This window comes from Puma concolor, chromosome A2 (genome assembly GCF_028749965.1).
Source record: "Puma concolor isolate L17-30 chromosome A2, mPumCon1.1.hap2, whole genome shotgun sequence".
Lineage (NCBI taxonomy): Eukaryota > Metazoa > Chordata > Mammalia > Carnivora > Felidae > Puma > Puma concolor.
The window spans coordinates 113,582,906-113,653,662 of record NC_141668.1 but is presented as its reverse complement, the minus strand read 5'-3'; the positions used below and the strand labels follow the sequence as shown (position 1 = coordinate 113,653,662).

Genomic DNA, 70,757 nt, shown 5'->3' with positions numbered 1-70,757 from the left:
AGAGCATCTGATGAAAGAAATAATTAGCCACATTCCTCGAAGCACCCGTTATGGGAAAGATGCCACTCTCCAGTGGATCCAGAAGTATAGTGCGGGCTCCGATTTCAGCGAAACGCTACAAAAGGCAACGCTTGTGCTAAAAACACTCCTAAGACTGGGTGCCCACAAGTTCTCAAGGGTGTACAACGGAGACGCCCCAAACCTGGGGAAGACCGGCACGCAGCCTTTCCCAGAATGCAAAGAACAATGGGAAATTCTCGGGGTTTGCTTGTATCTGCAGACACCTCTATCAACGGGGTTGAGGTTCCTCCCTGCTGTTCAGAGAAGGCCTCGGGAGTGGTCAAAATGCTTTGAAGCGAGATCATTTCTAGGTTTGGAGTGCCGCTAATAATTCAGAGTGACAATGGAGTGACAACCACAGCGTCCAAGGCCTTGGGCATTCGGTGGAAATCACACGCTTCCTGGAGACACCGAGAGAGTGGAAAAAGGGAAAAAAATGAACTTTGGCAAAGCTCTGCCAAGAAACCCACTTCACTTGGGAACAACCCGTGCCATCTGCCCTGCTTTGGGAAAGAGTGGTCCCTAGAAGAGGGCTTGGTTTAAGCCCCTGTGGAATGTTACATGGAAGACTTTCTATGTTCTTTTCGTGACCTAGGAGTTGCTGGCGGGGCTCCCGCCAGCGATTTGGATACTATCAGGTACATCCAGGGCCTGAGTTTGCTTCCGGCAGGCTGATGTACCTCACAGATGTGTCTTCACGCTGCCTGAATCCCTTGGTGACATCCAAAGGTGTCACTAAAGACCTGAAGAGCGGGAGCCCAGAGGACCGGCTCCAGCCTCACTGGACAGGTCAGACCCTGCGAGGTGCCATTGACCCCCCACTCCCCCGAGACTACAGGGAATTGAGCCGTGGATTCACACTTGAATGACAAGAATCCACAGGTTCCCTACACCTGTCAGCAGGGAGGAGGTCGAAAGGGACCCGGCTCAGACCAGTGAGCCTCTGCCGGACCTGAACCTCCGACGCGGGGGAACTGGTCCAAGGGAATCAAGCCATGAGGACAACATGCTGCCTGTTGTTCTCCAGTACCCCTAAAACCCCAGACACCACATGGTACAGGAACCATCGACCAAAGTACAAAAATCCCGGAAATGCAGGACATTCCTCTCCACCCCAGAGTTTCCACTTGTCTAACCCCAGTCTTCACCCCACCTCAGCAGGAAGTAACGGCCGCGGCCGGGTCGTGGTCCCAGTACCCACAAGAATGAGGACGGATCAAAAGACCCTGGGGACTGAAAAGGGTAACCAAAGGGTTAGCAGCCGCAACTTTGTACCCTGACCTTTTTCCTTCGCCACTAAGTACCCCTGACTCTCCTCCTCTAGGGAGGTGGATGTGAGGCTCGCCCTCCTGCCTCTGGAATAAACTCTTGCTTTGCTTTGTACCCCGTGTCTCAGTGATGGTCTTTATGCGCATCAGGCAGATGAACTTGGGTCCACTACATACGGCAGGCACTCAGTAAAGACCGCTGAACCCACGTGGACTCTGACGCTTGGAGAGTTCAGTGTCTGGTCCGTGGTGACACAGGTAGGACGAGGAGAAGGGGTTGATTTCAGAGCTGCAGTGCCTCTACCCCCATCCACAGTGCTAACAAGTTTCTGCTCTCCTCCCAAGGCCACCTGCTCAGCCCTCGGCACAGCACCTCCGTGGCCCCAGCCCCCGTCCCTGCTTTGCAGCCAGCTCCCCATTCCGACCTGGAGGTGACAGACAGCTCAGCCCTGTTTACCCAGCTCCACCAACATCCCAGCCTCACCTGCCAACTTAGGCAATTTTCATCCCACCTCGCACACAAAATAAATCGCACGCTCCCACTTTGTGTTTGGGGGGAGAAAAGGCCCAGTCGGTTAATTACAAAGGCTGCCTCGCCTTGGCACGGGGTGGTGGGAGAGGTTCACAGGAAAATGGATTAATTTGGGCTCATTGCTTTCCCTTCCACGTCCTCGTTCCAATTAAGACAACACTTGTAACCAAGCCCACCTTCTCCAGAAGCAGCCCCCACACTCCCCAAACAAGCAGTCCTCAGGTTTCACTGGCTGGCTGCTCAGGGTCCCGAGAAGCTTGCTGGGACCTTTGGAAAATGCCAGTCAGGGTTTTAGGATTCTTGTGCCAGGGGTGGGGGGTGGGGGGTGGGGGGATCTACGGGAACTGCTTGGTTCGGTGTTTCTGAGCTCACACTGGTGAGCTGGGCACAGCCGAATATTGGACGCTGGCCTGCTTGGACAGAGGCTGGGTGTCCAGGCTGCCTGCTGGAATCACGCGGGAAGGCGGCAACATTCAGAGTCTCGGGCCCCGCCCCCCGACCCTACCGAGTCAGACACTCAAGGACAGGGCCTGGAAATCTGTACCTTCCACAGGCACCAAGGACAGGACCTGGAAAGGCTTTGGGTGGGAAGTCTCAGATCTGCATTTGAAAGCCGTGTTGTCTAGGGAAGCTGGTCAGCATTTCTCTACCCCAGTCTCCCAGAGCTCAAACACTGGGGCGCACCATAACCCTCGTGAACGGGTGGGGTTGGTTGTACAGGTGCGGTGAGGCCCCGACCCACGGCGGACACTCATTACATGGTACTGATTCCTATCAGTGAACATGACTGAGTTCGTTTCAAGGGGTTGATGAGAAGCAAAAGGTGATGCTTTGGTGCTGCGGAAAGTCCTTGTGCCTTAACTACAGCATCAGCACTGGCCCCGGGCCCTCCACGCAGCTAATCATTCCTTCAGACTCCAAACTCTGCATCGCTCTTCTTGTCCCACCTCCCCTCGCCACCCCCACCCCGAACCCCCTGAAACCAGTAAATCATTATCATTAGAAGGTCCAAAGTTGGGAGCCTCCACAGGCTCCTTCGGAATGCAGTGAAAACCAGACGCACACCCCCCGGGAACAAGGGAGCCAAGTCCTAGGTCTGCAACATGGTCAAAACCGAGTCGTTTCGTTTGTGGAAAATGAATACATCTGAGTTTGCACCTGTCTCGCCCGGGGGAAAAGCAGCGCGCGCGCCATCGCAAACGGGCGTCTCCCGGCAAAACCCGTTCCCTGCTGCTCGGGGAGGCTCAGACTGCCAGAAAGGCTGCGGCCTTCAAAACCTGTTTCATGCGGTTTGTCCATTTTTGGGCTGTTTCAGCTGTCCCATTCTGTTGGAAGCCTGGTTTTGAACATCAAATGGGTTGTGTTTCTCCAGCAAATTTCAAGGAACGCCAGGGGATCCTGGAACTGGATCCCACATTACAAGCAGATGCTCCCTTCACACCTGAATCTCCTCCCCATGACCCCAGAAAGTGTGGGTCGCCCCTCTGCTTTCTGAATACAAAAACGGGGAGGGGGTTGGAGCTCGTTCTAGAGATGAGAAAATGACACGTGTTTCTCTTGATGTCAACATTGCCGTGGCCAATGAATTGCAGTGCAGGGGTAACACTCGGAATGTCTAACCAGATGGGCCCTTTAGCACCTGTTGTGACCAGAGGGCTGTGGCAATGGAGGAAAGGCTGGGAGAGCCGTCCTAGCTGGCCAGCAGCCTTGCAACGGCCTCCCACTCTGTCCCGGCTGTTGCAAGCACGGATTCAGAACACGTACCCAGATGATGGAGCTGGAATTTGCGGGAAGCTAACTTCCTGTCAGTGTGCAATGTCTCAGGCAGCGATGAGCCCCCATCCCTGGGAAGGTGCAAGCAGGGGCTGATCCTCTAGCAGGGACGTAACAGGAATGCTGAACTACACGGTGCGCTCTGCCTCTTCCACGTGGTACAGCTCTCACGACCACGTGCTGGGAGTGAGAATCCCACTTCATGGACTCACAGACCCTTCTCCCTTCTGGAGTGCATTTCCACACAAATGCCGTGCACAGACCTGCGGCACCTCCCTGCATCGTCCCCGTGGTCCTGGGTGGCTACCATCCACCATCCACGCCAGGCCTGGCACACGCTGCCTCACTGCGGGGACTGGGCCACGCCTCACTCAGTCCGTGACATAACTGGCCGCTTCTGAGAAGGCGCTGTACCTGTACCGAGTCACGAGGGTTAGCAAACTAGTTCAAGGTAATTTATGACTCCGGGATGCTCGGGTTTCTAAATACAACAGACCACTACACACTGCAAAAGCTCCAAGCTCTCTCCCCAAGGGAGACTGCCCGGCCCAGCCCGGGGCAATGGTGCTGACGCCAGGTGGGCAGGACGAGCTGGCACACTCGCAGGCCTGGCTGGCTTAACTCACTATGAGCCCCAGGGAGGCACTCCTGGAGGCCTCGTGAAGACCGCTCCCCCCCCACCCCCGCCCCCGCCGCCATTCTTCCCTCCCTTGTCTCTGGTATGCATGAGAAGGTGATGAAGATTTTTCTCCTGCGCTGTGATGGCACCGAAACCACAGTGCATTCGGGGGTGCTACATCCTAGTTGGCTTCTTTCTCTTTTTTAATGCTAATAATATTGGTTTTGGGTACAGTGGATCTCAGGCAAGGGAAACTCCAGTAAACGAAAGCTGACTATAGCCAAACGTGGCTGATGTCTCTTTTTTCCTCAGGGTTGGCAGGCCCTGCCTGCCTTTCCATCTGCCCAGTGCTGGCCTTGAACACCCGGAGTGGCTTCTCTGCACGCTCTCCTGTGGGCTGCCTTCCTGCCTTGGTGCTGGCGCCCAGAGCTTGAGACCCATTTCTGTCTGCAAGAGGACTGTGGTCTCTGCCCTTGCTCCGCTGAGCTCTGGCTGCCGCCTGCATCCAGCATCCGTTCCCAGCACCCCCCGTCCCGGCTCCAGGCCGAGCTCATCTGGGGCCTGCTACCAGGTACAGTGACCCTCCCCTTCCCTTGCAGACATCAACTGTGAGTCAGCACTGAATGCAGGTCCCCAGTATACCCATACCTTGCCAGCCTCACCCTCAGTGGACACTCCCAGCTAGGAGTTGGGATTCGGGGTGAGTGAGACACAGCCCCGTCCTCAGGCCTTGGCCTTTCTGACTCAGGAGGCTGACACACACATGCACCAATGAGGGACACAAGTACACTGTCTTCTGTGATGGGGGGAGGGGGGTGAGCTTGGGAGAGCCCAGAAGAAGCCTGGAGGGCTTCCTGGAAGAGGTGGTGCCAAAGGTGTGCGATGTTCCATATGATCTCCGCAGTCCTTGGGTCTAAGCATCCCAGAGAAAGACACCTCCATGGGGACTGTTGAGTCTATTGCTACCGGCTAGGTGGCATTTGGTGACAAAGTAACAAATGGTCTGAGCTTCCTCTGCTTAGTCCTGGATTGTTGGGGGTCTGGTTTCTTCAGGGTGACAGAGACACAGCCATGGCTGACTGTTCTGGGGCCCTGGCTCCTGCCTTGCTCCTCTCTCCAGAACACGGGACACTGCGGTTGACCCCTAAACAGCTCTGTTCCTCCACCCCCCTGTCTCCGTACCCTTTGCACTATGATGGGGCAGCTCTTCCCATCAGGGGTGGGGTCTAGATCCCCCCGCTTTGAATCTGCGCTGGCTCCGTGACTTGCTCTGGCCGACAGAATGTGGTGGAAATGATGCCGTGCCAGTTTCAGGCGTAGGCCTCAAAGAGCCTCGTGGCCTTGCGTGCCCACCCTCTCGGGACCCTGGCACCACCATGTGCAGAAGCCCAGACGGCCTCCTGGAAGCATGGGACACGTGTAGCCTACTCACCACCGCCCCTAGTCGCCCCGGCCAACAGCCAGCCGGCAATGAGCCGACCCCTGCCATTGACCACACATGCTTGAGGGAGCCCGGAAGACCTGCCCGACCAGCTAGCTGCTCAGCTAAGTCAACAGTTGGTGCAAGCCGCTACGTTTCGGGGTGGTTATTCCGCAGCAGAAACTAACTGATCCCGGCATCCCAGCATTCCGGGCAGGATGCACAGGCTGCAGGATCTATAGGCAGAGGCCTGGCTGCAGACAGACGGACTGGCTGGCCTCGGGACCGTCACCTGGCCCTCATGTTTGCTGTCACCTGGGTTGCGCTCTACAGCTAGGATCTACAGTCAACACAGTTACGACCAAGGTATAGTTGGCCCGGGAGTGGCTGCGCCTAAGCCATCTGGCCTCCTCTACGGTTTCCTGGACCTACCCAGGGCCTTCCAGCCGCTTTCCATGACACTCCAGGTGAAACCCAAATGCCTCACCATCCCACACGATGCTCCCTACTCCCACCCTGCTCCCAGCTTTGCGCCTCTCACTGCACTCCAGACACACCTGCCTCCAGCCCATAAGACCCAAGCTGACCTCCGGGCCTTTGCATGTGCAGCTCTCCTGACTAGCATGCTCTTCCCGGATACCCACACGGCTCCCCCCATTTCCTTCAGGCTCCGACCCAGTAGGTTTGTTAAACAAACCGGAGATCACAGATCATTCTTACAGATGGCCTGTGTCACTCCCTGCACACTCCTCCCGCTTTATTTCTTTTCAGAGCAATTAGCATGACTGGGTGCAAAAGTGTCCACATTGTGAGACATCCAGTGGGAGCCAGCGAAGGTTAGGAAGGGAGGGTGGGATGCTGAGAAAGACGTCGGCGTTGGGACCTTCATCGCATACAGCCACTGGCTGGGAACCGATGTGTCCTGAAGCAGCCTGGCACCCCCCACTGCCAGACAAACCAGCAGAGACACCGTTGGCAGTGCTTCAGCCACATGTAGGAGCCGGTATCGCACTCGGCAGCACAAGCCCAGATTTATGGCCATGGCATAACTGCTAACAAGTGTCATGCAGGTGACACATGTTTGTCAAAAACACCTCGTCTTGGGGCGCCTGGGTGGCGCAGTCGGTTCAGCGTCTGACTTCAGCCAGGTCACGATCTCGCGGTCCGTGAGTTCGAGCCCCGCGTCAGGCTCTGGGTTGATGGCTCAGAGCCTGGAGCCTGTTTCCGATTCTGTGTCTCCCTCTCTCTCTGCCCCTCCCCCGTTCATGCTCTGTCTCTCTCTGTCCCAAAAAGAAATAAACGTTGAAAAAAAAAAAAAAAACACCTCGTCTTGAGGTGGCCACAGAGAGCAGTTCCCTGGAACACAAGAGGCTTCGCAAAGCAAGGCGTCCTCCCTGGGGCTCCTGCCTTCTGAAACCCCTTAATCGAGGGCCCACCGTTTAGGGCCCTTCTCAGAGTTTCTAGAGCCTACAAAAGAGAAGAGTCTCTAACTGGAGCTGGGACTCCCCGGCCGCAAACAGGAGCAACACCGGCTGGCCTGGCTCAGCCTCGGAAGCCGGGGAGGGCACCCTCCAGGGCCAAGGAGGCCCAGGGCAGGCCCAGACCCACCATGGATCCAGGGTTCAGGGACAAAGCTCTTCTGCACTCCGTGAGGGGCCCCATGGCAGACCCATCCCCGGGTCCTGGATCAGTCACCAGGAGGGAGAGCTAGGGCCTGGTCGGGGTCTAAAGGGACCATGCAGTCTCGTGGTACAAACTCAACCCTCCTCTGTGCTCCTGTTTCCTCATCCTCACAAAAACATCCATGGATGGGGCGCCTGGGTGACTCAGTCGGTTAAGCGTCTGACTCTCGCTGTCAGCCCAGGTCACGTTCTCACAGTCAGGGGACCGAGCCCCACATCGGGCTCTGCACCGACAGCATGGAGCCTGCTTAGGATTTTCTCTGTCTCTGCCCCTTCCTCACTCTCTCTCTCTCTCCTTCTCAAAAATGATAAAGAAAGAAACATAGAAAAAAAATCCATACACGGCTACACAGGGCCTCCTGGGGCACCTGCACGTACCAGGGATCGCAATGGTAGAAAGAGGGAGAGGGGAGATCACGCGGACAGCAGGCATGAATGACTGCAGGTGTGCTACAAATGATCAGAGATCTGAAGAGCTCAATACTTAGGAGTTTTAAAAAGGCTTCTTGACATGTGACTGGAGAAAGGCGGCCCAGTTAGTAAACGGTGCTGGGACATCGGAACCCATTCCAGACACATTAAAAATCTATATTTGAAAGAGAGAAGTTGAAGAGGGGGATATTCTGGGGGAATATCTTTGCAAACTTGGCGTTGGGAACAATTTCTTTACCAAGGTGTTAAAAGCTCAGTAAGCATAAAAAAAATCGATAGTTTTGACTGCAGTAAAATGTAAATTTCCTTTCACCAAATGACGGGTGAAAAGACAAATCACTAAAAGCAAAAGGCCTCTGGCATATGTACAACTAGCAAAGGATCAGTATCCAGAATACATAAAGAAGTCCTACAAATCCACAGGAAGAAGAGAGGCAACGAGCAAAAAGACCACAGCAGGCATGTCGTAGAGGAGGAAACGGAGCGCACAGATGAACACGGGAAAAGCTGCCCGATGTCACGAGGATGCAGGGAAGTGCAAGGTAAGGTCCCCGTGAGACATTTCACATCCATCAGGCTCACGGTGAGGAAGACATGTGACATCTGACAGCACCGAGCGTCTGAGAGGATGTAGATCAGCTGGCACCCACGGTGGATGAGTGTGAAACCTGGTCTGGCCACACTGAAAACCACTTTGGCCTTTTCTTGTTAGTCCCATACCTTAGAACCCTGCAAATCCACTCCCAGGAGCCACACGAGGCACACCCAAGAAGAGTTCGTCGCAGCACTGTTAGCAAGAGGAGGGGGAGAGAGGAAATGACCCAGACACTCACTGACAGAGCAAAGCAAAAAGAAATTGTAGCACAGTCACACAATTTCTTTCCACACCGGTGACAGCAAACTCCAGCTACACAGCAGCACAGCTCAAGCTCAGAGAGAGGGAAATGTTGAGTACAAAAATGCAAATTTTAGAGATCCACATACAGAGAGCAAGTTTTTAGAGCTTGAGAACGAAGAAGCAATCTAATGTTTAGGCTTATTCAGTCGGCCTGTGAGCAAGAGAATGGCAAACAAACACCAAATTGCAGAGAGGGGTGAGCTCCAGGCAAGGAGAAGATGGAAGTGACCGGGAATGTTCTAGTTCTGGAGTTGAGCTGCGGGCCCACGGATGTGCATTGTCCCACCATCCTTCATAATGCACGAAACACACGAAGTATTAAAACAGAACAGAGGCAAAGGGGAAAAACAAGAAGAGAAACATGGTGTGGGTCCAGACACACCCACTATGATTTCCTTGTCACACACATAGTTCACTCTTTTCACGTGGTGTCACGGGGGTACCAAGAGTTCCGTCGAGAGGCCAGAGCGGGAAGTGAAAGGACAGGCAATTGGACGAGGGCATTCTTCCCTCTGGGCCTCAGTTTCTCCATATGCAAAATGAGGGGGTGTACCAGGAGTGGCAAATGGCTGGCGTGCATAAGCCAGGTCTCCCCTTCCTCACCGGCTGTGGACACTAGTCATGGATTGCAGCACTGTTTCACATGGAGCACAGACACGCAGCGTTGGGCTCCGCAGCTGGGCCCTGCAGGCTGCCGGGGATGCCAGTCCGAGAGGGCACACCAAGTGATACCTAGGTGCTGATCTGGAGAGATCCAGATCCCTCCCGCTGTGGCCTGGAAGGTTCTGAAGCCTCACCAGCAGGCACTAGCTAGTCTGAGAGGCAGGGGCCCTAGGGAGGAGCCGACTGGCTTTGGAACTGACCCTAGCCGGACCCTGGCAGCGTGCAGCCTCAGCTTCTACACTGCCCACGCCTGTGGCCTCCGGTCCGCCGCGGGGGGGCCCCTGCCCCCCCCATCATCTGACCAGAGCCCGTGTTCCCATCCGTCGGGTGGGCAGGCTCATGTCTACGCTCTGCGGGTGAGCTCTGCTGGACCTGAAAACGGCAAGACGGGCGGAGGGCCAGGCAGGAGCTCAGCATCACCCTCTAGCCCAGAGAGCCGTGGAAGCGGCCCCGTTGTGCCAGATTCAACCAGCTCTCTGAGGCAGGAGGATGGCATTCCTTTCACCACCGCCTAGGCCTGCCTGGGCCCGCAGGCCTTTGCTCCTCTGTTCCCTTCCATACCTGCCCCCCCTGCCCCCGCCTGTCTCCTCTTCCTCCGCTTCTGGTCCCAGCTCACAAGACTTCTCCTTGGTTGAGCTATTCCATCTACCTCCCACCCCCCCCTCCCCCCAGGGAGGGCTGACGTCCCTTCCTCTACACAACCACCACACAGAGGTCAGCTTTTCTGAGGAGAGCTTGTGTGCTGGGTCTGGTCCAGTTTCTGTGGGTGTCTGTCCCCTCCAGTATGGGGAGCCCAGCAGGGTCCACCTCACAACCCGCATGAAAATAATACCATCAAACAGCCACAATTCCTTGGAACCAATGGGCTTCTCCGAGAACTGTCCACCTACTGCCTAAGCCGCACAGCCAGTGAGGTTGGCAGTCGGGGAATGGTACCTCCCTCCCTATTCCAACAGCGAGAAACTCAAGGGCCACAGAGGGGGGTGACTTTTCCAGCATCACTGCCCACCCTCCAACCTTTGGGAGGCTGAGAAGCTTTTCTGTCATGTCCCATCAGGGCCCTCAAACCCCAGGAAACACCTCACTTCCCCAGAGCAGGGGCCTGCTGAGTGACCACTGCCCCTAATCATGGAGCATCTGGTTTCATCTTGGTCCCTGCGGATTCTTTTAACAACAAGATCACGCGGAGAGACATCATACCCAGGGACGTGATGCTTCGGCGATTCGTCTCTCTTTCATTTTGTTCACCTGATACACGTTTTAAATGACTACTGGGCTGTGTACACAGGAAGCCTTGATTCACTAGAAAGAACCGTGGCGGGTTTTCTTAGAAGACAAAGTCAGGAATTTAAGGCATCCAGACGTGTCCAATGAGCAGAGTGGAGACAAAGATGTCTCTCCCGCTGCTGTGTCCGGGAACACAGCTGCCCACACACGCCCACCACACCCTCGGATCAGAGCCTGCCACTGATATCCGCTGTGTGAAAGGGCTTGGAACCCACTGTCATCGTTATCACCATCCCTCGACCCCAAGAAGCCAACACCATGAGCTTGCAAAGGCACTCCAACAGGAACGCTCACTTGTGTTCCCAGGAATCCACACAGACGCCAGATATTTACTTCTGGTTCCAACTTCTCCTGGGTTCATCCTCTTTCAAGTCCTGGAAACTCTGGGCACCACTTCTTGCCCTACAATCCCTCCATCAGATCCCCCCATCGCCCACTCTCCCAGGAAGCTCCCCCCACCTGGACACCTCCAAATCCTCCTCAAAGCCATCTCTGACTCCCCCTCTTCCTTGCCTCCTCGCTGGCCTCTTTACACTAATTTCTGCTAGAACGATCATAATGGGTTCAAATGCTGCTGCTTGCACACCTATCTCCCCCATCACGGGGCAGGTTGTGGGAGCAGGGCGCAGGGCTGATGTACCCCCTTACCTCCAGCCCCTCAGCATGGGCCCGGGCACATTGGTGAGGGGTGGAGTAGGGCCTCAAAGAAGCATGATCTAAATCCCTGGGCTCTGTTTTCCTCCAACTGAGAGTGTAGTGAAAGAGCTCTAATGACAAAGAAGGTAAATTCTAGGTATTCTGAACAGGGACCAGGCAATCCTTTCCTGAGTACTTCACAGCGAAGCCAAGACCTCATTGGTGAGTAACTGTCAACTGCCCAACAGTGGGAGTGAAGAACTTTCCCAGGAGAGAGAGAGTCACAGACAAATGTTGTAAGGAGGGAGGGAGCAACTTGTGTAAGGACCGAAAGGCCAGTGGTGCCTCAGCAAAGCAATGGGGCGATGGGCAAGAGTTCATGGATTATGCGTATCGGGTAGGTTAGGATGGGTTACGCTGCATAACACACAATTCTCTAAATCTCAGTGGCCTACAATAACGTTTCTTTATGTCTCAGACTACATGCACATGTGGCTCTCCTTCGTCTCCTCTCCCCTCTTGCACTCAGGTTGACGGAGCAGTCTGTCTCTATCTGGAATATTGCCATTGTCGTGGAAAAAGGAAAAGAAAAGTGGTAAATTACTCACTGGTTCTTAACGCGTGTGCTCACATCTGTTTCCACTGTTCAGCAGCCCCTCGGCCATGCCTGAGGACAACACGGGCCGTGCTGTATAATCCTCCAACCGAGCAGGGCACTTCGATACAGGGCACCGAATGGGGGGGAGTGGTAATCCAGTTCCACACCGTGCTTACGATTTTGACGTCTTTCCTAGGATCAGTGAAATCTGTTGAATAAACTGTTCATTTCTAAAAATCCCTCTGGCTGTAGTGAGAGACACAGACTGGAAATGGGCAAGGGTGGGATTCGGGAGAAAATTCAGGAGGCTGCCTCAGTTTCCCAGGCAAAAAGAAGAATAGTGCTTTACACTAGGGTCATGGCAGTGGAAACGGAGAGAAGCCAAGAGATTTAAAAGATGGAAGGGTCTAGTGATGTACAAAGAGGAGCAGAGGTGAGTGAATGTGTGACCCCAGAATGGCGAAAAGATACAGCAGGCTTTGCTTCTCATGTCTTAAACAGTTGCTGGCTCCCATCTTTGGGGAGGACCAGCTACTCTATTCTCTGCTTGTCCTTGGGCTGTCTATGTTCTCCTAAGAAATCTCCCTTCTTGCTTGAAAAAAAAGGCTGAGCTAAATAAAGATGGGAACACATGGATGTGGTGAGCAGCCGAGTGAGCTGACAAATGAGTGACACAGTGACCAGGGGAATTAATTCATGTCTCCAAGTGTTCAAAGAGTGAAGAGAAACTAGACTCAACCGGAAGAAAAAGGAAGTCCTCCCACTGGGCATGCCTCTAAAGGATCCCTCGCCTCCCTAGTGACACATCAGGCATCTTTCTTCTTCCACGGGGCTATGACCAATTTCGGCTATAACAGAGAAAAGGGAGGGGGTGAGAGAAGAAGAAGGGAGGGACAGGGAGGCCGAGGAAGGATGGGCTCCATGGACATATAGCAACCTCTATAGAACCCTTCCTCTCCTCCATGTGGCCTCCCTCCCTATGCTTCCTTTTCAGAGTTCCAGACTTGACTTTCAGTGGTGGGAGGGCTTGGGATTCACAAACACCTCAAAAGAGAATTTCTGTAGCAGCAGCATTAGTCCACCTTACAGGAATTTAGAGCCTTGGGGTCCACACAGGCACAGAAAGCCGCGGGGTCTCCTCTGCCCTGGGTGTTCTCATTAGCCAAGAAGTGGAAGGTTCAGACACAGAACTGTATGGCACCTCCTGGGCCCCTCCCCGACCCATGTTCCCAGTGCACCTGGGGCCGATCAGCTCGGGGAAGGGGCCACATCGATTCCTGTAACCCGCCTGAGCCGGAGCTGTCCGCACGCTCAGAAACCATCGGCTTCCCATTAGGCAGATCAATAGCTTGCACTGGTTTCCAATTTGTGTTTCCAGAAATTCATCTCCCAGCCACCTTTTTAAGTAACCCCCTCCACCACATCTGGGGCACAGACAGATCACCCGCCCTGGGCCACCTCTGCAGACCACAGACCACGAGGCTCTGCGAGCCACAGGGGAGTTGCAGGTGTGTTTAAAGCTGACCAGCTGCTTCCCGGTCACCGCAGGAGCTGACCCTGCTGGCTGGATGCCATCCACTCTGTCCCCTGCTCCTCGCTCAACCCCCGTGGAAGGGGCTGGGTCCTCCCTCACAGAAAGAAAGCATGCGATGAGAGGCCAAGGCACTGTCCTGAGGTCCCCCAGCTGGCAAGAGCTAGGACAAGTGCACCTTTGAGGCAGGCAATTGGCAAAGCGCTCCCCAGATGCCGCAGGACAATGGGGTCTGGCTGGCAGGTGAGCAGGAGGGGCCAGCAGCTGTAGGTTCAGGGCAGGAAAAGGTGGAGGGAGTGTGATCCCCAGGAGCCTCTGCTTTCCCCCACCTGGGGTCTCCTGGGTATTCCCCACTGCTCACCTGTCTACCCCTCCGGGGCCTAGCACCCCATCAGTGTCTCCATCACTGCTGCATCCCTGGTGCCTGGCACATAGTAGGTGCTCAGTAATGGCCGCTAAATGAGCAGTAAATACTTGCCGCACTTTGCCCTGGGCAGTGTTCCCAGAGCTTCTCTAAATGACCTTATTTCAATTTCACAGCTGTCCTCGAGGCGGGCATCACCACTGTATGCATTTTATAGGTGGGAAGACTGAGGCCCCGAGAGGTTAAGTGACTTCCCCAAGGTCACACGGCGAGTCAGCGGTAGAGCTGCGATCTGAACCTGACTCTGGAACTGCACTCCACGCTCCCTTACCTATTCCCGGTGGCCTCAGCTCTGAAGGGCAGGAACTGGGTCCTGTGCCCCATGGAACCTCCACCATATATACCATCATGTAAACGTGTGTGTTGAGTGAATAAATGAGTGAATTATGCACTCCTTGTCCTTTAAAACACAGTACAGTCAACCAGTCTGCTGGCACAAATCTGGAGTGTTTCTGGTCGGGGATGAAGGGGAGAGAGGAGTGAATCTCCTGGGGGACCCAGAGGTGACAAGCCTCTCAGTAGTTCCAACTCGGGGGCCATTACTAGGGACCCTCTGATCTCACCCCACCTCCTTGCTCACCAGTCTGTTATATTGGGGTTCTGTGTCATGTATACAGAGGGCACAGAGCCATGATTTGGTTTTATGTGGTGTCTTAAGACTTTCCAGTGAGGTAAGTGGACTACTGTTGACCCAACATCTGGGCAAAAAGAGCCTGCTATGCGTGGTCATCCAAGTCAGCTTCTGGAGGTGGCCAAAGTGAGACATGAAGGGACTGGGGCCATGACGGACCCTGCACCTGTGGCCAGTGAGAGCAGGTGAGTCCGGAGCCAGGGCAGAAGGGAGGACGGGGACAGGAGGGGGGAGGGTGGGGTAGGGAGAGCTGGGACATCCACCGGCTGAGGTCTGGTCCCCAGTGGGTGCACAGGAAAGAGAGAGTAATATCCAGAGTGTTTCCACCCAGCTCATTCCTTCCCCACCAGGTGGGCAGTCCCTGGAAGGGGACCCGGGGCTCCCGCTGCCCACACGCCATTGTGACCCACCCCCGGTGACCCCGCTGCCCACACCCCATTGTGACCCAGCCCCGGGGCTCCCGCTGCCCATTCCCCATTGTGACCCACCCCCCGGGCTCCCGCTGCCCACACGCCATTGTGACCCACCCCCGGGGTCCCCGCTGCCCATACGCCATTGTGACCCAGCCCCGGGGCTCCCGCTGCCCATACCCCATTGTGACCCACCCCCGGGGCTCCTGCTGCCCACACCCCATTGTGACCCACCCTGTCACCTCCCCCCACTCCCCTACCTCCACTGTGACTCTGCATCGTGTTTCTGCCTCCCCAGCTCCCCACCCCCATGCCACCTCCTGGGGCACAGGACCCTTCTTATTTTGGAACCCAGCATCTGGCCTGGGGTAATCAGCCTCCATTTTTTCTTTAGCGCTTGCTGTATGCCAAGTATGGTTCTGAGCTCTTTACGCATTTAATCCTGAGCACAGCTCCACGAAATTGTGCCGGTGAATGAGGCCAAGTAATGTGCCCAAAGTCACACAGCAGCAGGAGTTGGGCAGGGAATTCAGCCTTCACCACGCCATGCCCTTAACCCTGGGGCAACGCGGCTTCCCTGTGGCACAGCGGGCTAACCCGCTGTGAGCACATGAGTGGGTGTTGGGGGAGAATCCACGGATCTGCACTGCCTGGTGCCTCCTACAGGGGGCTATGGCCCATGGGCCCCCGATTCATCCGCATCAGATGACGTCCCCTTCTCACTCCCGTGGAGCGTGGCTGGGCCCCAAGTACGCACTCCAAACACATTCATAAAACCAGTGACTGAACAGACGTCTGGGGGTGGGGGGAACAGCCATTATGGAAGTTCGAGGCCTTGGAGTTCACACCCTCACAATCCTACGTGGGCATCCACTTCTCCCAAATACATCATCTCAGATCTGCTTGAGAAGCGATGTCCAATGCCAGCTCCGTGGCCCATTAAAGCTAACCAGCCGTGCGGAGTTAGCAGAAATGATGAAAATAGTTGAAGAGTTGGGTGGTTTTATGGGAAGGCTTACATCTTAATGAAATGCCAGCCCAAAGCAACAGTGAACGTGTGAGATGCCACAAAGCTGGCAGATCCCTGGCCACTCCTCGCCGCTTTTGCCATTTTCGATGTGAAGAAGGTGTGGCTTGGCTCAGGTGACCACCAGGGAACAGAGGCCTCGGAGCCTCCGTGTGACCCCAGAGGTCATCCAGGAGCCAGAAGAAAGATGAGCCAGGGCTGATCAGGGCAGTGGTTAGAGAAAAGCAACACCATTTCCCACTCTAACGGCAAAGTCCAGGCCCTCTAGGAATCATTCAGATAAGTAAAGGCAGCGGGCAGTTAGATGCTTCCTACTTGTTTAATCTTCCCAGGAATCAGTTCAGGTGAGACTTACTGTCTCCATTTTATGCACGAAGGAACTAAACAGGCTCCGAGAGGTCAAGTGCCTCACCAAAGGCCACACAGCGGGTAGGTGACAGATATCACAGGATTAGGACCAAAGCGGGTTCCATTACTCACGTTCCAAGAGGAAGCATTGCCCAACATCAAGAGGGAACCCCAAATATGGCCTCAGGGTGGTCAGTGCTTTCTTAACAGTATGGTTTTGCCAGGACCTCCACTCAAGGTCTAGGACTCTGCCTCTGACTGCTTGATCTCCCAGAACTTTGAGCCGCTGGGTCTGTCACTCCAGGTAAGTCCCCGTGGCCACGGACGAGATGATGGAGCCCTTGGCTCGCTGCCAGCTGGCCTCAGAATGTGGCTCAGCAAGACACGCGAGGGACCCGTACCTCCCCACGCTCTGTGCCAGCCTGGCCTGTCACAGCCTGCAGCCAAGCTCCCGGGTCCTTCACCCAGTGAGCTCAGGGGACCAGCCCCTCGTGCTGCCACTGATACCTTACAGCCTTTAAATTCTAAAAACCTAGAAAATCACAGCACGGTACAAACGAAACGAAAGTCACCCATAATCTCACCACCTGGAATGAACCACTCTGCCTTTTTGTGAATTTTCTACTGGTCGTTTTTTCAAGGCATTTTTGTGTTAGCTTTCTCGTGACCACTGTTTCATGAGCATCCTTCTGCCTCATGTTTTAAAAACTCTACTTTTGTTTTTTGAGAGAGAGACAGAGAGAAAGAGAGAGAGAGAGAGAGAGAGAGAGACAGCAGGAGCCAGGGAGGGGCAGAGGAAGAGACGGAGAGACTCTTAAGCAGGCTCCACATTTAGCGTGGAGCCCCAATGTGGGGCTTGGATCTTGCGATGCTGGGATCACGACCTGACACAGAACCAAGAGTCAATGCTCAACCGACTGAGCCACCCAGGCGTTCTCCTTTTTAATCACTCCCTTCAACACCAGTGTGTGGCTGGGATGTAAATCATGAACGGAAACCCCTATTTTCAGAGAGCAGTGTTCTTGCTGACACTTGGGGGTGCGAGAGCTATGTTGTCAGCCGTTTCCTCGTTTCCGTCTACGAGGAGATCCTTCCGGAGCATTGCAAGAGGCAGAATTATGGGTCAGAATTGTGGACACTTCGGGGGCCCCTTCGTTACAAATGCCCACACCGCCCTCCGGTCTGCAGTCCCCAGGCTGCGATGAGCGTGTTCCCTGTGTTACCAGGCAGCCACGCACAGCCATCTCCCCTCCTGCAAACACTCCCCTTCTGAGGGAATGTCCTCACTCCTCTGCTGACTCAGCCTTCGGTGGGAGCCTCCCTTACCAGCTCAGGGTGGACACATAGCCCTCTGAGTTTAGAATCCTGAGCCGAATGGCTGCAAGGTCGAGAAGCCATGGGACACACCTTTGCATGTGCGTGTAGGCTCTCCAGGCGTTCTTAGCGCGGCCAAAGCTTGAAAACACCACAGGGATCCACACAGGGCACGGTGCTAAATAGGTAAGTGCCGTCTGATAGAATTCGTGCAAAGCCCACAAATGAAACGGTAACTTCTGGACCACACAGCCCCTCTGCTGGGGTTGAGGCAGAGGAGCCGGCAGGTGATAGCCCCCGAGTCGGGAAATGTCTTGAAGGTCAATGTGAGTGACAATGGACAGGACGCAGGTCGGGAGGGTGTGGCCTCCTCCAAGTTCAGGGGTCACAGGGCCAACATGTCCCCCTGGGGCTCTCTGATCATGGATATAGACCTCTAGACAGCAACTGTGGAAGGGCATGTCCAGGGCGTGGGTTGCAGGGGCGTAGGGTACAGACACAGTCTACCACGGTCCTCCAATGCATGGGGACTCTGTGGCCAATGCACATACGTGTGTGAGGGACCGTCCACCCTGGCAGGGGCCGGGGCAGCCCCAGAGTACTAGCTTCCTCTCCCTGCCCCCCTTTTATGGCACAATATAAATGCCAGCTATTCTGGGCGCCTGGGTGGCTCAGTTGGTTGAGTGTGAGACTTCAGCTCAGGTCACGATTTCGCGGTTCGTGGGTTCAAGCCCCACGTCACGCTCTGCGCTGACAGCTCAGAGCCTGGAGCCTGTTTCAGATTCTGTGTCTCCCTCTCTCTCTTCCCCTCTCCCACTCATGCTCTGTCTCTGTCTCTGTCTCTGTCTCTCTCTCTCAAAAATAAACATTAAAAAAATTTTTTTAAATAAAATAAAATAAATGCCAGCTAATCTGGATGGTGGGTGGGTTCATTCAGTGTCTTAGAATGATTCTGGGCACACGGGCAGTGCCATGTAAGTATAAGCTCTTGTCTTTTAGTTTTTTTTTTTAATGGTTATTTATTTTTGAGAGAGAGAGAGAAAGAGAGAGAGAGAGAGAGAGAGTGTGTGTGTGTGTGTGAGCTGGGGAGGGGCAGCGAGAGAGGGAGAGAGGGAATCCCAAGCAGGCTCTGTGCTGGCAGCACAGAGCCCGATGTGGGGCTCGATCTCACGAACCACGAATTCATGACCTGAGCCGAAATCAAGAGTCGGACACTTAACTGACTGAGCCACAGAGGTGCCCCTAGGCTCTTTTTATTTTCCCGAGGTTTGGAATATTTTGTCACCTGGAAAACGCCTACACCTGTGGCTGAGTTATTCCAACAGAGGCAACATGCCTGTTTGCCATTTCCTCTCCTGAGCCCCCATCGTGCTGGCCTGGCTCCCGCTTGCACTAGGCCGCCCTGACCCTCACCCCACATCTAATCCTCTTGGGATGATTTTGGCCAAAGCCCTTCCTGTCTCTTGAACCCGAAAAGCTGCCTGATAGCCCAGCCATAGGCACTTCCTGGACTGCCGAGCGTCTGGGACATGCAGAGCCACAGTCACCGCCGCAGCTGCAGAGGCCTGACAGATTTATGCTCTGCTTCTACAGCAGTGGGTTTGGAGATTTACACTGGGTGGGGCAGGGCACCGGTGAAAGGGAGATGCAAATGAATCATCTTAAAGAGCTTACCCAGGGAACAGCCAGCAGGCCCTGCGGTGAACAATCAGGATGGCTGGGGGGAATTACCCGCTCAGCTGTCATCCCTAAGCAGAGAAGTGTCAGAGGGGACCGGAGAGCCCAGGAAGCACGTAAGGAAAAAGCAATCTGGGGCCCCCACCACCCAGGGAGATGTGCTGGAGAGGGAGAGCATCCACACCAACTTCCTGCCTGCCTTGCAGAGGCTGGAGAGCTCATTCCCTGCAGCGAGGGCTTGGGATGTCCTTCCCTGGGCTTTTCAGGGACCTCGCATAGTCATGGGTCAATATGCCCCGCTGCCCGCCCCGCTTCCCCAGCCCAGGCCCTTCCCTGCTCTTATGCCTCATCTCCTGTGTCTGGGAGGAGGGTCTGGCTTTTCCTCCAGCAGCATCTGGGGGCCCAGCGCCAGCCTCTTGACCCCCCACCTTCGTGACTGTGGCAGAGGCTGATCCGGGCCAGTTCTGCAGTGCTGCTCTGGGCTGGTTCCTGAGGGCCTGTACCTCCAGACTTTCTGGTGATGTCGGCAGGCTCCTGACCCCCTGTATTACAACTCTTTCTGCTTAATACAGCTGCGTGTTATGGACTGGATGTTTGTGTCCCTCACAATTCATATGTTGAAACCCTAACCCCAATATGATGGTATTTGGAGGTAAACAGGCTTAGATGAAGCCATGTGGGTGGAGCCCCCATGGGATTAGAGTCCTTACAAGAAGAGAAAGAGAGACCGACGACCCCGCTCCTCTCTCAGGCACGTGAGGGCACAGCAAGAAGCGGCTACGTGCAAGCCAGAAAGAGAACTCACCGGAAACTGAACTCACCGACCCCCCCTCACCTTGGACTCCCAAGCCTCCAGAACTGTGAGAAATAAATGTGTGTTGCTTACGCCCCCAGCTTGTGGTGGTTTGTCATATCAGCCTGAGCTGTCTAGTACACTGATGATTTTGTTTTTGCCATGTTCCCCAACCTTTATGCTTTGCACATGGGTGGCCCTCCACTCTCATCGAGGCTTCCTGCACTTGCCGTGCTTTGCAAATGTTGTTCCCCCTGCCTGGGCTGCCCTTCCTTCCGCCCATCTGCCAGATGGACTCTTACTCAGCCTCTGTGGCAAAGCTGACATGCCATCCCTCTTCTGCTGTCCACCCCCCCCCCCCCCCCCCCGTCTCTTTCTTGTGTCCATGATGCACAGAGTTGACAGCTTCCTCCCAGGCCCCCAGCACGTGGACCAGCATTTGCCAGGGCAACAGTTCACAAATGCCGATGGAGTGCCCGCCAGGGTCCTCGCCCCCCGAGGAGTGCGGCACAGACCAGGAATGCCCACACGTTACCAGCTGGTCTGGCTCTTTCTGAGCTGTGTGGCCTGGGGCAACTCCTGAATTTCTCTGTGTCCCGTCCGAAAAGTGAGGCTGTCGGGACTGTTTACACCCGTAAATGTCCTATCAGGGTCCCCAGCATGGGTCAAGTGCCATGCAGGTGATGGTGACCACTGTCAGTGGTCAGACAGACAACTGACAGACAGAGTGGGGAAAACTCTGCCCCAGCCCTGAGAGCCATGAAGGGAACAGTCTGTCTACGGTGGTCAGGGAGGACTTCCCTGAGGAGGCGACGCTTGAGTGGAGGAGATCTGGACACCTCTGAGCATCTGCCATCGCAGATACAGAGCTTCTTAGGCAGTGACACCCCCGGGGGGCGGGCCAGACAGTCAACCCAGCAGAAGGTGGGCTGTGCCAGGCATGCAGTGACGCTCAGACGGAGGGAGCCTCCTGGCAGGGGCTTCCGAGATCCCTTCCAGGCCAGTCCCTGCGTCCCTCTCCCTCAAGGCTGGAGCTGGTGCTCGGTAGGCATGGGCAGATGGAAGAGGCCTGAGGGACTTCGAGGGGGGTGCTCCCCAGAGTGGAAGCCCCACCCCCTGCATCACCACTGAAGCCAGAGAAAGACAAATGAGACACCAGACAATGTTTGTCGCATGAATCGGTGTCTGAATCTGCCAAATTCTCATCTTGCTGTGATTAAAAACCAGCTAGAGCATCATAAACTTGCTCTGGCTTCGGGCTGCAGCGGCTGAACATCAGTCACTGGGTGGCAGGCAGCTGGGCCCCACAGGGCTCTCTGGGGGAGGGAACGCCCTCTTATCAGGCTCCTGACTGTTCACCAGGCTGCCCAAGGTCAGCCTCCACAACAGGGTCTCCCACTGCCAGCCCCACTCACGGTGAGAAAACCGAGGCTCAGAGACGGCGAGTAGCCAGCTTTGGTCACACAGCTTGGAGGAGGCGATGGAGGCAGACACGTATCCCGGTGGGCTGCCCCTTTGCCTGGGTCTGGGGGTGAGGCAAGAAGGCAGGGGCTAGTAGCGACAGGACAAACACTGAAGCTGGTTGCTGGGGTGGGTGGGTTCAATTCAGTTGAGCTGGTTTCACATCGAAGGGGCAGTAGTTAAATGCACAGACCCTAGAGCCAACCTCACTTACTGCCTTGTGACACTGACCACCTCGGTGACCTCTTTGGGCTTTGGCGTGTGCATCTGTAAAGTGAATGTAATGCTTGCCTACCTCGGAGGGTGTGGGAGGATTACAGAAATACCAGCAGGAGCAGCACCCAGAGGAGAGCTCGGTGCAGAACGAGGATCCTTCAAACGTTGCCTTTTGGTGCTGTTTACGGAGCTGGACGCTGTCCTCGGCATGGGGGCTGTGGCGGCGAGGGCACAAGACGTCAACACTCTGGGAGTTTTAGGGTCTCCTGCAGGATGGGGGGGTGGCTGCTGGCAGCAAGGGGGCTCCCTGGGGAGCCGGCCACGCTGCCGATGTGGCGAGGGCTGGTCAAATAAAAGGAAAGCAAGCTGGACGTGAGCTTCCGTGGGGGACTGGCAAAGATATGCTGAGGGACACAGGATGACATGTGGAAAAGTTCCGGGAGTACAAAGGCAGTTGCAAAACATTATGCATGCAGTGTAATTCTATTTATGAGAGAGGAAGACGTATGCAGAGCGCCACCAGCTTTGTGCTCGTGTGTACCTGACGATGCACAAAACAGTTCTGCCAGGATACACCTCAAACAGAGTCAGCAGGCGCCCGTTGGGCTGGGAACACTGGCCAAAAGGCACGTCAGCCCCGTTACAGCTTTAATTGGTCATCTAGAGGATGACTTCCTGTGTTGTTTTTTGAACCTGAACGCTGCAGATGAAGTTACTGAGTTCGTGTCGTTTTTCCTAGGTGAGGTTCCCCAGGACGGCAGCCCTGTGCTCGGGTGTTGGGGGGGGGGGGGGGCTGTCACAGCATCTACAGCCTGCCGGTTGGCAAAAGGTGTAGACTGGTGTGTATTCCCAGGGAGGGATGCAGTGGCCACTCACAGGAGATGCTGACAGTTGGGGAACCCAGGCAAAGTTCTATAGGAGGACTTATCATGTTGTTGTTCCAGTTTTTCCATGGGTTTGACATTTTGAAAATAAAAAATTTCAGACCGTGTGACCCGGAAGAGATGGTGGAGTGCCAAAGAGGAGGGCCAAGCACCGGGGAGATTTGGAGAGAAGGTGGTATTTCAGCTAGTGGGGTAGGGGGGCAGGGTGGGGGTGTGGGTGAGCCCTGAGGGTGCTGGGCAGGTGGGCTGAAGGCGCTGGACAGCTCGGGTGAAGCCTTTGAAGGCCAGGAGGTTTGGATTTCTTTCTATTGTTTAAAGGGAGCCAGAAGAGCTGATCTTTGAGCTGGGGTGTGCCATGGCTGAGTGGGCAATGAAATGCTCAGACCGTCCGGTTGCTGCCTAGGTGGGCCTGGCCTGGCTTAGCCTGTTCCCCTCCCCCATCCCCGCTGCACCCCCTCTCCTGTTCCTGTGGCCAAGTCCTCTCCCTTCTTGCTCCAGGACATTCTACCTGTCCGGGTGCTCGGCGGGGCCCTATTGCAGGATGGGAGTCTTGCAAGAAATGGGGTTGAGTCACAGTGTCCCTCAGGGGTCTGGACCCCCAAGATGTCCCCGGGGGGGTGTCCCCATTCCCTCTGTGACCGCAGATAAATCTCTGAACATATTTCCTCATCTGTAAAGCAGGGGCGGTAATGCATTGTCTCGCCAGCAGAGGCGCTGGGGAGTGGAACACTCCAGCACCTGGACTGGAGGCTGTCAGAACACATTGGCCCCTGTGACTGCATCTGTGGCCCCAACAAGTGGCCGGGGCCAGGCGCCTGGAGTGGGCACTGCCCATGGACCATGGCCTGCTCTAGGCCTTTGCCTCAGTGCTATTCACGGTACTGTTAACCAGTAAAACACCCTTGTCTGGTTGGTAAGTTGCCTTGAGCCCCTCCCACTGCCTGGCTGCCTGCCGGAACTGCTCCCCACTTTCCCCAAATTCAGCAACTAAAAGGTTAACATCTGGTGCAGCAGGGAGCCTCCAGGATGCTGCGAAATAGTTCAACTATGCATCTCAGTTTCTCCTCTAGCCAAACCAATAGGGAAGGAGACGTCCTGAGGCGTGAAGGAGGGGCCACCAGGGAAAAAACGAAGGGCCCCTAGGGAATGAATGAGAGGTCCTGTAGTACTTTAACGTCTTTGCCACTAGGTGTCTGGAAGTGTACCAAGGCAGAGGCCATTGAAAATCCTCCCGGTCAACAGAAGGCAACAAACCCACACCACTGGCAGAGCACCTACTAGGTGGTGGAGCACCTACTAGGTGGTGAACCTTGCACTGCCTGCCAGGGTAAAATGGAAGAAGCCATCCAGGGAGCTCACGTCCTGGAGTCTCCGGAGGAGACTGGACCATATTGCCAGACGGTAATTTTGCCTTTGGCAGCCTAATGTTCTTTCTTTCTTTTTTTCTTTTTTTAAAGTCTATTTATTTATTTTGAGAGAAAGAGACAGAGAGAGAGAGAGAGAGAGAGAGAGACAGCATGAGTAGGGGAGGGGCAGAGAAAATCCCACGCTGGTTCTGCACAGAGCCAATGCTGGGTCGAACCCACGAAACTAAGAGATCACGACTGAGCCAAAATCAAGAGTCAGATGCTTAACCGACTGAGCCACCCAGCTGCCCCCAGAGCCTGACTTTCTCTGTCACAGCTACTCTGACTCTGTTTTCTCTCCAAAGCAGCTGTAGACAATACATAAGTGAACGGTGTGGCCATGTTCCGATAAAACTTTACAAACACAGCATAGAACAGAGATCCCAGAAATAAACCGTCACACACATGGTCAAATGGTCTGAGACAAGGGGGCCAAGACCACTCCAGGGTGAAAGGTCAGTGTTCAACGAATGGGGTCATGGAAACTGGATTCCACATGCAGAAGAATAAAGTCAGATCCAAACTTCACACCATATAAAAAATTAATTCAAACAGATCAAAGACCTAAACATTAGAACTGAAACTATAAAAATCTTAGAAAGAAACATACAGAAAGCTTTATGACACTTTATGACACCAGGGTGTGGCAATTATTATTTTTTTGGATATTAATACTAAAGCAGTCAGAGACAAAACATACACAGGACCCAAGGGAAAAAAACAGCGACACCAGAATTCATCAAAAGTACAAACTTCTGTATATAAGGGGACGCGTTGACAGAGCGAGAAGAAAACCCACGGAATGAGAGGTAATATTGGTAAATCATGAATTTGGTAAGGGATTGAGATCCAGAATAAAGAGCTGTTAAAACTCAACAAGAAAAAAAAAAAAAAACAACCCAACGAAAAAAACGTATGAAGGGCTTGAACGGATACACATGACCGGAATGCACATGAAAAGATGCTCAACTTAGGCAAATGCAAACCAAAACCACAATTAGATACCACTTCGCACCCAATCGATGGCGGTTACCAAAACCCAGAACAGCACTGGGCAAGATGTGGGGGGAATGCGTGCACTGCTGGTGGAACGTAACCTGGTGCAGCAGCTGTGGGAAACAGTAGGGCGGTTCCTCGAAAAACTTACTATAGAATTATCATTACAATCCAGCAATTCCACTTGTGGGCAGGTACCCGGAAGAATGGAAAGCGGCGTCTCAAAGAGACATCTCTACACCACGCTCAGAGCACCGTGATTCACAGTGGCTGAAAGGCAGAAACGAGTCAAGTGTCCAACGATGGATGAATGGAGAGAACAAAACGTGACCGAGCCATACGACAGAGTATCACGCAGCCCTAGAAAAGAAGGAAGTTCCAACACACGCTGCGAGGTGGATGAACGTTGAGGACATTATGCGAAGTGAAATAAACCCGTCACAAAAGGACAAACACTGCATGACTTCACTCGCATGAGGTCCCTAGAGTCATCAAACTCAGAGACGGAAAGCAGAATGGTGGCTGCAGGCACCGGGGTGGCGGGGGGCGGCGGGGGAGAAGCCTGGGGAGATTGTGTTTAATGTGGACAGGGTTTCAGTTTGGGGAGATGGAAAAGTTCCGGAGGTGGATGGTGGGGACGGTTACTTATGCCTCTCCACCTCACACCAATGGTTAAAATGGCAAATATTATGTTATATAGATTTTAAAAAGGAAATGGAAAATAAAAAGCACCTCCCCACATGAGCACATTGTTTGGTCCCTCCAACCCCATCCTTCGAAAGGGACCCAGAGAACTGGACCCTCACACAGTGCACGTGGGGCAGTCTGGCTTCCGACGGGCACAGGATGAGGGCGGTGGTAGGGATACTGATCACGCTGGACGACATTGAGGCTGATTATGGGGTGCCAGGATTAAGGGTGGGTTGGGGGGCGCCTGGGTGGCTCAGTCTGTTTGCGTCCGACTTCGGCTCAGGTCATGATCTTGCGGTCTGTGGGTTCAAGCCTCGTGTCGGGCTCTGTGCTGACGGCTGGGAGCCTGGAGCCTGCTTTGGATTCCGTGTCTCCCCCTCTCTCTCTGCCCCTCCCCACTCACTCTCTGTCTTTCAAAAACTGAATAAACATTAATAAAAAAAAAAAAGAGTGGGTTGGAACCCTGATTTTCCAACGTGGAGCTGGCTTTGCTTTTCCCAGCACAGCACAGCACAGCACAGCACAGCACAGCATTTCTGTTGGCCTGTCAGCACAGAAGGCCATCACACCCCACCTTGTGAGCTAAGTACCATTTCCTGGGTTCTCTGTGGGCCCACCTGGGAACCGGTCAATGACTCGGGTAGGGGCAAAGGGCAGACCCCTTCCTGCTCCCCACTTTCCTAGGAAGGCTTTCAGAACTCTTTTTGGCCACGGGGGCATGCTCTTTGGAAGGCACTCCTTTGGCACAGGGACAGTGTGAGGACATAACACACAAGGGCCTGCCGCTAACACTCCAGCTCAGGGAGAAGGGTGTGCATGGGGCTGACTGGGCAGTCTCCAGCAGTAGTGACCTTCAGGCCCAAGAGACAGGGTGAGGACTCTCTGTCCCTCTTCCTCCCTCCCTCCAGACCTCACTGGATCCTTAGGATCACTCTGAGAGGTGGTGACCGTCGCTGTGTCCCATTTACAGATGAGCAACCTGACGCTTGGTGGGAGCAGGCATTCTCAGCCCCAGCCTCTCTGACTTCAACTTGTGTTCCTCATGCCCGGCCTCTCCTGTCAGGATGAGACAGAGCGCACGCAGGGCGAGGGAGCAAGGGAGGGTCCCAACTCCAGATCCCAGCTCTGTGGCTCTTCATCTGTGTGCCCTTGGGCAGGCATGTGACCTCTCTGGTCTCCTTGAACTCCTCGTCCCCAAGGCCTCCATGTGGCACACATTCAATTAATGTTAATTCTTCCTCTTCCCTTCCCAAAGGAGGAGCTGCTCATAGTCTAGAGGGAGGAGTCAAACATTTAATTAAGAAGAATTTAGAACACAATCTGAGACGGGGTTGCATAGAGCAATGAGCAGAGGGATCTCGGAGCACCAGGGAAAAAGACAGTGCCAGCGGAGGAGTCTCTCGGGCAATCAAGCAGGACGCATGAGAACTGCCGGGCCCCTGCCTGCACTCAGCTGCCCCCGAGGGCACAGCCCAGGCTTGCTTCAAAGTGGTGGCACCAGGCAGGGTGAGATCGGCCGCCTCTGCGGGGCCTCCTGGCCGACCTCGGCCATGAGTTAAGTGCTAGCTCTCCCTTCTCCCAGAACTTACCCTGCCCTGTTAGGGCTTAAATGCGGCTCCAGGGAAACCCAGGCAGACTAAATGAGGCTTAAACAGATGGAAGCAGAACGCGGTGCTGTTGAAATCTCACTCACTTCGTGCCTGCTTTGCCCCCAGCACTCTGCAACCCCAGACCGCAACTTTCCTGTGGTCCTGGGTCCCAGAGGAGGACAGCATCACCACCATCATCATCAGCCATGATTAGAGCAGCAGCTGTCCCTTCTGTGCCCATCCCAGACACTCTGCACCAGAGGCCAGCAGGCCACGGCCCCCAGGCCACATCTGGCCCACCGGCTGTTTTCCTAAGGTCTCACTGGAACGCAGCCACACCCACCATTGACTTGTCGTCAATGGCTGGGGCATCTGCAGAATTGAGTGGTGATGACAGACTGTATGGCCCACAGAGCCTAAAATATTTCCTGTCTGGCCCTTGACAGAAAACATTTGTTGATGCTGTTCTATATCTGTCTCATGTACTCCTCACAGCCTCCTGGGAAGCCAATGTTATTACTCTCATTTGACACAGGAGGGCCCTAAGGCTTGGAGAGGGGAGGCCGGCCCCATCGGGACAGGGCTTCATCCTGTTCCCAGCATACACAGCAGGGCCAGGCAGAGAACAGCTGCTTGGTGACTATTTACTGAAAGGATAGACAGACATATGGACGCATGACATGACTTGAATGAACCACCCTACTCTGCATGGACCCTCCTGGCACCTGTAGGGATAAGGTGCTCGCTGCCCCAGGGACCAAGGCCCTATGCAGAGCTGTGCACCCGTAAGCTGATGTGCTCTGAGATGCCACCTGTCAAGGTCCTGGGCAGCCAGGGCACAACAGGGCCAAGGCCAGTCCTGAGTGGACAAGCAGGGGTGGCCAGGGAGGCACAAACCGGCTATTTTTGTCTCTGGAGGATGATAGGCTTGGGGCCTGGTTTGGGGCGATGCCATCCACAAAGAGCAAAAGGGAAAGAACGGGGCTAGGAGTCCCTGGCCCACAGGAAGTAGGTGCTCCCCTCCGCTGAATCAGCGGAGCATCGCAGGGGCTGGGCACTGGGCCAGGCTGCGGAATTCCTGGCTCTGACAATGGAGGGAACAGACCAGGGGCTGCCGGGTGATCTGGGCGTTGTGCAGCCCTCCAGAACTTACCCCGGGCTCAGCGCACCGCTAAGGCAGCAGGAGACTGAAATGGACCCTCCATCCAAACTAAAGACCACATCCCTCAAGGCTGGGTGGAAATAATCCAGGTCTGCCAGAGGCAGGCAAGAGCTCCTAGCACCTGCCCTGGGTCAGGCCTGCCTGCAGGATGTCCACTTTCCAGTGAGGGGAATGACAGTAAACCAAATCTGGCACACGGTGACGTGCACTGTGGATAGAAATACCCTCTCAGGGGAAGGGGTTAATGTTGCAAGTACAAACAGGCTGGTCAGGGAAGGCCCCCAGGGGATGAAACCATGTAAAGACTTGATGGTGAGGGAGCCACGCAGGTGTCCGGGGGGAAGAGTGAGCCAGGCAGAAGGCATTGCCAGTGCAAAGGCCCTGGGGCAGGAGTGTGCCTGGAACCCAGCCAGTGACCGCAGGAAGAGATGAGGGCAGAAGGATGATGGGGCAGATGATCAGGACCATGAGGGTTATGGGGAGGACGCTGTTTCTCACTGTGCGTGAGGAGGGAGCCATGGTAGGGGGGTGAGGGGCTGGCACTGACCTAGCTTTTATCGGGATCCCTCTGGCTGTCCAGTGGAGAATGGACTGAGTGTGAGAAGGAAGGAAGGAAAGAAACAATGAATGAATGCATAGAGGGGCTGGGGAGGGGAACCAGGAGCTGAACAGAGCTGCACACTCAGGAGACACACAGGGGTAAGGCAGCATGTCGCAGACCGCTAACTGTGCCCTGCAGGATAACCAGTGCTCTCAAAGCTGGAGCTCAGCACAGACTCCCAGGAAGAGTATTTCCACTAGGTCCCCATCAGCGGCTTCACTTTGCTGCCCAGGACCCTGGAGCTCAGAGAGTGGTGGACCTTGCCGAGGTCACATGGCCTCGTTACTGGATAGGTTAGGACACGAATCCACATCCTCCTCACCACGACACCAGGCTCTGGGCCCTCCAGGGGGCAGCAGCATCCCAACTCCTCGGATCCACCACTAGCTCCTTCCGCGTCAGTCTAATGAAGGAGGAGGGCTTGGAGAACGTGCAGGCTGGTGACCCTGTCCCACTGAGAGGAACGTCTTCATGCGTGCGCCCAGTATGAGGTGTGCTGGGTCTCCTGCATGCCCCATGGGACAGGGCTGGAATTTACCGCTCTCATTATTTTAATAAAGACCATTCAGGGCCCCGAAAGTTAATCTCCCAGGAAGACAATTACATATCAAATAATATATCCACTGAGCAAATGATTAAGAAAAACCCAGCCAAGAAGGTTTTGCACAGGCTAAGCCTGAGATATGTGAGCTCAACATGGAAGGCCTTGGAAGGTTATTACCAGGTGGAAATGAACACAGGCGCACGGGTGAGGCAAGGCAAGGGAGTCTATTTCTAATGTTTGCGCTGCCCCCCCCCCCCCCCCCGCAACTCGTTTCAAACCTGAAGACAGCGTCTGTTGGGAAAGTCAGTCCTCTCTGTCCCCTAGTAAAAGCAGACAAGCCCTGAGCTGAGGGGTCGCAAAGGGACACGGCTTGTGGGTGTGGTCGGCCCCACACAAGTCAGGCTGGCCTGAGTCAGTGGCCAGCATACAACCACGAGGGTTCACATCTAAATGTGGCCTGTGACTTCTGAAATGTTGGGGGCCAGTGTCCCTATCAGCAATAATTGGCGGCAATGGAGAAGCCAGCTGAGTCCTTAGATGGGCCCAAGTCTCCCCACCAGCCAGCCTTTCTCTGTTACGTGGTAATGTGACCCCAGCAGCTCTGAGTTTGCACCCCGGATCCAGCGTTCAGGTGTGGACAGTGAGGCCCAGAGACGTCAAGCAAGTTGCTAGGATTATAGTGCATGACGGAACATGGAACCCAGGCCCAGTTCTGCGCCCCCCAGTACCCTACTCTGCCCTGGGCCCGTAGCAGGTCTGCCGCTTGGCCTGGAGTCAGGCTGATGAATCTGGGTTATCATGGGACTTGCTATATGTAGAACAAAGGCTGACCAACTATGGGTCTTGAGCCAAATTTGGCTTGCTGCCTGCTTTTGTAAGTCAAGTTTTGCTGGAACACAGGCATGCTCACTTCTGTCTGTATCGGGGTATGGCAGCTTTTGGACAAGAGCAGCCCAAGAGATGCTGCCCACTCAGGCCAATCCAGCTGCTTAGTGTGGGTTCCCTCCAATCCTCAGTCTGGCAACCCTTTTGTGCCCTGAGGAGGCTCAAATTTGCAAGGCTGTGAGGGTGAGCAGCCTGTGGGGGTGCATGGCCCCTTTGCAAGGCTGTGAGGGTGAGCAGCCTGTGGGGGTAGGGGGAGGGTGGTGATAGCGGATTGTCAGGACCCCATTTATAGATCAGGTCATCCTGGTTGCTTTAGTAAGCTGTGACTGCTGGGGGAGGGCAGCTTCTCAGGGGTCTTGATGAGCTCACCAAACTGCGCCCCTAAAGCGGGGAAGTCTAGGACTCCAGAATGCTAACCATTGGAAGTTGTGCTCAACTCCTGAACCTCATTTTCTCTGCCTATAAGGGGGGCTCATATTCAATGATTTCTGAGGCCCTGCTCTGCCAGAATAGTCTATGGATCTCAATAAACACCCACAGGACTCTGACAGGTGGTGAGCAGTGGCTCCACTGTAAAGTGGGGCTATTAGTGGCACCTCCCATCCTCCCTCCCCTCACAGCCACAGTGGATTGCAATTGTGCAAACCGGAGATGCCCAGACTGTGAAGAGGTAGACAGGGCTCACACACAGAACTCAAGAAAGGGCACCGGTAGGACTGCCATTGGTGGCATAACTGGCAAATGTCATGGGCAGTGACCCCACCCCTGACTCATGAGCAGAGGAGCTCTCAGGTGCACCTCCCATGGGAGCTCCTGGCTCCCCTAGCCTTCTCTGGGTCAGTCATGAGCCCTGCTTCCTTCGGGTGGCCCCTGGTTTATTACATCTGTTTTCCATCCTTTTACTTTTAACATATTTGCATCTTTATATTTAAGGTATTTCTTGTAGGTAGTACATGGTTCTTGCTTTTTAAAAACATCTAATCTGGGGTGCCTGGGTGGCTTGGTCAGTTAAGCATCAGACTTCAGCTCAAGTCATGATCTCACAGTTTGTGGGTTCCAGCCCTGTGTTGGGCTCTGTGCTGACAGCTCAGAGCCTGGAGCCTGCTTTGGATTCTGTGTCTCCATCTTTCTACCCCTCCCCTGCTTGCTTTCTCTCTCTCTCTCTCAAAAAAAAACATTAAAAAAAAAAAAACCCCACCATATCTGGCAATCACTCCCTTTTAATTAGTATATTTAGGCCATTTACATTTAATATGAATACTGAAATGATTAGACATATCTGTTTGTTTTCTTTCTATCTCATTGGTTCCTTGTTCTATTTTTCTTCTTTTCCTAACCCTTTTTTTAAATTATTTGAATATTTTTTGTGACTGCATTAGAGTTTAATCTTTACAAGTTAAAAAAAAATCTTGCATGTTTATACACACCCTGTTGAACATATGGAATGCAGTTATAATAACTATTTTAATGGCTTTTTCTGCTAATTCTAGCATCAGTGTTTATTTTGGGCCAGTTTGATTAATTTTTCTTCTCATATGGGTCATATTTTCTTGCCTGTTTCCATGCCATAAAACTTTTCACTGGACATCAGACTTTGTGAATTTCGCCCTGCTGGATATTTTTGTATTCCTCTAAACCACCTTGAGCTTTGTTCTGGGACATGGTAAATTATGTGGAAATAACTTGATCCTTTAGTGTCTTCTTTTTAAGGTTGTCAAATTCAGCAGTGCTTGGCTTAGGGCTAATCCTTTCCTACTACTGGGGGCAAGTCTGTTCAGAATACTTTAGCCAATGTCCCAGGCATCATGAGGTTTTCTAGTCTGGCTGGTAAGAGCAGACACTTGCTACCTCCGACTTCTTTTGGATCGTTAATTTCCCAGTTTCTCTCACACATGTCCTAGCCAGCACTCCACTGAATACCCAAGGGAGAAACTCTGCAGATGTCCTGAGTACTCCCTTCATTCCGTGCAGTCCTCTTTGATACTTGTGGTGAGCTCTAGCTGCTTTGGTCTTTCCAGACACTCAGCTCCACCTCTTTAACTCAAGGAGGACTCCAGGCTCTGCCCTCCCTTACTACACACGCACACGCACGTGCGCGCGCGCACACACACACACACACACACACACACCACCTGCCAAGTTGGGTCATGACCTCTTCCCAAGAAACGTGCTCAGAGCACCACAGAGATCACTTCCCTCCTCTCAGGGATCCATTGTTGCCTGATGTTCATTTAGTGTCTTCAAAACCTGTTTCATGCGGTTTGTCCATTTTTGGGGTGTTTCAGCTGTCCCATTCCGTTGGAAGCCTGGTTTTGAACATCAAATGGGTTGTGTTTCTCCAGCAAATTTCAAGGAACGCCAGGGGATCCTGGAACTGGATCCCACATTATAAGCAGATGCTCCCTTCACACCTGAATCTCCTCCCCATGACCCCAGAAAGTGTGGGTCGCCCCTCTGCTTTCTGAATACAAAAACGGGGAGGGGGTTGGAGCTCTTTCTAGGGATGAGAAAATGACACGTGTTTCTCTTGATGTCAACATTGCCGTGGCCAAAGAACTTGCAGTGCAGGGGTAACACTCGGAATGTCTAACCAGATGGGCCCTTTAGCACCTGTTGTGACCAGAGGGCTGTGGCAATGGAGGAAAGGCTGGGAGAGCCGTCCTAGCTGGCCAGCAGCCTTGCAACGGCCTCCCACTCTGTCCCGGCTGTTGCAAGCACGGATTCAGAACACGTACCCAGATGATGGAGCTGGAATTTGCGGGAAGCTAACTTCCTGTCAGTGTGCAATGTCTCAGGCAGCGATGAGCCCCCATCCCTGGGAAGGTGCAAGCAGGAGCTGATCCTCTAGCAGGGACGTAACAGGAATGCTGAACTACACGGTGCGCTCTGCCTCTTCCACGTGGTACAGCTCTCACGACCACGTGCTGGGAGTGAGAATCCCACTTCATGGACTCACAGACCCTTCTCCCTTCTGGAGTGCATTGCCACAGAAATGCCGTGCACAGACCTGCGGCACCTCCCTGCATCGTCCCCGTGGTCCTGGGTGGCTACCATCCACCATCCACGCCAGGCCTGGCACACGCTGCCTCACTGCGGGGACTGGGCCACGCCTCACTCAGTCCGTGACATAACTGGCCGCTTCTGAGAAGGCGCTGTACCTGTACCGAGTCACGAGGGTTAGCAAACTAGTTCAAGGTAATTTATGACTCCGGGATGCTCGGGTTTCTAAATACAACAGACCACTACAAACTGCAAAAGCTTCAAGCTCTCTCCCCAAGGGAGACTGCCCGGCCCAGCCCGGGGCAATGGTGCTGACGCCAGGTGGGCAGGACGAGCTGGCACACTCGCAGGCCTGGCTGGCTTAACTCACCAGGAGCCCCAGGGAGGCACTCCTGGAGGCCTCGTGAAGACCGCTCCCCCCCCACCCCCGCCCCCGCCGCCATTCTTCCCTCCCTTGTCTCTGGTATGCATGAGAAGGTGATGAAGATTTTTCTCCTGCGCTGTGATGGCACCGAAACCACAGTGCATTCGGGGGTGCTACATCCTAGTTGGCTTCTTTCTCTTTTTTAATGCTAATAATATTGGTTTTGGGTACAGTGGATCTCAGGCAAGGGAAACTCCAGTAAACGAAAGCTGACTATAGCCAAACGTGGCTGATGTCTCTTTTTTCCTCAGGGTTGGCAGGCCCTGCCTGCCTTTCCATATGCCCAGTGCTGGCCTTGAACACCCGGAGTGGCTTCTCTGCACGCTCTCCTGTGGGCTGCCTTCCTGCCTTGGTGCTGGCGCCCAGAGCTTGAGACCCATTTCTGTCTGCAAGAGGACTGTGGTCTCTGCCCTTGCTCCGCTGAGCTCTGGCTGCCGCCTGCATCCAGCATCCGTTCCCAGCACCCCCCGTCCCGGCTCCAGGCCGAGCTCATCTGGGGCCTGCTACCAGGTACAGTGACCCTCCCCTTCCCTTGCAGACATCAACTGTGAGTCAGCACTGAATGCAGGTCCCCAGTATACGCATACCTTGCCAGCCTCACCCTCAGTGGACACTCCCAGCTAGGAGTTGGGATTCGGGGTGAGTGAGACACAGCCCCGTCCTCAGGCCTTGGCCTTTCTGACTCAGGAGGCTGACACACACATGCACCAATGAGGGACACAAGTACACTGTCTTCTGTGATGGGGGGAGGGGGGTGAGCCTGGGAGAGCCCAGAAGAAGCCTGGAGGGCTTCCTGGAAGAGGTGGTGCCAAAGGTGTGCGATGTTCCATATGATCTCCGCAGTCCTTGGGTCTAAGCATCCCAGAGAAAGACACCTCCATGGGGACTGTTGAGTCTATCGCTACCGGCTAGGTGGCATTTGGTGACAAAGTAACAAATGGTCTGAGCTTCCTCTGCTTAGTCCTGGATTGTTGGGGGTCTGGTTTCTTCAGGGTGACAGAGACACAGCCATGGCTGACTGTTCTGGGGCCCTGGCTCCTGCCTTGCTCCTCTCTCCAGAACACGGGACACTGCGGTTGACCCCTAAACAGCTCTGTTCCTCCACCCCCCTGTCTCTGTACCCTTTGCACTATGATGGGGCAGCTCTTCCCATCAGGGGTGGGGTCTAGATCCCCCCGCTTTGAATCTGCGCTGGCTCCGTGACTTGCTCTGGCCGACAGAATGTGGTGGAAATGATGCCGTGCCAGTTTCAGGTGTAGGCCTCAAAGAGCCTCGTGGCCTTGCGTGCCCACCCTCTCGGGACCCTGGCACCACCATGTGCAGAAGCCCAGACGGCCTCCTGGAAGCATGGGACACGTGTAGCCTACTCACCACCGCCCCTAGTCGCCCCGGCCAACAGCCAGCCGGCAATGAGCCGACCCCTGCCATTGACCACACATGCTTGAGGGAGCCCGGAAGACCTGCCCGACCAGCTAGCTGCTCAGCTAAGTCAACAGTTGGTGCAAGCCGCTACGTTTCGGGGTGGTTATTCCGCAGCAGAAACTAACTGATCCCGGCATCCCAGCATTCCGGGCAGGATGCACAGGCTGCAGGATCTATAGGCAGAGGCCTGGCTGCAGACAGACGGACTGGCTGGCCTCGGGACCGTCACCTGGCCCTCATGTTTGCTGTCACCTGGGTTGCGCTCTACAACTAGGATCTACAGTCAGCACAGTTACGACCAAGGTATAGTTGGCCCGGGAGTGGCTGCGCCTAAGCCATCTGGCCTCCTCTACGGTTTCCTGGACCTACCCAGGGCCTTCCAGCCGCTTTCCATGACACTCCAGGTGAAACCCAAATGCCTCACCATCCCACACGATGCTCCCTACTCCCACCCTGCTCCCAGCTTTGCGCCTCTCACTGCACTCCAGACACACCTGCCTCCAGCCCATAAGACCCAAGCTGACCTCCGGGCCTTTGCATGTGCAGCTCTCCTGACTAGCATGCTCTTCCCGGATACCCACACGGCTCCCCCCATTTCCTTCAGGCTCCGACCCAGTAGGTTTGTTAAACAAACCGGAGATCACAGATCATTCTTACAGATGGCCTGTGTCACTCCCTTCACACTCCTCCCGCTTTATTTCTTTTCAGAGCAATTAGCATGACTGGGTGCAAAAGTGTCCACATTGTGAGACATCCAGTGGGAGCCAGCGAAGGTTAGGAAGGGAGGGTGGGATGCTGAGAAAGACGTCGGCGTTGGGACCTTCATCGCATACAGCCACTGGCTGGGAGCCGATGTGTCCTGAAGCAGCCTGGCACCCCCCACTGCCAGACAAACCAGCAGAGACACTGTTGGCAGTGCTTCAGCCACATGTAGGAGCCGGTATCGCACTCGGCAGCACAAGCCCAGATTTATGGCCATGGCATAACTGCTAACAAGTGTCATGCAGGTGACACATGTTTGTCAAAAACACCTCGTCTTGGGGCGCCTGGGTGGCGCAGTCGGTTCAGCGTCTGACTTCAGCCAGGTCACGATCTCGCGGTCCGTGAGTTCGAGCCCCGCGTCAGGCTCTGGGTTGATGGCTCAGAGCCTGGAGCCTGTTTCCGATTCTGTGTCTCCCTCTCTCTATGCCCCTCCCCCGTTCATGCTCTGTCTCTCTCTGTCCCAAAAAGAAATAAACGTTGAAAAAAAAAAAAAACACCTCGTCTTGAGGTGGCCACAGAGAGCAGTTCCCTGGAACACAAGAGGCTTCGCAAAGCAAGGCGTCCTCCCTGGGGCTCCTGCCTTCTGAAACCCCTTAATCGAGGGCCCACCGTTTAGGGCCCTTCTCAGAGTTTCTAGAGCCTACAAAAGAGAGGAGTCTCTAACTGGAGCTGGGACTCCCCGGCCGCAAACAGGAGCAACACCGGCTGGCCTGGCTCAGCCTCGGAAGCCGGGGAGGGCACCCTCCAGGGCCAAGGAGGCCCAGGGCAGGCCCAGACCCACCATGGATCCAGGGTTCAGGGACAAAGCTCTTCTGCACTCCGTGAGGGGCCCCATGGCAGACCCATCCCCGGGTCCTGGATCAGTCACCAGGAGGGAGAGCTAGGGCCTGGTCGGGGTCTAAAGGGACCATGCAGTCTCGTGGTACAAACTCAACCCTCCTCTGTGCTCCTGTTTCCTCATCCTCACAAAAACATCCATGGATGGGGCGCCTGGGTGACTCAGTCGGTTAAGCGTCTGACTCTCGCTGTCAGCCCAGGTCACGTTCTCACAGTCAGGGGACCGAGCCCCACATCGGGCTCTGCACCGACAGCATGGAGCCTGCTTAGGATTTTCTCTGTCTCTGCCCCTTCCTCACTCTCTCTCTCTCTCCTTCTCAAAAAATGATAAAGAAAGAAACATAGAAAAAAAATCCATACATGGCTACACAGGGCCTCCTGGGGCACCTGCACGTACCAGGGATCGCAATGGTAGAAAGAGGGAGAGGGGAGATCACGCGGACAGCAGGCATGAATGACTGCAGGTGTGCTACAAATGATCAGAGATCTGAAGAGCTCAATACTTAGGAGTTTTAAAAAGGCTTCTTGACATGTGACTGGAGAAAGGCGGCCCAGTTAGTAAACGGTGCTGGGACATCGGAACCCATTCCAGACACATTAAAAATCTATATTTGAAAGAGAGAAGTTGAAGAGGGGGATATTCTGGGGGAATAGCTTTGCAAACTTGGCGTTGGGAACAATTTCTTTACCAAGGTGTTAAAAGCTCAGTAAGCATAAAAAAAATCGATAGTTTTGACTGCAGTAAAATGTAAATTTCCTTTCACCAAATGACGGGTGAAAAGACAAATCACTAAAAGCAGAAGGCCTCTGGCATATGTACAACTAGCAAAGGATCAGTATCCAGAATACATAAAGAAGTCCTACAAATCCACAGGAAGAAGAGAGGCAACGAGCAAAAAGACCACAGCAGGCATGTCGTAGAGGAGGAAACGGAGCGCACAGATGAACACGGGCAAAGCTGCCCGATGTCACGAGGATGCAGGGAAGTGCAAGGTAAGGTCCCCGTGAGACATTTCACATCCATCAGGCTCACGGTGAGGAAGACATGTGACATCTGACAGCACCGAGCGTCTGAGAGGATGTAGATCAGCTGGCACCCACGGTGGATGAGTGTGAAACCTGGTCTGGCCACACTGAAAACCACTTTGGCCTTTTCTTGTTAGTCCCATACCTTAGAACCCTGCAAATCCACTCCCAGGAGCCACACGAGGCACACCCAAGAAGAGTTGGTCGCAGCAGTGTTAGCAAGAGGAGGGGGAGAGAGGAAATGACCCAGACACTCACTGACAGAGCAAAGCAAAAAGAAATTGTAGCACAGTCACACAATTTCTTTCCACACCGGTGACAGCAAACTCCAGCTACACAGCAGCACAGCTCAAGCTCAGAGAGAGGGAAATGTTGAGTACAAAAATGCAAATTTTAGAGATCCACATACAGAGAGCAAGTTTTTAGAGCTTGAGAACGAAGAAGCAATCTAATGTTTAGGCTTATTCAGTCGGCCTGTGAGCAAGAGAATGGCAAACAAACAAACACCAAATTGCAGAGAGGGGTGAGCTCCAGGCAAGGAGAAGATGGAAGTGACCGGGAATGTTCTAGTTCTGGAGTTGAGCTGCGGGCCCACGGATGTGCATTGTCCCACCATCCTTCATAATGCACGAAACACACGAAGTATTAAAACAGAACAGAGGCAAAGGGGAAAAACAAGAAGAGAAACATGGTGTGGGTCCAGACACACCCACTATGATTTCCTTGTCACACACATAGTTGACTGTTTTCACGTGGTGTCACGGGGGGTACCAAGAGTTCCGTCGAGAGGCCAGAGCGGGAAGTGAAAGGACAGGCAATTGGACGAGGGCATTCTTCCCTCTGGGCCTCAGTTTCTCCATATGCAAAATGAGGGGGTGTACCAGGAGTGGCAAATGGCTGGCGTGCATAACCCAGGTCCCCCTTCCTCACCCGCTGCGGACACTAGTCATGGATTGCAGCACTGTTTCACATGGAGCACAGACACGCAGCGTTGGGCTCCGCAGCTGGGCCCTGCAGGCTGCCGGGGATGCCAGTCCGAGAGGGCACACTAAGTGATACCTAGGTGCTGATCTGGAGAGATCCAGATCCCTCCTGCTGTGGCCTGGAAGGTTCTGAAGCCTCACCAGCAGGCACTAGCTAGTCTGAGAGGCAGGGGCCCTAGGGAGGAGCCGACTGGCTTTGGAACTGACCCTAGCCGGACCCTGGCAGCGTGCAGCCTCAGCTTCTACACTGCCCACGCCTGTGGCCTCCGGTCCGCCGCGGGGGGGCCCCTGCCCCCCCCATCATCTGACCAGAGCCCGTGCTCCCATCCGTCGGGTGGGCAGGCTCATGTCTACGCTCTGCGGGTGAGCTCTGCTGGACCTGAAAACGGCAAGACGGGCGGAGGGCCAGGCAGGAGCTCAGCATCACCCTCTAGCCCAGAGAGCCGTGGAAGCGGCCCCGTTGTGCCAGATTCAACCAGCTCTCTGAGGCAGGAGGATGGCATTCCTTTCACCACCGCCTAGGCCTGCCTGGGCCCGCAGGCCTTTGCTCCTCTGTTCCCTTCCATACCTGCCCCCCCTGCCCCCGCCTGTCTCCTCTTCCTCCGCTTCTGGTCCCAGCTCACAAGACTTCTCCTTGGTTGTGCTATTCCATCTACCTCCCACCCCCCCCTCCCCCCAGTGAGGGCTGACGTCCCTTCCTCTAGACAACCACCACACAGAGGTCAGCTTTTCTGAGGAGAGCTTGTGTGCTGGGTCTGGTCCAGTTTCTGTGGGTGTCTGTCCCCTCCAGTATGGGGAGCCCAGCAGGGTCCACCTCACAACCCGCATGAAAATAATACCATCAAACAGCCACAATTCCTTGGAACCAATGGGCTTCTCCGAGAACTGTCCACCTACTGCCTAAGCCGCACAGCCAGGGAGGTTGGCAGTCGGGGAATGGTACCTCCCTCCCTATTCCAACAGCGAGAAACTCAAGGGCCACAGAGGGGGGTGACTTTTCCAGCATCACTGCCCACCCTCCAACCTTTGGGAGGCTGAGAAGCTTTTCTGTCATGTCCCATCAGGGCCCTCAAACCCCAGGAAACACCTCACTTCCCCAGAGCAGGGGCCTGCTGAGTGACCACTGCCCCTAATCATGGAGCATCTGGTTTCATCTTGGTCCCTGCGGATTCTTTTAACAACAAGATCACGCGGAGAGACATCATACCCAGGGACGTGATGCTTCGGCGATTCGTCTCTCTTTCATTTTGTTCACCTGATACACGTTTTAAATGACTACTGGGCTGTGTACACAGGAAGCCTTGATTCACTAGAAAGAACCGTGGCGGGTTTTCTTAGAAGACAAAGTCAGGAATTTAAGGCATCCAGACGTGTCCAATGAGCAGAGTGGAGACAAAGATGTCTCTCCCGCTGCTGTGTCCGGGAACACAGCTGCCCACACACGCCCACCACACCCTCGGATCAGAGCCTGCCACTGATATCCACTGTGTGAAAGGGCTTGGAACCCACTGTCATCGTTATCACCATCCCTCGACCCCAAGAAGCCAACACCATGAGCTTGCAAAGGCACTCCAACAGGAACGCTCACTTGTGTTCCCAGGAATACACACAGACGCCAGATATTTACTTCTGGTTCCAACTTCTCCTGGGTTCATCCTCTTTCAAGTCCTGGAAACCCTGGGCACCACTTCTTTCCCTACAATCCCTCCATCAGATCCCCCCATCGCCCACTCTCCCAGGAAGCTCCCCCTACCTGGACACCTCCAAATCCTCCTCAAAGCCATCTCTGACTCCCCCTCTTCCTTGCCTCCTCGCTGGCCTCTTTACACTAATTTCTGCTAGAACGATCATAATGGGTTCAAATGCTGCTGCTTGCACAACTATCTCCCCCATCACGGGGCAGGTTGTGGGGGCAGGGCGCAGGGCTGATGTACCCCCTTACCTCCAGCCCCTCAGCATGGGTCCGGGCACATTGGTGAGGGGTGGAGTAGGGCCTCAAAGAAGCATGATCTAAATCCCTGGGCTCTGTTTTCCTCCAACTGAGAGTGTAGTGAAAGAGCTCTAATGACAAAGAAGGTAAATTCTAGGTATTCTGAACAGGGACCAGGCAATCCTTTCCTGAGTACTTCACAGCGAAGCCAAGACCTCATTGGTGAGTAACTGTCAACTGCCCAACAGTGGGAGTGAAGAACTTTCCCAGGAGAGAGAGAGTCACAGACAAATGTTGTAAGGAGGGAGGGAGCAACTTGTGTAAGGACCGAAAGGCCAGTGGTGCCTCAGCAAAGCAATGGGGCGATGGGCAAGAGTTCATGGATTATGCGTATCGGGTAGGTTAGGATGGGTTACGCTGCATAACACACAATTCTCTAAATCTCAGTGGCCTACAATAACGTTTCTTTATGTCTCAGACTACATGCACATGTGGCTCTCCTTCGTCTCCTCTCCCCTCTTGCACTCAGGTTGACGGAGCAGTCTGTCTCTATCTGGAATATTGCCATTGTCGTGGAAAAAGGAAAAGAAAAGTGGTAAATTACTCACTGGTTCTTAACGCGTGTGCTCACATCTGTTTCCACTGTTCAGCAGCCCCTCTGCCATGCCTGAGGACAACATGGGCCGTGCTGTATAATCCTCCAACCGAGCAGGGCACTTCGATACAGGGCACCGAATGGGGGGGAGTGGTAATCCAGTTCCACACCGTGCTTACGATTTTGACGTCTTTCCTAGGATCAGTGAAATCTGTTGAATAAACTGTTCATTTCTAAAAATCCCTCTGGCTGTAGTGAGAGACACAGATTGGAAATGGGCAAGGGTGGGATTCGGGAGAAAATTCAGGAGGCTGCCTCAGTTTCCCAGGCAAAAAGAAGAATAGTGCTTTACACTAGGGTCATGGCAGTGGAAACGGAGAGAAGCCAAGAGATTTAAAAGATGGAAGGGTCTAGTGATGTACAAAGAGGAGCAGAGGTGAGTGAATGTGTGACGCCAGAATGGCCAAAAGATACAGCAGGCTTGGCTTCTCATGTCTTAAACAGTTGCTGGCTCCCATCTTTGGGGAGGACCAGCTACTCTATTCTCTGCTTGTCCTTGGGCTGTCTATGTTCTCCTAAGAAATCTCCCTTCTTGCTTGAAAAAAAAGGCTGAGCTAAATAAAGATGGGAAGACATGGATGTGGTGAGCAGCCGAGTGAGCCGACAAATGAGTGACACAGTGACCAGGGGAATTAATTCATGTCTCCAAGTGTTCAAAGAGTGAAGAGAAACTAGACTCAACCGGAAGAAAAAGGAAGTCCTCCCACTGGGCATGCCTCAAAAGGATCCCTCGCCTCCCTAGTGACACATCAGGCATCTTTCTTCTTCCACGGGGCTATGACCAATTTCGGCTATAACAGAGAAAGGGGAGTGGGTGAGAGAAGAAGGGAGGGACAGGGAGGCCGAGGAAGGATGGGCTCCATGGACATATAACAACCTGTATAGAACCCTTCCTCTCCTCCATGTGGCCTCCCTCCCTATGCTTCCTTTTCAGCGTTCCAGACTTGACTTTCAGTGGTGGGAGGGCTTGGGATTCACAAACACCTCAAAAGAGAATTTCTGTAGCAGGAGCATTAGGCCACCTTACAGGAACCTAGAGCCTTGGGGTCCACACAGGCACAGAAAGCCGCGGGGTCTCCTCTGCCCTGGGTGTTCTCATTAGCCAAGAAGTGGAAGGTTCAGACACAGAACTGTATGGCACCTCCTGGGCCCCTCCCCGACCCATGTTCCCAGTGCACCTGGGGCCGATCAGCTCGGGGAAGGGGCCACATCGATTCCTGTAACCCGCCTGAGCCGGAGCTGTCCGCACGCTCAGAAACCATCGGCTTCCCATTAGGCAGATCAATAGCTTGCACTGGTTTCCAATTTGTGTTTCCAGAAATTCATCTCCCAGCCACCTTTTTAATTAACCCCCCTCCACCACATCTGGGGCACATTTAGATCACCCACCCTGGGCCACCTCTGCAGACCACAGACCACGAGGCTCCGCGAGGCACAGGGGAGCTGCAGGTGTGTTTAAAGCCGACCAGCTGCTTCCCGGTCACCGCAGGAGCTGACCCTGCTGGCTGGATGCCATCCACTCTGTCCCCTGCTCCTCGCCGAACCCCCGTGGAAGGGGCTGGGTCCTCCCTCACAGAAAGAAAGCAGGTGATGAGAGGCCAAGGCACTGTCCTGAGGTCCCCCAGCTGGCAAGAGCTAGGACAAGTGCACCTTTGAGGCAGGCAATTGGCAAAGCGCTCCCCAGATGCCGCAGGACAATGGGGTCTGGCTGGCAGGTGAGCAGGAGGGGCCAGCAGCTGTAGGTTCAGGGCAGGAAAAGGTGGAGGGAGTGTGATCCCCAGGAGCCTCTGCTTTCCCCCACCTGGGGTCTCCTGGGTATTCCCCACTGCTCACCTGTCTACCCCTCCGGGGCCTAGCACCCCATCAGTGTCTCCATCACTGCTGCATCCCTGGTGCCTGGCACATAGTAGGTGCTCAGTAATGGCCGCTAAATGAGCAGTAAATACTTGCCGCACTTTGCCCTGGGCAGTGTTCCCAGAGCTTCTCTAAATGACCTTATTTCAATTTCACAGCTGTCCTCGAGGCGGGCATCACCACTGTATGCATTTTATAGGTGGGAAGACTGAGGCCCCGAGAGGTTAAGTGACTTCCCCAAGGTCACACGGCGAGTCAGCGGTAGAGCTGCGATCTGAACCTGACTCTGGAACTGCACTCCACGCTCCCTTACCTATTCCCGGTGGCCTCAGCTCTGAAGGGCAGGAACTGGGTCCTGTGCCCCATGGAACCTCCACCATATATACCATCATGTAAACGTGTTTGTTGAGTGAATAAATGAGTGAATTATGCACTCCTTGTCCTTTAAAACACAGTACAGTCAACCAGTCTGCTGGCACAAATCTGGAGTGTTTCTGGTCGGGGATGAAGGGGAGAGAGGAGTGAATCTCCTGGGGGACCCAGAGGTGACAAGCCTCTCAGTAGTTCCAACTCGGGGGCCATTACTAGGGACCCTCTGATCTCACCCCACCTCCTTGCTCACCAGTCTGTTATATTGGGGTTCTGTGTCATGTATACAGAGGGCACAGAGCCATGATTTGGTTTTATGTGGTGTCTTAAGACTTTCCAGTGAGGTAAGTGGACTACTGTTGACCCAACATCTGGGCAAAAAGAGCCTGCTATGCGTGGTCATCCAAGTCAGCTTCTGGAGGTGGCCAAAGTGAGACATGAAGGGAAGGGGGCCATGACGGACCCTGCACCTGTGGCCAGTGAGAGCAGGTGAGTCCGGAGCCAGGGCAGAAGGGAGGACGGGGACAGGAGGGGGGAGGGTGGGGTAGGGAGAGCTGGGACATCCACCGGCTGAGGTCTGGTCCCCAGTGGGTGCACAGGAAAGAGAGGGTGATATCCAGAGTGTTTCCACCCAGCTCATTCCTTCCCCACCAGGTGGGCAGTCCCTGGAAGGGGACCCGGGGCTCCCACTGCCCACACGCCATTGTGACCCACCCCCGGTGACCCCGCTGCCCACACCCCATTGTGACCCAGCCCCGGGGCTCCCGCTGCCCATACCCCATTGTGACCCAGCCCCCGGGCTCCCGCTGCCCACACCCCATTGTGACCCAGCCCCCGGGCTCCCGCTGCCCACACCCCATTGTGACCCAGCCCCCGGACTCCCACTGCCCATACCCCATTGTGACCCACCCCCCGGACTCCCGCTGCCCACACGCCATTATGACAAATAATGACAAATCTACTTCATCTCAACCCCGGCAACATGTATGCTGGCAATCATCCTCCACGCTTGCCTGCCCAGATCCATCTAAAGGGTCTCATGGCGAGGTTTCATTAAACGGCAAGAAATGGCGTTTTCCTGGCAACAGCTAGCCCCTCAAGGTCCTGGAACCTTGAGTCCTAGAGTAAGTCTCCAAGGATTCTGGCTCTCTCCCTAACCCCCTCCCAACCTGAGGGTATCTAATGAGCTACCCGTCACGACGCCAGTGCAGCTCTCCCTGTCCATGGGACCTGTCCCCGTGCTTTAATAAAATCACCTTTTTGCACCAAAGACTTCTTCATGAATTCTTGCTTGGCCATCGGCTCCAGACCCACGAACCCCCCATCACTCCAAAACTTCACCACCTCCACCTTGTGCTTCCTACAACTCCAAATCCAGCAGGTCACTATCCCACCGACACTCCTCCAGCCTGTGAAGCTGTTCTGGATCTGGTCCCACCCGTCGCCCTGGCCAATCTCCTGTGCCATGTCCCCGGGCTTCCTGGAGCTCAGCATCGTTCCCTGCACTTAAAATGCAGGGACGGGGCTCCTGGGTGGACCTCAGTGGCTCAAGCGTCCCACTCTTGGTCTTGCTCAGGTCACCATCTGTTTTGTGAGCTGATAGCACAGAGTAGACTTGGGACTCTCTCTCTGTCCCTCCCCCACTCGCACTGTCCCTTCTGTTTCAAAACAAACATTTAAGTCCCTTTAAAGTTAAACAACAAAATAAAATAAAGGCACGGACACGTGGCTCTCTTATGGCTCTCATTTATTTGCATTTTTTTTGGGTTCTATTTTATTGTTCTTTCTGAATAAATTTTTGAATTTATCAAGAAGTTTGAGAACCTGATTTTTTGGCTCTAGGGACATCCTCCCTGGCTGCGTGTATTCACTGCTGGTGTTGGAGTTTGTGGCTGGTGAGTTGTATCTGGGCCGGCTAATCGTGGTCCCTTCGGAGGTCAGACTACTCCGTTCTGAAGACAGTCCTGTGGTGGGACGGGTTGGGATGGAGCCCCACCAACAGAATCTTTTTCGTGTCCCGATCGTGGGGTGGTTAGTTGTCAACGTGTACCACATGTTTTCATTCTCCAGGGACATGAAAATCAAAGCACTGTGTTCCCTGTTTTCGATATTTCGTTCTGATTCCCAGAAGACTTCCCCCTCAAACGGCTCAAACCCGGTGGCCAAGCAGTACCAAACCACCCCCAGGTCCCAAGGGTCTGCGGGAGGGGTGTCCTCCCTTTGCTTCAGGAAGAGTCGCGGGGCAGAATAAGGGGGGCTGTCCCAGAAAGTGTGGAGTTTGTAGCCAGCAAACTGGATGCTCAGTCCACCTCCCGTGTGTTTTACCTTCAGCTTCTTGTCAAAAAGCAGTGTCTCCAGCTTCTGATACTCGCCGATCATACCTTGTTGGTGGCAGTACTCCACAACCGATAACAGCTGGCAGAATTTGTCTGGAACCTCCGTCACTTGGCCACGGTGCGTAAAATGGTCACACAGGTTGTCTCTGCTTACACATTTTGAAAGGAGGACTAACGTTTCCTTGGTGTTGATCACCTCGAGTGACTTGACAATACTTGGGTGACTTGAGGTCTTCATATTCTGGGCTTCACGACAAAGTCCCTGGAGGCCAGCGGGGTCCTTCTGGGTTTTCCTGATGAACTTCGCATCAGTCCGCTTCCCGATTAGGATGTGCGGGACCAGCTTCATCGTGGGGACGCTGCCCTCACTGGTGGTCTCGGGGATCTCGAAAATACAGATGTCCTCCTCACCAGCGGTAATGGCCTTACGCCCCTGAAGGGTGGTGACCTACTAACTATACTAACGCTAAATAATGCTAATTACACGGACTATGCTAACCAACAATACCAACCTACAAAATTTGCCAATACTAACAATACTATGCTTATGAACTATACTAACAATATGAACTGTACTAACAATATGAACTATACTAACTGTACTAAAACGCTAACACAAAAAAAAAAACAAATGAAAAACACACACGCGCACACACACTCACACACACACACACACACACACACACACAAAGAAAATGAAGGGAGGAAACGAAGAAAAATTGAGAAAAAGAAAAACTAAAAAGGAGAAAAAAAGAAAAAAGTAAAAACAGAAAAAGGCAAAAAAAATTGGGAGAGAAAAGGAGTAGAGAAAAAAGAAAAATGAAAATAAAAAAATAAAGAAACAAAATGAAAAAAAGAGAAGTCGAAATCAAACTAGCTAGGGTCAAAGGCCGACAGGTCACCAAAGCTTCCTGGGCTGTAAAGACCAAACACCCAGCCGAGCCAGGGTCTTATATAGACAGGTCTTGCCATGACTTCACAATGGGGCTTTGTGAGGGCACAGCAAGAAATGGGCCAATGCAATCATGGCTGGGGATGTCTGAGACCACAGTGGTTTTCCTCACTTTTTATTCCCAAAACCCCTTTACTCAATAAAAAAAAAAGACCCCCAATGGGCTTTTTGTTTGTTTGTGTGGGCTTTTCAAGATTGATATTTACTTTGTTAGAAATCAAAATCTATAAGATGGTTCAGTGGCCTTTCACTTCAAGTTTAGAAAACTGTAATTTTGGCTTGTATAGACCTCGTAATGTCTACACTTAAAATACCCAGTTCCTGGTCTCAAAATGGTGCTACAACATATAAGGAAATGTTGTGTTGTGTAAAACACGATAAGGCTCATTACTAACATCTATAAAGCTCAGAGGAAGATTGCTTTTCATCATATTTTCACTGATAAGGTTGTGAGGAGATTTCTCATCAGAAACCTTGGAGGCTAGAAGGCATGGGTTCATGTGTTTAAAGCATTGAAGGAAAAAAGCTGTCAAGCAAGAATCCTACATTTGGGAAAACTGTCCTTCAAAAATGAGGAAGAAATGAAGACATTCCCAGATCAACCAAAGCTGAAAGCCTTGCCCTGATGACTGGACCGGCCCTGCAGTGAAGGGGGTCCTTCAGGTTGAAATGAAAGGGCACTGAACAAGTAACTCGAAGCCTTCTGAAGAGATAATCTCCGGTAAAAGTAAACAGACAGACAATTTTGAACGCTAGTACTGTTATGACTTTGGTCTGTAGCTCTACTTTTTGTTCTCTAGGTTAAGAGACTGATATATTTAAAAACCTAATTATTCATCTATGCTTTTGGACACAAGATGCATAAAGATGTAATTTTGTGACATTAACAACTGACAGAAGGTGGGGTCAGGGCTGTAAAGTAGCTGAGTTTTCATGTGTTATTGAGGTTAAGCTGGAATAAATTGACACTACAATGTTGTAACTTTAGGATGTTAAAAGCAATCCCATGGTAACCACACACAACCACACACACACACACACACACACACACACACACACACGTCACAGAACATACACAAAAGGAAATGAGAAGGGAATTAAAATGTTTCACTACAAAACAAAATCAACTAAATGCAAAAGAAGATAGTCATGCAGAAAATTTGAGACAGAAAGCAATTAAGGCATATAGGAAACAAAGAGCAAACCACAGAAGGAATTCCTTCCTTATCAGTAATGACTTTAAATGTAAGCAGATTAAACAGATTAGTGAAATGGATAAAAACATAGGATCCAACGATCTGTTACCTACAAGGGACTCAGATCCAAAGACACAAAAAAGTTGAACATGAAAGGAAGGAAAAAGGGGCGCCTGGGTGGCGCAGTCGGTTGGGCGTCCGACTTCAGCCAGGTCACGATCTCGCGGTCCGTGAGTTCGAGCCCCGCGTCCGGCTCTGGGCTGATGGCTCGGAGCCTGGGGCCTGTTTCCGATTCTGTGTCTCCCTCTCTCTCTGCCCTTTGCCCGTTCATGCTCTGTCTCTCTCTGTCCCAAAAATAAATAAACGTTGGAAAAAAAAAATTAAAAAAAAAAAAAAAAGAAAGGAAGGAAAAAGATAATCCATGCAAATAGTAGCCAAAAGAAGGGGTGGAGTGGCTGTAATAATACCAGACAAAACAGACGTTAAATCAGAAAATGTTACAAGAGACAAATAAGGACATTTTATATGAATTAAGAGGTTCAGTACAGCAAGAAGAAAAAATGAGAAACATTTACACACGTAATGAGAGGCCATTATCGACAGAACTGAAGGGAAAAATAGTTCTTTTTTTTTTTTTTTACAGATTTTTTTTTTTATTTATATATGAAATTTATTGTCAAATTGGTTTCCATACAACACCCAGTGCTCATCCCAAAAGGTGCCCTCCTCAATACCCATCACCCACCCTCTCCTCCCTCCCACCCCCCATCAACCCTTAGTTTGTTCTCAGTTCTCAACAGTCTCTTATGCTTTGGCTCTCTCCCACTCTAACCTCTTTTTTTTTTTTTTTCCTTCCCCTCCCCCATGGGTTCCTGTTAAGTTTCTCAGGATCCACATAAGAGTGAAACCATATGGTATCTGTCTTTCTCTGTATGGCTTATTTCACTTAGCATCACACTCTCCAGTTCCATCCACGTTGCTACAAAAGGCCATATTTCATTTTTTCTCATTGCCACGTAGTATTCCATTGTGTATATAAACCACAATTTCTTTATCCATTCATCAGTTGATGGACATTTAGGCTCTTTCCATAATTTGGCTATTGTTGAGAGTGCTGCTATGAACATTGGGGTACAAGTGCCCCTATGCATCAGTACTCCTGTGTCCCTTGGATAAATTCCTAGCAGTGCTATTGCTGGGTCATAGGGTAGGTCTATTTTTAAATTTCTGAGGAAACTCCACACTGCTTTCCAGAGCGGCTGCACCAATTTGCATTCCCACCAACAGTGCAAGAGGGTTCCCGTTTCTCCACATCCTCTCCAGCATCTATAGTCTCCTGATTTGTTCATTTTGGCCACTCTGACTGGCGTGAGGTGATACCTGAGTGTGGTTTTGATTTGTATTTCCCTGATAAGGAGCGACGCTGAACATCTTTTCATGTGCCTGTTGGCCATCCGGATGTCTTCTTTAGAGAAGTGTCTATTCATGTTTTCTGCCCATTTCTTCACTGGGTTATTTGCTTTTCGGGTGTGGAGTTTGGTGAGCTCTTTATAGATTTTGGATACTAGCCCTTTGTCCGAAATGTCATTTGCAAATATCTTTTCCCATTCCGTTGGTTGCCTTTTAGTTTTGTTGGTTGTTTCCTTTGCTGTGCAGAAGCTTTTTATCTTCATAAGGTCCCAGTAATTCACTTTTGCTTTTAATTCCCTTGCCTTTGGGGATGTGTCGAGTAAGAGATTGCTACGGCTGAGGTCAGAGAGGTCTTTTCCTGCTTTCTCCTCTAAGGTTTTGATGGTTTCCTGTCTCACATTCAGGTCCTTTATCCATTTTGAGTTTATTTTTGTGAATGGTGTGAGAAAGTGGTCTAGTTTCAACCTTCTGCATGTTGCTGTCCAGTTCTCCCAGCACCATTTGTTAAAGAGACTGTCTTTTTTCCATTGGATGTTCTTTCCTGCTTTGTCAAAGATTAGTTGGCCATACGTTTGTGGGTCTAGTTCTGGGGTTTCTATTCTATTCCCTTGGTCTATGTGTCTGTTTTTGTGCCAGGAAAAATAGTTCTATAACAATCGTTGGAGCCTTCCATATCCCACTGTCAATAATGGACAGGACAACCAGACAGAAGGTAAGTAAGGACACAGAGGATTTGAAGAACACCATAGCCCAGCCAGATCTAACAGACGGGCACGGGACCCCACCCAACAATAACGGCACGCGGGACCTTCTCTGAGACAGTCTTTGCATTAGGTCACGAGTTAAGTCTCAGCAGATTTTACAAGATAGATATCATACAAAGTATCTTTTCCAACCACAAGAAGATGAAGTCAGAAATCGGTAACAGAAGGAAGAGTGGAAAATTTAAAAAGCTGTGAAAACTGAAAACACACTCTCAAAGAACCAATGTGTCGAAGAAGAAATCACAGTGGAATGCGAAAATACGTAGAGGTGAAGGGAAATGAAACACGGCGCGTCAAAACTCCTGGAAAACAACAAAGCAGTGGCGAGGGGGAAATTTATAGCTGTAAACGCTCGCAGTAAACATCAAGACAGATCTTAAATCAACACCATAGACGCGCAACTTAAGAAACTAGAAAAAGCCAAAGGTAGCAAAGGGAAGGAAATAATAAAGATTAGAGCGGAGATAAATGAAACAGAGGCTAGAAAAACGAAAGAGAAAATCAATGGACCCAAGAGCTGGTCCTTTGAAAACACCAAACTGCCAGCAGGATTGCCGATGGAGGCAGAGAAGACTCAATGACTGCATTGCCACTGACTCCTTACAGACGTAGAAAGGGTTAGAGTGCTATCGGCAAGTGTATTCCAGCTAATTGGAGAATCCAGATACAATGGACCAATTTCTAGACCTAGAAAACCTACCAAGACTAAATCACAAAGAAAGAGAAAATCGGAAGAGATGCGTACATAACTAGGGAGGAGACTGAGGCTGTAATCGAAGATCACTTGACCAAAAAGCCCCGGATCTGACAGCCTCACCCGTGAATTCTACCAAACATTGGAAGAATTGACACCAATCTTCTCAAACTCTTCCAAAAAATTCAGGAGAAAGAACACTTCCTAACTAATTCTATCAGGCCGGCATTGCTTTGATGCACCCTAAATATCTCTGGGCCACCTTCCAGAGAGTCACCAGAGGAGTTTTCTAAAATATCCAGCCAGATGAGTTATTTTCTCAGTGACAAAAGAGACCTTTCTCTTGTCTGTGGAAAGAGAGGACCGGTAGTGTCTCCAGAATCAGGCTGAACATCTATGGACCTCTTCTGAGAGCCTCCGTCCACAACGGATGGGCCACACCGCAGACTGGACACAGCTGAAGCGGGGCAGGGGGTGGGGTGGGGGAGGGGAAAATCCACGGAGGTAACCTGGGCTTCAGTTGGTCTGTCAGCTGCTTTGACTGCTTTGGGCATCTTTGAATACAACAAGCCATGTCCTCGTTGGACCCTGGGAAAGGACAATCTCTCTGCACATCCAGCCCTATGGGCTGGAGTCTCCCAAACGAGGCCATCGTTTGTTTTTGGCAACTCTGCTCCACCACAATATTCATCAGACTCCTGAGAAAGACGACCGATGAAGGGATCCATAAATGGTAAGACCATCTCGCACTTAGCTGTGTTTTGTAAAAGGGAGATATTAGGAAACTGGGCCTTTAAGGTTTTGCTTGCACCCTGTTTGTGGAATGGTACGTGTGTCCATGTATGTTGTAAATGTGAGACAGTTTCTCTACCTCCGGGTGGTGGTTGTGAAAATTAATTTGTAAAAGTGCTCTACTTAGCTGGTTTGAAGGCAAGTGCTCGTAAGAACTGGGTGTTCTAGGGGCGCCTGGGTGGCTCGGTCGGTTAAGCGTCTGACTTCAGCTCAGGTCATGATCTTGTGGTCTGTGGGTTCGAGCCCCACGTAGGGCTCTGTGCTGAGGGCTCAGAGCCTGGAGCCTGCTTGAGATTCTGTGTCTCCCTCTCTCTCTAATCCTCCCCCATTCACGCTCTGTCTCTGTCTGTCTCTCTCTCTCTCTCTCTCTCAAAAGTAAATAAACATTAAAAAAATTAAAAGAAAAAAAAGAACTGGGCGTTCTAAAACTCAGAAAGATAGAAACTAACCCCAGGTGTCTTTCAAGTTCAAGTGATCTTGGAAAATATTTGGTACGAAAGCTAATGTAACATTGTTTGTCTAGTTAAAATGGACATAAGTCTTTAGAATTGCCAACGTTAAATATGATAGTTTCACTCTGCTTGTGTTTACTGTAAGTCAAACCAGCTGTTGGCGTTGTGACTGTCACAAAATGTGATGGAAAAGAAAGACGTTAGAGCCCTGTCCAATGGCTTCTGAAGCTTTACAGGCAAGCGAAGGACAGACAGACAGATGTAAATAATTTTAACAAATGTAATTAAGGCTACTTGAAAAAATAAGGGAAAAAATTCTGTATTTAGTGAAAGTGAGACTGGTTATTCAAAGAGGGAAAACTTGGGGTACCTGGGTGGCTCAGTCTGTTGAGCATCCCGCTCCTGACCTCTGCGCAAGTCATAATCCCAGAGTTGTGGGATTGAGCCCCGTGTCAGGCTCCAAGTGGAGCCTGCTTGAGATTCTCTCTCTGTGTGTCTCTCTGTGTCTCTCTCTCCCCCCCTCCCCCGCTTGTGCTCTCTCTCTCTCTCTCTCAAACAAAATTTAAAAAAAAACAAAGAGGGGAAAACGTAGGACAAAATCTGAAGGAATGCGAAAGGGAAAATTGCAGAAGGTTTGCGAGAAGGGAATCTTTCGAAAGAAATGCTATGCATGGTCGGGGCCGAGATTCTGGAGTTTCGCATGTAAGAAACAAGTTTATGAGGGCAGCGATCGACCCCCGGGGAAGAGAAGGGGGAGGCAGAGAACGATGTCAGGCAGAAGTTGAGCAGTGACACTTCAACGGAAGCCTTAGCCGACTCTCTGAGCAGTCCCGACAGTTGGACTGCCCTTCGGAAGCATCCAAACTTAGGTGAAAGGGGCTGGCTCTTCGTAAGCGTCTTTGGATGTGACCAGCTGGGCAGCGGGCAATGCCCTTGGCAAGGCCGCTGCCTACAGTCACGGCGATCCCTGATGACGTCTGAGCGTCGAAGGCTGTAGGCAGCATTGCTATGGCTGGGAGACCTGGGTTCCTGCCGGAGATTCTGGTCAGCACGTCCCAACACCCGTCACAAGAACTCAGACCCATGCAGTGCCCTGGATGTCCTTGTCCAAATAAGTATGTATCAACGTGGGAGGTGACACGGAGGAAGAAAGAAGGGACTGCATATCTTTTTAAAAATTCATCTTGTTGCAACGAATGAGTTTTAATATCAAAGTACAGTGGTATAAGACTGGAATTTGGGTTTTCTCGCTGTTCATGTGACAGAGGCTTCTTAGATGATGGGTCTAAATTATCAACAGAGGTTTTTCCTTATCTTTAATCTGCCTAGAAAAACAAAGTTTCTATGTCTTGTCTTCGTTAGGTCTTTGCTTACTTAAGAAAGTTGAACCTGCTCAGTGTTAAAGGAGCTAAGGTTTGCTCACAGCTCCATTTACCTTGCTGTCTGCATTTACCTTGAGAATCTCTTCTTGCCATCCTGGCTAAATAAGTATCCTGTTTTGTAATGATCTGTAATCCTATTTAGGCACGTGTTTTGAAAGCTTCTGGTATTTCACCAACTTCCAAAAACCCAGCTTGTGAATGGAAGTCTTTTTGACGAATTAGGCTTATTCCCTGGTGTGTCAAATGACATGGGAGGCATCATCAGATAAGCGATGAGGAACCTTCTTAGGCTTTGTTGTATGGGTGATTGCTCTAAGTGTCCTAGAGATTTTATAAGATTCCTATGGTTTTGATATGTCCTGGTATAGCGTCATCGCTTGTAATACTAACTACTGAAGTATCGTGTGTCACAGAATCTCCTTGCCAGCTGCACTGCATTGACAAATACAGCTCTCTGATCCCTTCAGGATCATAAAGCTAAGCTTAGTAAGAATTCCCAGAACTAATGGGGAGACTGCTTTCAAACAGACACTTGTGTAAACATTGCTGGTCCTCTAATGTTTGCTCTTCTAAATTTAAGTCTGCCTATGACATTTGGTAGACGTTTGGTAAATAGTTTCTTCATAAACAGATAGGAAACATTTATCCCTTTCTCCCTACCTGGTACCACCAGAATTCAAAACTCTCAGGGAGTATTCTCGTATTTTCACGGCAGTGTATTTATTTGCAGAAGTTCGATACGAGTCCGTTCTCCTTGCAACAGGACACCACTGGAAACATTGGTCGTGTTGCCAAGGCTTTGACTGGAATGTCATAGTTGAGGGAGCTATGCCTAGACTCCGCTACAATCAGAGAGCTTTAAGGAGCTAATTAAGGTTGACTTTGCCCAGCCAATGAAGCCCCTTGGAAAACTTGCCTCGTACCTTGCTTACAAAGATTCCAGCAGCCCTACCAGGTGAATGAGGAAGGTCGTCACTTCCTGGCAGGTGCAGGAACCTCAGGGTATTTGGGGGATCTCGAGAAGAGAGGGAGCCACCCACACCTATAGGTATGGCAGGCAAAGGATGATGGCCAGTATTTGGCTTGGCTTCTTCAGCCTGACAAGGCTGTTAAAAGTTCAATCTGACATTCCTTACGAAAAGTTCCAGCGAAGCAGATTGAAAAAACCAAACACCTATATGACCAATCACCGTTGTGATGGCGCTTGTGTACACAGGCCCAGCTTCAACTGGACAATTTCACAAACAAATGTGTCCTAATCTGGCTATCTTTGGTGGAGATGAGGGTGGTTTCAGAGAGAGAGATTGTTCCAGTAACACACCTGTGAAAATGTAAGATCATAGTTCCGATGAACCGTCTTGGAGGGTTCGTTGGTTGTCTATACACCTGGGCTGGGTCCTGAATTCTTCTGGTTTCCTTGAATATCTGACCCTGACTCTCCAAACGAAGGTTTCCAGTTTTCTCCCACTGTGTTGACTGGAAGCACTGAGAACGAACACTGCTTTTCCCTGAAGCCCCGCAAACCGAAGCCAGACCACCCGAGGTACACGTGAGAGAAAAGTGGCCCGGTGATCTAAGGGCCACTCAGAAAGATCACCAGAGACACACGGATAGCTGAACAAGCTGATCGCAGCCATCCCGACTGGACAAGCTGCCATCGGAGCATCCAGACGTGGACGTGTTCACGGATGGGGACAGTGTCACGGGTCAAAGACAAGGAAGAGCTGGGTGCAGTGGTGACCCATCAGCTGTCGTCCGCTGCGGAAGACGTCACAAAGTGGACCGACTGCCCAAGGGAACCATGCTGGCAGCCCGTCAAAGACTCCAAGACCCTCTGGAAGAGCTTCCGTGCCAAAGATAGACTTAACTACATATCAACCCCAACGTCCCTTGGAGGACCAAAGAGGAGTTAAGTAAGGAGTGGGGGTTTGGACACCGTGCTGGCATTGACACCGGCTGGAAATAGAATGAATCCTTACCCTAGAGCATCTGATGAAAGAAATAATTAGCCACATTCCTCGAAGCACCCGTTATGGGAAAGATGCCACTCTCCAGTGGATCCAGAAGTATAGTGCGGGCTCCGATTTCAGCGAAATGCTACAAAAGGCAACGCTTGTGCTAAAAACACTCCTAAGACTGGGTGCCCACAAGTTCTCAAGGGTGTACAACGGAGACGCCCCAAACCTGGGGAAGACCGGCACGCAGCCTTTCCCAGAATGCAAAGAACAATGGGAAATTCTCGGGGTTTGCTTGTATCTGCAGACACCTCTATCAACGGGGTTGAGGTTCCTCCCTGCTGTTCAGAGAAGGCCTCGGGAGTGGTCAAAATGCTTTGAAGCAAGATCATTTCTAGGTTTGGAGTGCTGCTAATAATTCAGAGTGACAATGGAGTGACAACCACAGCGTCCAAGGCCTTGGGCATTCGGTGGAAATCACACGCTTCCTGGAGACACCGAGAGAGTGGAAAAAGGGAAAAAAATGAACTTTGGCAAAGCTCTGCCAAGAAACCCACTTCACTTGGGAACAACCCGTGCCATCTGCCCTGCTTTGGGAAAGAGTGGTCCCTAGAAGAGGGCTTGGTTTAAGCCCCTGTGGAATGTTACATGGAAGACTTTCTATGTTCTTTTCGTGACCTAGGAGTTGCTGGCGGGGCTCCCGCCAGCGATTTGGATACTATCAGGTACATCCAGGGCCTGAGTTTGCTTCCGGCAGGCTGATGTACCTCACAGATGTGTCTTCACGCTGCCTGAATCCCTTGGTGACATCCAAAGGTGTCACTAAAGACCTGAAGAGCGGGAGCCCAGAGGACCGGCTCCAGCCTCACTGGACAGGTCAGACCCTGCGAGGTGCCGTTGACCCCCCACTCCCCCGAGACTACAGGGAATTGAGCCGTGGATTCACACTTGAATGACAAGAATCCACAGGTTCCCTACACCTGTCAGCAGGGAGGAGGTCGAAAGGGACCCGGCTCAGACCAGTGAGCCTCTGCCGGACCTGAACCTCCGACGCGGGGGAACTGGTCCAAGGGAATCAAGCCATGAGGACAACATGCTGCCTGTTGTTCTCCAGTACCCCTAAAACCCCAGACACCACATGGTACAGGAACCATCCACCAAAGTACAAAAATCCCGGAAATGCAGGACATTCCTCTCCACCCCAGAGTTTCCACTTGTCTAACCCCAGTCTTCACCCCACCTCGGCAGGAAGTAACGGCCGCGGCCGGGTCGAGGTCCCAGTACCCACAAGAATGAGGACGGATCAAAAGACCCTGGGGACTGAAAAGGGTAACCAAAGGGTTAGCAGCCGCAACTTTGTACCCTGACCTTTTTCCTTCGCCACTAAGTACCCCTGACTCTCCTCCTCTAGGGAGGTGGATGTGAGGCTCGCCCTCCTGCCTCTGGAATAAACTCTTGCTTTGCTTTATACCCCGTGTCTCAGTGACGGTCTTTATGCGCATCAGGCAGATGAACTTGGGTCCACTACATACGGCAGGCACTCAGTAAAGACCGCTGAACCCACGTGGACTCTGACGCTTGGAGACTTCAGTGTCTGGTCTGTGGTGACACAGGTAGGACGAGGAGAAGGGGTTGATTTCAGAGCTGCAGTACCTCTACCCCCATCCACAGTGCTAACAAGTTTCTGCTCTCCTCCCAAGGCCACCTGCTCAGCCCTCGACACAGCACCTCCGTGGCCCCAGCCCCCGTCCCTGCTTTGCAGCCAGCTCCCCATTCCGACCTGGAGGTGACAGACAGCTCAGCCCTGTTTACCCAGCTCCACCAACATCCCAGCCTCACCTGCCAACTTAGGCAATTTTCATCCCACCTCGCACACAAAATAAATCGCACGCTCCCACTTTGGGTTTGGGGGGAGAAAAGGCCCAGTCGGTTAATTACAAAGGCTGCCTCGCCTTGGCACGGGGTGGTGGGAGAGGTTCACAGGAAAACGGATTAATTTGGGCTCATTGCTTTCCCTTCCACGTCCTCGTTCCAATTAAGACAACACTTGTAACCAAGCCCACCTTCTCCAGAAGCAGCCCCCACACTCCCCAAACAAGCAGTCCTCAGGTTTCACTGGCTGGCTGCTCAGGGTCCCGAGAAGCTTGCTGGGACCTTTGGAAAATGCCAGTCAGGGTTTTAGGATTCTTGTGCCAGGGGTGGGGGGTGGGGGGTGGGGGGTAGGGGGGATCTACGGGAACTGCTTGGTTCGGTGTTTCTGAGCTCACACTGGTGAGCTGGGCACAGCCGAATACTGGACGCTGGCCTGCTTGGACAGAGGCTGGGTGTCCAGGCTGCCTGCTGGAATCACGCGGGAAGGCGGCAACATTCAGAGTCTCGGGCCCCGCCCCCCGACCCTACCGAGTCAGACACGTCAAGGACAGGGCCTGGAAATCTGTACCTTCCACAGGCACCAAGGACAGGACCTGGAAAGGCTTTGGGTGGGAAGTCTCAGATCTGCATTTGAAAGCCGTGTTGTCTAGGGAAGCTGGTCAGCATTTCTCTACCCCAGTCTCCCAGAGCTCAAACACTGGGGCGCACCATAACCCTCGTGAACGGGTGGGGTTGGTTGTACAGGTGCGGTGAGGCCCCGACCCACGGCGGACACTCATTACGTGGTACTGATTCCTATCAGTCAACATGACTGAGTTCGTTTCAAGGGGTTGATGAGAAGCAAATGGTGATGCTTTGGTGCTGCGGAAAGTCCTTGTGCCTTAACTACAGCATCAGCACTGGCCCCGGGCCCTCCACGCAGCTAATCATTCCTTCAGACTCCAAACTCTGCATCACTCTTCTTGTCCCACCTCCCCCCGCCACCCCCACCCCGAACCCCCTGAAACCAGTAAATCATTATCATTAGAAGGTCCAAAGTTGGGAGCCTCCACAGGCTCCTTCGGAATGGAGTGAAAACCAGACGCACACCCCCCGGGAACAAGGGAGCCAAGTCCTAGGTCTGCAACATGGTCAAAACCGAGTCGTTTCGTTTGTGGAAAATGAATACATCTGAGTTTGCACCTGTCTCGCCCGGGGGAAAAGCAGCGCGCGCGCCATCGCAAACGGGCGTCTCCCGGCAAAACCCGTTCCCTGCTGCTCGGGGAGGCTCAGACTGCCAGAAAGGCTGCGGCCTTCAAAACCTGTTTCATGCGGTTTGTCCATTTTTGGGGTGTTTCAGCTGTCCCATTCTGTTGGAAGCCTGGTTTTGAACATCAAATGGGTTGTGTTTCTCCAGCAAATTTCAAGGAACGCCAGGGGATCCTGGAACTGGATCCCACATTACAAGCAGATGCTCCCTTCACACCTGAATCTCCTCCCCATGACCCCAGAAAGTGTGGGTCGCCCCTCTGCTTTCTGAATACAAAAACGGGGAGGGGGTTGGAGCTCGTTCTAGAGATGAGAAAATGACACGTGTTTCTCTTGATGTCAACATTGCCGTGGCCAATGAATTGCAGTGCAGGGGTAACACTCGGAATGTCTAACCAGATGGGCCCTTTAGCACCTGTTGTGACCAGAGGGCTGTGGCAATGGAGGAAAGGCTGGGAGAGCCGTCCTAGCTGGCCAGCAGCCTTGCAACGGCCTCCCACTCTGTCCCGGCTGTTGCAAGCACGGATTCAGAACACGTACCCAGATGATGGAGCTGGAATTTGCGGGAAGCTAACTTCCTGTCAGTGTGCAATGTCTCAGGCAGCGATGAGCCCCCATCCCTGGGAAGGTGCAAGCAGGGGCTGATCCTCTAGCAGGGACGTAACAGGAATGCTGAACTACACGGTGCGCTCTGCCTCTTCCACGTGGTACAGCTCTCACGACCACGTGCTGGGAGTGAGAATCCCACTTCATGGACTCACAGACCCTTCTCCCTTCTGGAGTGCATTTCCACACAAATGCCGTGCACAGACCTGCGGCACCTCCCTGCATCGTCCCCGTGGTCCTGGGTGGCTACCATCCACCATCCACGCCAGGCCTGGCACACGCTGCCTCACTGCGGGGACTGGGCCACGCCTCACTCAGTCCGTGACATAACTGGCCGCTTCTGAGAAGGCGCTGTACCTGTACCGAGTCACGAGGGTTAGCAAACTAGTTCAAGGTAATTTATGACTCCGGGATGCTCGGGTTTCTAAATACAACAGACCACTACACACTGCAAAAGCTCCAAGCTCTCTCCCCAAGGGAGACTGCCCGGCCCAGCCCGGGGCAATGGTGCTGACGCCAGGTGGGCAGGACGAGCTGGCACACTCGCAGGCCTGGCTGGCTTAACTCACTATGAGCCCCAGGGAGGCACTCCTGGAGGCCTCGTGAAGACCGCTCCCCCCCCACCCCCCCCAACCCCCCGCCGCCATTCTTCCCTCCCTTGTCTCTGGTATGCATGAGAAGGTGATGAAGATTTTTCTCCTGCGCTGTGATGGCACCGAAACCACAGTGCATTCGGGGGTGCTACATCCTAGTTGGCTTCTTTCTCTTTTTTAATGCTAATAATATTGGTTTTGGGTACAGTGGATCTCAGGCAAGGGAAACTCCAGTAAACGAAAGCTGACTATAGCCAAACATGGCTGATGTCTCTTTTTTCCTCAGGGTTGGCAGGCCCTGCCTGCCTTTCCATCTGCCCAGTGCTGGCCTTGAACACCCGGAGTGGCTTCTCTGCACGCTCTCCTGTGGGCTGCCTTCCTGCCTTGGTGCTGGCGCCCAGAGCTTGAGACCCATTTCTGTCTGCAAGAGGACTGTGGTCTCTGCCCTTGCTCCGCTGAGCTCTGGCTGCCGCCTGCATCCAGCATCCGTTCCCAGCACCCCCCGTCCCGGCTCCAGGCCGAGCTCATCTGGGGCCTGCTACCAGGTACAGTGACCCTCCCCTTCCCTTGCAGACATCAACTGTGAGTCAGCACTGAATGCAGGTCCCCAGTATACCCATACCTTGCCAGCCTCACCCTCAGTGGACACTCCCAGCTAGGAGTTGGGATTCGGGGTGAGTGAGACACAGCCCCGTCCTCAGGCCTTGGCCTTTCTGACTCAGGAGGCTGACACACACATGCACCAATGAGGGACACAAGTACACTGTCTTCTGTGATGGGGGGAGGGGGGTGAGCCTGGGAGAGCCCAGAAGAAGCCTGGAGGGCTTCCTGGAAGAGGTGGTGCCAAAGGTGTGCGATGTTCCATATGATCTCCGCAGTCCTTGGGTCTAAGCATCCCAGAGAAAGACACCTCCATGGGGACTGTTGAGTCTATTGCTACCGGCTAGGTGGCATTTGGTGACAAAGTAACAAATGGTCTGAGCTTCCTCTGCTTAGTCCTGGATTGTTGGGGGTCTGGTTTCTTCAGGGTGACAGAGACACAGCCATGGCTGACTGTTCTGGGGCCCTGGCTCCTGCCTTGCTCCTCTCTCCAGAACACGGGACACTGCGGTTGACCCCTAAACAGCTCTGTTCCTCCACCCCCCTGTCTCCGTACCCTTTGCACTATGATGGGGCAGCTCTTCCCGTCAGGGGTGGGGTCTAGATCCCCCCGCTTTGAATCTGCGCTGGCTCCGTGACTTGCTCTGGCCGACAGAATGTGGTGGAAATGATGCCGTGCCAGTTTCAGGCGTAGGCCTCAAAGAGCCTCGTGGCCTTGCGTGCCCACCCTCTCGGGACCCTGGCACCACCATGTGCAGAAGCCCAGACGGCCTCCTGGAAGCATGGGACACGTGTAGCCTACTCACCACCGCCCCTAGTCGCCCCGGCCAACAGCCAGCCGGCAATGAGCCGACCCCTGCCATTGACCACACATGCTTGAGGGAGCCCGGAAGACCTGCCCGACCAGCTAGCTGCTCAGCTAAGTCAACAGTTGGTGCAAGCCGCTACGTTTCGGGGTGGTTATTCCGCAGCAGAAACTAACTGATCCCGGCATCCCAGCATTCCGGGCAGGATGCACAGGCTGCAGGATCTATAGGCAGAGGCCTGGCTGCAGACAGACGGACTGGCTGGCCTCGGGACCGTCACCTGGCCCTCATGTTTGCTGTCACCTGGGTTGCGCTCTACAGCTAGGATCTACAGTCAGCACAGTTACGACCAAGGTATAGTTGGCCCGGGAGTGGCTGCGCCTAAGCCATCTGGCCTCCTCTACGGTTTCCTGGACCTACCCAGGGCCTTCCAGCCGCTTTCCATGACACTCCAGGTGAAACCCAAATGCCTCACCATCCCACACGATGCTCCCTACTCCCACCCTGCTCCCAGCTTTGCGCCTCTCACTGCACTCCAGACACACCTGCCTCCAGCCCATAAGACCCAACCTGACCTCCGGGCCTTTGCATGTGCAGCTCTCCTGACTAGCATGCTCTTCCCGGATACCCACACGGCTCCCCCCATTTCCTTCAGGCTCCGACCCAGTAGGTTTGTTAAACAAACCGGAGATCACAGATCATTCTTACAGATGGCCTGTGTCACTCCCTGCACACTCCTCCCGCTTTATTTCTTTTCAGAGCAATTAGCATGACTGGGTGCAAAAGTGTCCACATTGTGAGACATCCAGTGGGAGCCAGCGAAGGTTAGGAAGGGAGGGTGGGATGCTGAGAAAGACGTCGGCGTTGGGACCTTCATCGCATACAGCCACTGGCTGGGAGCCGATGTGTCCTGAAGCAGCCTGGCACCCCCCACTGCCAGACAAACCAGCAGAGACACTGTTGGCAGTGCTTCAGCCACATGTAGGAGCCGGTATCGCACTCGGCAGCACAAGCCCAGATTTATGGCCATGGCATAACTGCTTACAAGTGTCATGCAGGTGACACATGTTTGTCAAAAACACCTCGTCTTGGGGCGCCTGGGTGGCGCAGTCGGTTCAGCGTCTGACTTCAGCCAGGTCACGATCTCGCGGTCCGTGAGTTCGAGCCCCGCGTCAGGCTCTGGGTTGATGGCTCAGAGCCTGGAGCCTGTTTCCGATTCTGTGTCTCCCTCTCTCTATGCCCCTCCCCCGTTCATGCTCTGTCTCTCTCTGTCCCAAAAAGAAATAAACGTTGAAAAAAAAAAAAACACCTCGTCTTGAGGTGGCCACAGAGAGCAGTTCCCTGGAACACAAGAGGCTTCGCAAAGCAAGGCGTCCTCCCTGGGGCTCCTGCCTTCTGAAACCCCTTAATCGAGGGCCCACCGTTTAGGGCCCTTCTCAGAGTTTCTAGAGCCTACAAAAGAGAGGAGTCTCTAACTGGAGCTGGGACTCCCCGGCCGCAAACAGGAGCAACACCGGCTGGCCTGGCTCAGCCTCGGAAGCCGGGGAGGGCACCCTCCAGGGCCAAGGAGGCCCAGGGCAGGCCCAGACCCACCATGGATCCAGGGTTCAGGGACAAAGCTCTTCTGCACTCCGTGAGGGGCCCCATGGCAGACCCATCCCCGGGTCCTGGATCAGTCACCAGGAGGGAGAGCTAGGGCCTGGTCGGGGTCTAAAGGGACCATGCAGTCTCGTGGTACAAACTCAACCCTCCTCTGTGCTCCTGTTTCCTCATCCTCACAAAAACATCCATGGATGGGGCGCCTGGGTGACTCAGTCGGTTAAGCGTCTGACTCTCGCTGTCAGCCCAGGTCACGTTCTCACAGTCAGGGGACCGAGCCCCACATCGGGCTCTGCACCGACAGCATGGAGCCTGCTTAGGATTTTCTCTGTCTCTGCCCCTTCCTCACTCTCTCTCTCTCTCCTTCTCAAAAAATGATAAAGAAAGAAACATAGAAAAAAAATCCATACACGGCTACACAGGGCCTCCTGGGGCACCTGCACGTACCAGGGATCGCAATGGTAGAAAGAGGGAGAGGGGAGATCACGCGGACAGCAGGCATGAATGACTGCAGGTGTGCTACAAATGATCAGAGATCTGAAGAGCTCAATACTTAGGAGTTTTAAAAAGGCTTCTTGACATGTGACTGGAGAAAGGCGGCCCAGTTAGTAAACGGTGCTGGGACATCGGAACCCATTCCAGACACATTAAAAATCTATATTTGAAAGAGAGAAGTTGAAGAGGGGGATATTCTGGGGGAATAGCTTTGCAAACTTGGCGTTGGGAACAATTTCTTTACCAAGGTGTTAAAAGCTCAGTAAGCATAAAAAAAATCGATAGTTTTGACTGCAGTAAAATGTAAATTTCCTTTCACCAAATGACGGGTGAAAAGACAAATCACTAAAAGCAGAAGGCCTCTGGCATATGTACAACTAGCAAAGGATCAGTATCCAGAATACATAAAGAAGTCCTACAAATCCACAGGAAGAAGAGAGGCAACGAGCAAAAAGACCACAGCAGGCATGTCGTAGAGGAGGAAACGGAGCGCACAGATGAACACGGGCAAAGCTGCCCGATGTCACGAGGATGCAGGGAAGTGCAAGGTAAGGTCCCCGTGAGACATTTCACATCCATCAGGCTCACGGTGAGGAAGACATGTGACATCTGACAGCACCGAGCGTCTGAGAGGATGTAGATCAGCTGGCACCCACGGTGGATGAGTGTGAAACCTGGTCTGGCCACACTGAAAACCACTTTGGCCTTTTCTTGTTAGTCCCATACCTTAGAACCCTGCAAATCCACTCCCAGGAGCCACACGAGGCACACCCAAGAAGAGTTGGTCGCAGCAGTGTTAGCAAGAGGAGGGGGAGAGAGGAAATGACCCAGACACTCACTGACAGAGCAAAGCAAAAAGAAATTGTAGCACAGTCACACAATTTCTTTCCACACCGGTGACAGCAAACTCCAGCTACACAGCAGCACAGCTCAAGCTCAGAGAGAGGGAAATGTTGAGTACAAAAATGCAAATTTTAGAGATCCACATACAGAGAGCAAGTTTTTAGAGCTTGAGAACGAAGAAGCAATCTAATGTTTAGGCTTATTCAGTCGGCCTGTGAGCAAGAGAATGGCAAACAAACAAACACCAAATTGCAGAGAGGGGTGAGCTCCAGGCAAGGAGAAGATGGAAGTGACCGGGAATGTTCTAGTTCTGGAGTTGAGCTGCGGGCCCACGGATGTGCATTGTCCCACCATCCTTCATAATGCACGAAACACACGAAGTATTAAAACAGAACAGAGGCAAAGGGGAAAAACAAGAAGAGAAACATGGTGTGGGTCCAGACACACCCACTATGATTTCCTTGTCACACACATAGTTGACTGTTTTCACGTGGTGTCACGGGGGGTACCAAGAGTTCCGTCGAGAGGCCAGAGCGGGAAGTGAAAGGACAGGCAATTGGACGAGGGCATTCTTCCCTCTGGGCCTCAGTTTCTCCATATGCAAAATGAGGGGGTGTACCAGGAGTGGCAAATGGCTGGCGTGCATAACCCAGGTCCCCCTTCCTCACCCGCTGCGGACACTAGTCATGGATTGCAGCACTGTTTCACATGGAGCACAGACACGCAGCGTTGGGCTCCGCAGCTGGGCCCTGCAGGCTGCCGGGGATGCCAGTCCGAGAGGGCACACTAAGTGATACCTAGGTGCTGATCTGGAGAGATCCAGATCCCTCCTGCTGTGGCCTGGAAGGTTCTGAAGCCTCACCAGCAGGCACTAGCTAGTCTGAGAGGCAGGGGCCCTAGGGAGGAGCCGACTGGCTTTGGAACTGACCCTAGCCGGACCCTGGCAGCGTGCAGCCTCAGCTTCTACACTGCCCACGCCTGTGGCCTCCGGTCCGCCGCGGGGGGGCCCCTGCCCCCCCCATCATCTGACCAGAGCCCGTGCTCCCATCCGTCGGGTGGGCAGGCTCATGTCTACGCTCTGCGGGTGAGCTCTGCTGGACCTGAAAACGGCAAGACGGGCGGAGGGCCAGGCAGGAGCTCAGCATCACCCTCTAGCCCAGAGAGCCGTGGAAGCGGCCCCGTTGTGCCAGATTCAACCAGCTCTCTGAGGCAGGAGGATGGCATTCCTTTCACCACCGCCTAGGCCTGCCTGGGCCCGCAGGCCTTTGCTCCTCTGTTCCCTTCCATACCTGCCCCCCCTGCCCCCGCCTGTCTCCTCTTCCTCCGCTTCTGGTCCCAGCTCACAAGACTTCTCCTTGGTTGTGCTATTCCATCTACCTCCCACCCCCCCCTCCCCCCAGTGAGGGCTGACGTCCCTTCCTCTAGACAACCACCACACAGAGGTCAGCTTTTCTGAGGAGAGCTTGTGTGCTGGGTCTGGTCCAGTTTCTGTGGGTGTCTGTCCCCTCCAGTATGGGGAGCCCAGCAGGGTCCACCTCACAACCCGCATGAAAATAATACCATCAAACAGCCACAATTCCTTGGAACCAATGGGCTTCTCCGAGAACTGTCCACCTACTGCCTAAGCCGCACAGCCAGGGAGGTTGGCAGTCGGGGAATGGTACCTCCCTCCCTATTCCAACAGCGAGAAACTCAAGGGCCACAGAGGGGGGTGACTTTTCCAGCATCACTGCCCACCCTCCAACCTTTGGGAGGCTGAGAAGCTTTTCTGTCATGTCCCATCAGGGCCCTCAAACCCCAGGAAACACCTCACTTCCCCAGAGCAGGGGCCTGCTGAGTGACCACTGCCCCTAATCATGGAGCATCTGGTTTCATCTTGGTCCCTGCGGATTCTTTTAACAACAAGATCACGCGGAGAGACATCATACCCAGGGACGTGATGCTTCGGCGATTCGTCTCTCTTTCATTTTGTTCACCTGATACACGTTTTAAATGACTACTGGGCTGTGTACACAGGAAGCCTTGATTCACTAGAAAGAACCGTGGCGGGTTTTCTTAGAAGACAAAGTCAGGAATTTAAGGCATCCAGACGTGTCCAATGAGCAGAGTGGAGACAAAGATGTCTCTCCCGCTGCTGTGTCCGGGAACACAGCTGCCCACACACGCCCACCACACCCTCGGATCAGAGCCTGCCACTGATATCCACTGTGTGAAAGGGCTTGGAACCCACTGTCATCGTTATCACCATCCCTCGACCCCAAGAAGCCAACACCATGAGCTTGCAAAGGCACTCCAACAGGAACGCTCACTTGTGTTCCCAGGAATACACACAGACGCCAGATATTTACTTCTGGTTCCAACTTCTCCTGGGTTCATCCTCTTTCAAGTCCTGGAAACCCTGGGCACCACTTCTTTCCCTACAATCCCTCCATCAGATCCCCCCATCGCCCACTCTCCCAGGAAGCTCCCCCTACCTGGACACCTCCAAATCCTCCTCAAAGCCATCTCTGACTCCCCCTCTTCCTTGCCTCCTCGCTGGCCTCTTTACACTAATTTCTGCTAGAACGATCATAATGGGTTCAAATGCTGCTGCTTGCACAACTATCTCCCCCATCACGGGGCAGGTTGTGGGGGCAGGGCGCAGGGCTGATGTACCCCCTTACCTCCAGCCCCTCAGCATGGGTCCGGGCACATTGGTGAGGGGTGGAGTAGGGCCTCAAAGAAGCATGATCTAAATCCCTGGGCTCTGTTTTCCTCCAACTGAGAGTGTAGTGAAAGAGCTCTAATGACAAAGAAGGTAAATTCTAGGTATTCTGAACAGGGACCAGGCAATCCTTTCCTGAGTACTTCACAGCGAAGCCAAGACCTCATTGGTGAGTAACTGTCAACTGCCCAACAGTGGGAGTGAAGAACTTTCCCAGGAGAGAGAGAGTCACAGACAAATGTTGTAAGGAGGGAGGGAGCAACTTGTGTAAGGACCGAAAGGCCAGTGGTGCCTCAGCAAAGCAATGGGGCGATGGGCAAGAGTTCATGGATTATGCGTATCGGGTAGGTTAGGATGGGTTACGCTGCATAACACACAATTCTCTAAATCTCAGTGGCCTACAATAACGTTTCTTTATGTCTCAGACTACATGCACATGTGGCTCTCCTTCGTCTCCTCTCCCCTCTTGCACTCAGGTTGACGGAGCAGTCTGTCTCTATCTGGAATATTGCCATTGTCGTGGAAAAAGGAAAAGAAAAGTGGTAAATTACTCACTGGTTCTTAACGCGTGTGCTCACATCTGTTTCCACTGTTCAGCAGCCCCTCTGCCATGCCTGAGGACAACATGGGCCGTGCTGTATAATCCTCCAACCGAGCAGGGCACTTCGATACAGGGCACCGAATGGGGGGGAGTGGTAATCCAGTTCCACACCGTGCTTACGATTTTGACGTCTTTCCTAGGATCAGTGAAATCTGTTGAATAAACTGTTCATTTCTAAAAATCCCTCTGGCTGTAGTGAGAGACACAGATTGGAAATGGGCAAGGGTGGGATTCGGGAGAAAATTCAGGAGGCTGCCTCAGTTTCCCAGGCAAAAAGAAGAATAGTGCTTTACACTAGGGTCATGGCAGTGGAAACGGAGAGAAGCCAAGAGATTTAAAAGATGGAAGGGTCTAGTGATGTACAAAGAGGAGCAGAGGTGAGTGAATGTGTGACGCCAGAATGGCCAAAAGATACAGCAGGCTTGGCTTCTCATGTCTTAAACAGTTGCTGGCTCCCATCTTTGGGGAGGACCAGCTACTCTATTCTCTGCTTGTCCTTGGGCTGTCTATGTTCTCCTAAGAAATCTCCCTTCTTGCTTGAAAAAAAAGGCTGAGCTAAATAAAGATGGGAAGACATGGATGTGGTGAGCAGCCGAGTGAGCCGACAAATGAGTGACACAGTGACCAGGGGAATTAATTCATGTCTCCAAGTGTTCAAAGAGTGAAGAGAAACTAGACTCAACCGGAAGAAAAAGGAAGTCCTCCCACTGGGCATGCCTCAAAAGGATCCCTCGCCTCCCTAGTGACACATCAGGCATCTTTCTTCTTCCACGGGGCTATGACCAATTTCGGCTATAACAGAGAAAGGGGAGTGGGTGAGAGAAGAAGGGAGGGACAGGGAGGCCGAGGAAGGATGGGCTCCATGGACATATAACAACCTGTATAGAACCCTTCCTCTCCTCCATGTGGCCTCCCTCCCTATGCTTCCTTTTCAGCGTTCCAGACTTGACTTTCAGTGGTGGGAGGGCTTGGGATTCACAAACACCTCAAAAGAGAATTTCTGTAGCAGGAGCATTAGGCCACCTTACAGGAACCTAGAGCCTTGGGGTCCACACAGGCACAGAAAGCCGCGGGGTCTCCTCTGCCCTGGGTGTTCTCATTAGCCAAGAAGTGGAAGGTTCAGACACAGAACTGTATGGCACCTCCTGGGCCCCTCCCCGACCCATGTTCCCAGTGCACCTGGGGCCGATCAGCTCGGGGAAGGGGCCACATCGATTCCTGTAACCCGCCTGAGCCGGAGCTGTCCGCACGCTCAGAAACCATCGGCTTCCCATTAGGCAGATCAATAGCTTGCACTGGTTTCCAATTTGTGTTTCCAGAAATTCATCTCCCAGCCACCTTTTTAATTAACCCCCCTCCACCACATCTGGGGCACATTTAGATCACCCACCCTGGGCCACCTCTGCAGACCACAGACCACGAGGCTCCGCGAGGCACAGGGGAGCTGCAGGTGTGTTTAAAGCCGACCAGCTGCTTCCCGGTCACCGCAGGAGCTGACCCTGCTGGCTGGATGCCATCCACTCTGTCCCCTGCTCCTCGCCGAACCCCCGTGGAAGGGGCTGGGTCCTCCCTCACAGAAAGAAAGCAGGTGATGAGAGGCCAAGGCACTGTCCTGAGGTCCCCCAGCTGGCAAGAGCTAGGACAAGTGCACCTTTGAGGCAGGCAATTGGCAAAGCGCTCCCCAGATGCCGCAGGACAATGGGGTCTGGCTGGCAGGTGAGCAGGAGGGGCCAGCAGCTGTAGGTTCAGGGCAGGAAAAGGTGGAGGGAGTGTGATCCCCAGGAGCCTCTGCTTTCCCCCACCTGGGGTCTCCTGGGTATTCCCCACTGCTCACCTGTCTACCCCTCCGGGGCCTAGCACCCCATCAGTGTCTCCATCACTGCTGCATCCCTGGTGCCTGGCACATAGTAGGTGCTCAGTAATGGCCGCTAAATGAGCAGTAAATACTTGCCGCACTTTGCCCTGGGCAGTGTTCCCAGAGCTTCTCTAAATGACCTTATTTCAATTTCACAGCTGTCCTCGAGGCGGGCATCACCACTGTATGCATTTTATAGGTGGGAAGACTGAGGCCCCGAGAGGTTAAGTGACTTCCCCAAGGTCACACGGCGAGTCAGCGGTAGAGCTGCGATCTGAACCTGACTCTGGAACTGCACTCCACGCTCCCTTACCTATTCCCGGTGGCCTCAGCTCTGAAGGGCAGGAACTGGGTCCTGTGCCCCATGGAACCTCCACCATATATACCATCATGTAAACGTGTTTGTTGAGTGAATAAATGAGTGAATTATGCACTCCTTGTCCTTTAAAACACAGTACAGTCAACCAGTCTGCTGGCACAAATCTGGAGTGTTTCTGGTCGGGGATGAAGGGGAGAGAGGAGTGAATCTCCTGGGGGACCCAGAGGTGACAAGCCTCTCAGTAGTTCCAACTCGGGGGCCATTACTAGGGACCCTCTGATCTCACCCCACCTCCTTGCTCACCAGTCTGTTATATTGGGGTTCTGTGTCATGTATACAGAGGGCACAGAGCCATGATTTGGTTTTATGTGGTGTCTTAAGACTTTCCAGTGAGGTAAGTGGACTACTGTTGACCCAACATCTGGGCAAAAAGAGCCTGCTATGCGTGGTCATCCAAGTCAGCTTCTGGAGGTGGCCAAAGTGAGACATGAAGGGAAGGGGGCCATGACGGACCCTGCACCTGTGGCCAGTGAGAGCAGGTGAGTCCGGAGCCAGGGCAGAAGGGAGGACGGGGACAGGAGGGGGGAGGGTGGGGTAGGGAGAGCTGGGACATCCACCGGCTGAGGTCTGGTCCCCAGTGGGTGCACAGGAAAGAGAGGGTGATATCCAGAGTGTTTCCACCCAGCTCATTCCTTCCCCACCAGGTGGGCAGTCCCTGGAAGGGGACCCGGGGCTCCCACTGCCCACACGCCATTGTGACCCACCCCCGGTGACCCCGCTGCCCACACCCCATTGTGACCCAGCCCCGGGGCTCCCGCTGCCCATACCCCATTGTGACCCAGCCCCCGGGCTCCCGCTGCCCACACCCCATTGTGACCCAGCCCCCGGGCTCCCGCTGCCCACACCCCATTGTGACCCAGCCCCCGGGCTCCCGCTGCCCATACCCCATTGTGACCCAGCCCCC

General features: G+C 53.1%; 4 long non-coding RNA genes across 6 annotated transcripts; 3 read left to right on the top strand and 1 right to left on the bottom strand.

Moving 5' to 3' along the window:
• The first annotated feature begins 19,219 nt into the window (after positions 1-19,219).
• LOC147583450 (uncharacterized) lies at positions 19,220-20,116 on the top strand. Its single transcript, XR_015248209.1, has 2 exons — positions 19,220-19,346; positions 19,803-20,116. It is a non-coding gene; the product is annotated as an uncharacterized LOC147583450 (long non-coding RNA).
• A 2,378-nt stretch (positions 20,117-22,494) lies between these two features.
• Positions 22,495-25,730, top strand: LOC147583449 (uncharacterized). The gene is made up of 2 exons (XR_015248208.1): positions 22,495-23,985; positions 25,181-25,730. It is a non-coding gene; the product is annotated as an uncharacterized LOC147583449 (long non-coding RNA).
• A 15,558-nt stretch (positions 25,731-41,288) lies between these two features.
• On the bottom strand, positions 41,289-70,557 carry LOC147583447 (uncharacterized). 3 transcript variants are annotated; one of them, XR_015248213.1, is made up of 3 exons: positions 69,118-69,843; positions 67,574-68,411; positions 41,289-42,287 (listed from the first exon to the last, which is right to left on the bottom strand). It is a non-coding gene; the product is annotated as an uncharacterized LOC147583447 (long non-coding RNA). The 3 variants fall into 3 exon arrangements; XR_015248212.1 differs by lacking the exons at positions 41,289-42,287; positions 69,118-69,843 and adding an exon at positions 70,097-70,557 and having other exon boundaries at positions 67,413-68,411; XR_015248211.1 differs by lacking the exon at positions 41,289-42,287 and having other exon boundaries at positions 67,413-68,411.
• On the top strand, positions 42,970-43,781 carry LOC147583448 (uncharacterized). Its single transcript, XR_015248214.1, has 2 exons — positions 42,970-43,211; positions 43,509-43,781. It is a non-coding gene; the product is annotated as an uncharacterized LOC147583448 (long non-coding RNA).
• Positions 70,558-70,757: the final 200 nt, after the last annotated feature.